Source organism: Calidris pugnax, unplaced genomic scaffold (genome assembly GCF_001431845.1).
Source record: "Calidris pugnax isolate Ruff unplaced genomic scaffold, ASM143184v1 scaffold58, whole genome shotgun sequence".
Taxonomy (NCBI): Eukaryota; Metazoa; Chordata; class Aves; order Charadriiformes; family Scolopacidae; genus Calidris; species Calidris pugnax.
Window position 1 is genome coordinate 9,810,915 of NW_015090868.1, and position 71,722 is coordinate 9,882,636.

The 71,722-nt window shown below is 41.1% G+C and overlaps 2 protein-coding genes across 2 annotated transcripts; one reads left to right on the top strand and one right to left on the bottom strand.

The window, feature by feature from the left end:
- The first annotated feature begins 6,117 nt into the window (after positions 1-6,117).
- Positions 6,118-20,105, top strand: AGA (aspartylglucosaminidase). The gene is made up of 9 exons (XM_014945484.1): positions 6,118-6,271; positions 8,008-8,161; positions 8,450-8,562; positions 11,728-11,840; positions 13,057-13,174; positions 14,472-14,547; positions 14,950-15,057; positions 17,362-17,495; positions 18,241-20,105. Exons 1-9 carry the CDS (start codon positions 6,121-6,123, stop codon positions 18,339-18,341), a joined length of 1,068 nt encoding a protein of 355 aa, XP_014800970.1. The 5' UTR covers positions 6,118-6,120; the 3' UTR covers positions 18,342-20,105.
- A 524-nt stretch (positions 20,106-20,629) lies between these two features.
- Positions 20,630-34,965, bottom strand: NEIL3 (nei-like DNA glycosylase 3). The gene is made up of 10 exons (XM_014945495.1): positions 34,858-34,965; positions 32,680-32,795; positions 30,510-30,644; positions 29,299-29,512; positions 28,540-28,614; positions 25,709-25,875; positions 24,496-24,665; positions 22,325-22,703; positions 21,853-22,027; positions 20,630-21,190 (listed from the first exon to the last, which is right to left on the bottom strand). Exons 1-10 carry the CDS (start codon positions 34,963-34,965, stop codon positions 21,014-21,016), a joined length of 1,716 nt encoding a protein of 571 aa, XP_014800981.1. The 3' UTR covers positions 20,630-21,013.
- Between the last annotated feature and the right edge of the window lie 36,757 nt (positions 34,966-71,722).

A 71,722-nucleotide genomic window follows, 5' to 3' on the forward strand; every position in this document is an offset into this window, starting at 1 on the left:
TTTTTTTTCTAGTATAGCTGAGTTTGTAATCAGGATTTCACATTACCCATGCAGTAAAAAGCAAAGTAAGCTTCACTAGCAGCTGGAAATGGGAGAAGATCCTTGCAATGATGTCCTTCACTTTAAGCAGACATGTACAGGCATTAGGCTGCAATTACATGATAACCTATAATTTATAATTTTTTGGCTTCAAAGTCTGTTTTCATGCATGCAAGTATATATTTACAATCTCTATTACCCTCTAGGAGAGTAGTGGACAATAGAGCCGAACGCAGCTGATCCAGCTGTACACCTAATTAGTAAGTCATTTGTTGATCAAGGGTGGTTTTCAGCAGCGTATCTCCTCAGCTGGGCTTGTTCTCCTCACTACAAAATAACCAGAATGTAGTCAAACGCACACACTATGTAAGGAACCAGCTGCTGCTGCTCTTCCACAATTTAAATGATGAAAAATGCTGCTTCAAAGTCCATGCTCGTATCTTCCAGTGTCGAATGGAGAGGAAGTTCCACGTCCCATCTGGTTTGCAAGGGAATTTTATTGTATCTTTCAGATATATTTTTCAGCTTCTGGGTATTATGTTTATGACATGGATTGATTTGTAATCTGTTTCCCTCCTTGACTGAAACCTGTTTTTATGAGTGAAACACTGAAAAAACATGCTTTTTCATCTGCTAGTTCTTACGGGCTGTAGAAAGAATCATAATTTCCTATGTCTGTGGATAAGCAGGAGTCTCTATTTGCTACTTCAAAGCCAAATATGTGCAAAGTTAATGAATCTAAGTTCTTTAAACACAAGCAGAGGCACTGCTTATAACTAACGCTTGTGTAGTTCCAGGAGTAAATACTAGTCAAAGAAAAGACTTTTGATGGAATATGTTTTAATGAGCAAAAAATAAATTGCAGGAAAAAAACCCATGCCAAACTTTTAAAACTACAGACCTATTACACATTATCTGATCTGTATAATATCTGATTAATATTCCAGATTATGTATCAAATTGCTGAACGGAGTTAGTCTCTATGTCTTTTTACACACTTACATAGAAACAGACGTGTCACAGACTGTCAGACAGCGTAGCAGAAAACACGTCACTGGGGGATAATTGCAGAAAAAATAAGAGTGGTAAAAATAGTAACAGTTTAACTTTGAATACAGAAATTACAAGACAGAAAACTGGAACTGCTGAGGTGAAACTGAAACAGCGTAAACTGAATTGGCACCAGCCTTTGTTTAAAGGAGGAGAATCCTCTGCCAGTGCAAGCACCTGAAAGAATGGCCCATCATGACTGTACATTGATGAAGACGTTCTCAATAAAGCAACTGAAGGTATTATAGGTATTTTTTAGGTATTAGAAAATGAAGCAGTCCCTGATTCTGTACACTTTTTTTTGGTGTACAGTAAATAGAACGCGTACATCTGATACCTAAATAGATAGGATTAGAATGGGGGTTTGATCAGAGAAAACTCTGATAATGACAATGAATAAAACGAAATACACAATTTTAGACATCAAGTTAGAGAAAAGTGATCACCCTACTTCAGAGGACAGCAACCATCTTTGCACCCAGAATGGTTTTACTGGTCAAAGTAGCTCCCAGGTGTAATCGGATTTCCAATTCAAGAATTACTGAAATTAACAAATGTTAGAAAGGATTTCTAAACAAATAATAAGATGTATTTTCTCTTGAAGTCTGTAAGTAGTTTCATCTTAAATAATATTTGCTGGGATCGGCCTTTTGAAGAAAACTTTATTAGATAATGTGGCACATGGATTAAGTCAAAATGGGAAATTGTTACAATTTGAGAAATAAATCAACAAAATAAATGTTATGGACAAACCAGCCACATTTTGTTCAATTTGTTGTAACACAGGGCAAAGGGATCTCCTCAGGATTCCCTGCTCCTCCTCCCTGCTGCCATATTCCCAGTAACTTGTGCTTTGATTAAAATACATTAAACGGGTATGTTTTCAAAAAATTTAGGTTTTGGGGCTTTTTTTGGATGCAAGGCTATAGAGTCAGTTTCAATATAACATTATCCACTTTTTCACCAAGTCATAAAGGCCCTTTAAGTAAAGTCACTGGACTTGACCAATTTTAGCAATCTGATCTTACTGATGTTTTTGTTTAATATTTTAGATGATATTTTTTCTTTCTCTCAAGTAAAAGCTTTTAGAATTTGCAAAATATTTATACAGAATGAAAACACACAAAAGCTGAAGCAAAATCCTGATGTTATTTCTATTTACACAGTCTCCTTTGCATTCCGTGGCATTGCACTTGTGTGACCAGGAAAGGCTGAGATTATTAAACGCAAATAATGAGGTTAATCCTCGCAAAATAAGTAAATTCAGACTCACACCTGCTGCTTAACCGTTGGCTTGCCCCCGTGTCTCTAGGCATCACATCATATGATTTAATCAGTACAAAAGGTCAATTTCTGGCACAAAAATGAACTTAAAAATGTAGTGGTAGCTCATAACTGTATTTCTGTGCTTTGCATCTCAGCCATTTCACTCAAACCACATGAAATACAAGTAGAAATTATATGTTGCCATATTTCTAAGATAATATTTGTATAATGCAAGTTTCTGGTCACTTTCCTTTCAACATTGAAAACTTCCAAGTATGCTCATTTAACAACATCAAGACAACTTTCAGACTTGGGGGGAAGCAAACACTAAGTTGCCGTGTTTGTCCAACAACCTTATTATTGCCATGGATCACATTTACGAAGCCATCATAAAGTTATAAGGAGTTGTAATAAAAAAGCAGTTCCAGCAACGTAAAGCGGTCAATTACATGTTCCATATGACAACTTTATTACTGCAGTGGACCCGTAGAGCAATTACAAATAGGAAATATATTACACATAACTTGTTTTGAGACAGAATGCTACAACAGGCCAAAACAATCCTGTAAGAACATATTCTTCTGTGATGTGTAATTATTTTGTGGTTACACAGTTAGAAAGTAAGCTACTGTAACTCAGCAATCTGGTTAAAAGTGGCAACAAAAGCAAATTTAGCAATGGAAACATGACTGTTATTGTTTAGTCATTATTGATGGCTGCTGGGCTGTTATAATTAGCATCTATATTTTTTCTCATTATTGATATTAATGCTTATTAATGTATTGTCAAGGATCAAAGCTAGGACACGCGGGTGCCATACGCTGTACAAACTTAAAATGAAATGACAACCCATACCCAAAAGTAGGAGTGAAAGAGAACAGGTAACACACAGAAAAAAGATTGTTGAGAAAGACGTGAAAATGTGAAGACAGCGTGCGAGGCAGAGGTCTGGATAATCGTCTGATTTGAACGTTATGCTTTTTGACAGGCCTCACACTGACACCGAGTTTTACAGAGGATTCCAGCGAGGATAACTAAGTAGCTTTGAAAATGTTTATAAATAGCTCTTCCCAAGCACGAGAGAGGGCATAAGGGTCTTTCCTAGAAGATTTAAGAGGCAGACAATGGAGATGTTCACCATGAGTAAATCTTGTCATCCTTTCCAGTGTCATTCAGTGAATGAGAGAACATACATATTGTAAGACACCATGAAAGGGATCGAAAGAGGAAAAAAAAATAATTTTAAAACCTGAGAGTATAGTGCTTCCACAAATCCACTCAAAACAGAACACCACAACACAGGGTCATCTAAAAATATTTTTCAATTAGAAGTAAGATGGATTCAGAATCCTAGGTGCCAAAAAAAAATTCACACTTTGTTTTTATATATATATATATGTTTTTATAGCAAATGCTAATGAACAGTTGATTATTTTTATTATGAAAATTATTCTCAAATTTGCTTTTGGTGTGTTTGTGTACCTTAATATTAGAAAGTGCAAGTAAAATCAAGATTAAAATGTAAACAAATTACAGCTATAACTGCAATACTTAGATTTCAAAGCACACTTATGGGAAATTCGAGACAGCAAAAAGGAGCCAGGTGTGCATTTTTTGAACAGATGGTGCTAGATAAGGTCACACAGATATAATTGAGGTCAGAATTTGGCCACTGTAGGAACAGACACTCCCAGTGAAAGAGGTGAATTTCCTCCTGTGTTTTTCATTAATTACTCTGCCATTCAGTCACAGTGTTGTCTGTGGTAGGTCCTTTCAGAAATCCCTTGCCCATACAAGCCCTTCTCTAGAATATTCTTTCAATATTATGCATTTGATGAAAAAATCTGTTTGTGGAAACACTGATTTGTTTTTTAGCTGCAGAGACAAAAGTCTACCACTATCACCACTTATCTTAGCTATTGTCTGTGAGCTAACAGTAAGTATTGGGGGACAAATAGATTGTAGGAAGAACTGATATAAAACAACAGCTAATTTTTTATGAAAATACAAACATGTTTTAAATGCAAAGTCCAATCTTAAAATACTTTATATCAGAGACAGAAGGCAAATCGAGAGCCCAGATGGACGCAGCACAACTGAGGTGGAGGGCTGTCTTGGACAGATACTTCTCAAATTCTCCTCAGCTTTCAGCATGGAAAACCAGAGTTTTATTGACCTCGCTGTTGATTTTACACATGCTGTATCTGAGAGCAGCGTCTGCTTTGTAAGGTTTTTTTCCCACTTCGCATAAAAATATATGATATTAAACAGCCTTGTATACAGCAAAGCACAGATTGATGATGGCATTTATTTCTAGCAGGAAGTCATTCACATTTGAATGCCAGCTAGAAAGAATGCCACGGAAACCAAATCAACCGAGTGTCTACACGAGCCTCAAAGCACAATGTTATGCTGTTCCAAGTTGTACAAAACATTCTCTCCACAGCTGTGCAGGCTCAGCCTGCAGATGCAGCCATCACAAGGCAACACTTTTACTTGAATGACACCCATATCAAAGTGTTTTTCTTTCATAATGGTCCATTTTATCTGGCTAAATAAAACAGTATTTGAAAAATATCGTTAATGTATCAATTTTTAGGCATATGGTTGATTATGTTTTCCTTTGCACTTGTTACTAAATTGCTTTCCTGAAAATATTTTCCTGTGTTTTCCTTCAGCTAACATTAATTCGGATCTGTATTTTGGCCCTTTTCCCTTCCCTAACAGTTTTACATAGAAATACGTGTCAGAAATAAGACGGGTAACATCAGAAATAAATTGGCTACCAGTATTTACCTGAGTACAGGTTTCTCCAGACTACTTGTACCTTTGCTTTTGGGAACTGGCTGAACCCAAGGCCACGCTATTTTATTATTTTGTAACTTCTGTAATAAAGGACAATACGTTTCTCTCGTGACAACCATTTAATTACAAAGCCCGTGGATCATTTTGCTATAATAAAAATGATATTGCTTCAGGCCTTTTAAACCACCTTGGGCACACTTAGCAATGTATGCTACTTGGAATTAATGCACATCTACGAGCTTGACACAGGGGAGGTTCAACCGTCTCCTCTTACTACAAATACAAGACCAGAGACATCGCTGGGAAGTGTAATTGAGTTTGGCCCATCATATAAGGTGCAGATAAGGAGTAATGAGACTGAGCTGAAAAAGTATATGAAAAAAGGAGTATATTTTATATCCACTTCCTCTGGGAGAAGCAAAAGGCACCTTTTTTTCACGCTGTTCAGAAATAACAGCAGGCTGATGGCCGGGGGCAAAAATAAGACGGGGGCAGAAAGCAGAAATTCCTTGCTTTATGATTTCTAGAAAGCAAGGGCTTTTTACTAATTCTTCCATGAGCACTTCGCTATAGTAGATCCCACACCACACCCTCTGCAGAAACACCTCTGCACCCTGAAGACACGTGTTGGTTAACCAGGCGGCGCGTAGAGACGCTGTGTGCGACCCTCACAGCTAACAGGCAAAAACTGCGTCTAAACACGCTTTACAGGGGGTGCCCCCACCCCACAGCCCTGCCGCCCAGATATATAGTAAATAAAAACTGTATTTTAACCTGCTCCGGGCGGCAGCTGCTGCTGGGAGGCGTTTGGGCTCCTCCTCCCCACACAGTTCCCTCAAAGGGGCGCAGCACCACCCCCTCGCGGCGACCGGCGCCCTCCGCCGCGTCCACCATCTCCACCGCCAGGGGCTGTATCCCTCCGCCGCGCTGTCCCCCCTCCGCGCATGCGCGCGGGCGGCCATGGCGGCGGCGGGGAGCAATGGCGGCGGGCGGCGGAGCGCGGTGGTTGCTCCCCTCCTGTTGGTCGCCTTGCAGCTGGCGGGAGCCGCCTCAGCCGCCGGCCTTCCCCTAGTCATCAACACCTGGGCGTTTAGGAAGGCGGCGGAGACAGGTGCCGCGGCGGGGGAGCGGGGGGGTGAGGGGCCGGCGGGGCTGGGGCTGGTGGCTGAGAGGAAAAGGCCCTCAGGCCTGGCCCTGTGGCAAAAAGAAGTGGGCTGTGAGGGACGGCTCCCCCCTGCCGGTCATGTTCACTTCAGAAACATTCCTCCGCTAATTATGTGCTAATTTGTACTGCCCTGGCCGTTTCCACCGGTGACTGGTTTTAACGGCCCCACTTCCAGTGCCTCAAGGGGCTCCAGGAAAGCTGGGGAGGGACTCTGGATGAGGGAGGGGAGCCATAGGAGGAGAGGGAAGGGTTTGACACTGAAAGAGGGGAGATGGAGACGAGCTGTGGGGAAGAACTTGTTTGCTGTGAGGGTGGTGAGAGCCTGGCCCAGGTTGCCCAGAGAAGCTGTGGCTGCCCCATCCCTGGAGGGGTTCAAGGGCAGGTTGGAGGGGGCTTGGAGCCACCTGGGCTGGTGGGAGGTGTCCCTGCCCAGGGCAGGGGGTGGCACTGGGGGGGGAGCTTTAAGGTCCCTTCCAGCCCAAACCATTCTATGACTGGTTTTAAAAGACTCCTAGGCTGTTTTGCCACAGTTGGGTTGCAAATTACCCCTCCTGACGGAAGCCTTGCTAGTGAAATGGGGTGTCTGTAGAGCCTTGCATAGATCAGAAGAGAGACGCAGACGTGAAAATGGCAAGGTCCTTGGTTTGCAGTCTTTGAAAGCTTGTGTTAAGGCTGCCCACAGCAACACAGGTTATAGGAATTGGAGCAGTGCTCCTCACACTGAAGTTTATAATAAAGACAAGCGTGTGTGGAGTTGGATGCTAGGTATTAAGCCTTATTTTTGTCTTGCTGCAGGCAGCTCCACGCAGGTGCATGCAGCATTTGTGAAAATGAGGCTTCTCGAGATGTTTGAGATGGGTAATAGTTTAATTCTGCCAAAAAGCACTGGGCTGTAGGTTGCTGCTGCCCTGGGCTTGGGTCTGGCAGGGGATGGAGCACCAGCACAGGGAGGAAGGAGCAGGACCACGGCAGCAGCATGGAAAATCTTGCTTGGTGTCCAATATTGTGGAATGTCCCAACTGCAAAGCCTTCGGGCCCGTTTATTCGAGTCATGTCATTTGGCACGTCTGTAATGTCTTACGAAACTGCACCATGCGCTAGATCCTAAAGAACAGAAGTCTAAGGGTTGAGTAGGAGGATGTGGAGATGGGAGTTTCTTGTATATAATTTCCATTTTCTTTTTGTTCTTCCATAGCTACTGGTGTAGGTCTGGATCTTTTAGATCACTGTGTGGTTTAGATCTTTTGCTTCTGCAGCTGGACACTTGGTGTTCTCATATGAAGCTTTTGAGGGCTGCTTGTTACAACCTTTTTTTTTTTCTGAGAAAAAAATGTTTTGCTTCCCCCTCTCTCTACCCCCAAAAGGCTTTAAGTAAACAGCGGTTGGTTCTGGGCAGAGGAGGTTATTTAATATGTAGAAATTGTGATGATTGTTAGTAAATAACACCTTCCCAGTCAGAAAAAAGCTTCATTTCTCAGTCAGAAACACTAAGCAGAATAGTAATGCTTTAAATTCTTTTGAATATATTTGTATTTTGACTTTATTTCACCTATAAGCTATAGTTTATTTTTTTTATCCACTTCTATAGTGCATTTTCATCACGTCCATCTTTAACACAGCCTTTAAAGCAGCAGTGGAGGCTTTTATCACTGGTGACGTTGAATTATTTGTGTTGATTGCAGCTTGGGGAGTGTTACAGCAGGGAGGCTCTGAGCTGGATGCGGTGGAGAGGGGCTGTGGCCAGTGTGAGATTGAGCAGTGCGATGGGAGCGTGGGCTACGGGGGAAGCCCGGATGAAAGTGGAGAAACAACACTGGATGCCATGATTATGGATGGGTAAGAAAACTCATGAGTTTATGGAACAAAATAGTTACTCTAATGAAAGTACTACTGGGGATGGAGTTACTGTTGTTTCAGCAACACTCCCATGCCTAGGAAAGGAAACAATATATATTTGAAGCTTTTCCCTACTAGTGTGATGCCATCTGTCTATGGCATAGAACAATTAAAGCAATATGTTAAAGGAGCAAACTTTCTAATTTAAACAAGAACAGAGTCTATCTAACAAAAAATGTATGATTATTCTGGTATTTTTAATAAGTTTTAAATATTTCTTCTTTCCAGCAACACTATGGAAGTTGGGGCAGTGGCAGATCTCAGACGTGTGAAGAATGCAATTGGTGTAGCACGAAAGGTCATTGAATACACTAAACATACATTACTAGTGGGAGAGTCAGGTAATTATTCCTTTAACTGTTTCCAAGTGTTACCTTCTTCTTAAAACACTTCCTCTTAAAATTGCTGTATAATAATCTTGGTAATATAGGTGGAAGGATTCCCTGGCAATCAAATTAATCTAGTCCAATAATTCAGAAGTGTTTACTCTCTTATTATGTATGTATGAATTAGGGTTTAGTCCATTATTTGCACAGGAAAATAAAAATACAATTTTATGGTTTTTCCACCAATTTAACTTCAAATATTACCTTGTAATCCCAAAGCCTTACTGATCTCAAAGGTATCAAAGATGATTTGATACAAGACACTATAGAAGCTTTTAGATGTAAACATTTCATTTAAAACCATGGAGTAACTTTTTCTAAGGAGTGACAGAATTAACAGACACAATCACATTTCAAATCACATTTCAGTATATATTGAGCATGATTACAGTCTTTCATAGTTAAAAAATATTACTGAGAACTTAAATGTGAAAAAAAAAAAAAAAGTCCTTTGGGGCCGTACTTTTAGGCACAGAAAAAGAGCAAACTGGAGGAATAGTTGAACTTTTAAAATACAAGCTGCTGCTGTTAGAATAATACTGGTTTTGAAAGAGATGTATGTTCCAAGGAGATATATAAGGAGAGAGTGGAAGGTTACTTGGCTCACGGTTAAGGACTTCTAAACCATACGTGCCTGCTCAGAAAGAAATGTGGAGATAAGTGTGGAAATGGAAATCTGAGCATAAAGGGTAAGTCAAGTGCTTTGACACTGATAAGAAAAGAGAAAAGATTCTGGAAGGAATTAATGTGCACAGAATTGTAGAAAAATAAGTGCAACAGCAGTTTTTTGATGGAGTAAAATGGGGCAAATAGAGGGAGGTGAGGACAGCGTTTGACAGAAGCTCTGAAAAGAGAGAGATGGATTTGCAGATTGTATTTGATTTGAGCAGTTGAGCGTGGTTGGGTTACAAGTGGCTTTGGTGTGAGAGATTTCACAGGTGATGCTGAAAAAGAACTTGGTCGGGTGTTAAACAGAGGAGGAAGAAGGGCTCATAGTACTCCTTTCCCCATCTTTGGTAGCTATCAAAATATTTTTAACTTTTGCTTGGTAGAATGAGCAGAAAAAAAGATAAAGCTGGAGAAACAGAAGAATTAAAGTGCTGATTTAAAGTATATTTTCCAGCCTAAGATGGGAAGCTCTTTGCATAATGCAGTCGTGTGGACAAGGCTGTTATGCCAAGTCCAAACAGGAAAGCTGAAGGTATATCTGAGTAAAAATTGGAGATGGTGATAAATGTTAGTGCATGAATCAAAGCAGTGGAAGAAATTGAGAAAAAATACATTCCTTCAAGAGAAATATTATTCTGTGTGGAAATAGGAACATGCATAACAAAGGAAACTCTAGTTGTCTTTGCCAGGTGAAGATTGATAAGGAGAAAATAGAGCTGTAGCTTCAGAAGAATACATTTGGACCTTAAAATCAGCATGTACAAGAAAAGAGTTTATTTTCTGAATAAAAATATTTACATTTTCACTAGAAAAGCTAGCTAGAACAGTAAAAACTGTTCATGTAAATATATAATCTCTGCAGGCTTTTTTTATTCAAGCTGCAAAATTGCTGAGTTTATTCCTTATATTTTTTTCCCAATAACTAAACTGCATTTTTATTTGAATATATTTAGTGATATAACCCAGGAAAGTCTGCCTGTCTCCTAAACTTTCATTTCTCTGAGTGGTTGGCACTAGAGGGGAGGAGGCAGCTGTGACACGCAGAGGAACCCTCCTGCCATTCAGGCTGTGCCTGTTGCCTCTTGTCCTGTCACTGGGCACCACCAAAATGGGCCCAATTTGATCTTCTTTACACCCACTTTTAGATATTTTTATAAAGTCTTAGAAAACATCAATAAAGGCCACATATCCTAATGTAGAGCTGAGTCTGGTGAGGGACATCCAGTGCAGAATGATTACAAGTGAGAAAAAAAAACCAAAAAATATTTTTTGGTTGTCACCTGCCAAGAGATTTTCAGATTTATCTCCCAATGGATGGTAAAGTTTCATCTGGACCTGACCTTCTGCCTTTTTGTCCCAGCAATTCTTAGGCCAATAATTCAAATAAAAAGTTCAGAGAGTAAAAATGACCAACTCTGCTTCCTGGAACAGAAATGAGGCTTCAAAGGTCATGAAAAAATAACTGACAAACACGTACAAGCACAATTTTACCTTAAAAAGAAAAAAAAACAAACAAACCAACAACAAAAACCCCCTGTTTGTTCTAGAAATGGGAAAATAAATATCTGTTTAATTGAAGCCATCGGTTTTCTTTTCCTCTGAGTGCAAAGAAACTTTAATTGTGTCGGTTTTTAAGAAAAACCACAGAAAAGCTGTCCAGAAATAATTGAAGGTTTTTCTAAATGCTGGGAATGGAGAAGCCCGTTGAGCTGTGTGTGACGGTGACATTATTATCAAGGATTGCTTATATAAATCCCAGCTTCTGAATCCAGCACCAGTATCTGTTACTGGGTAATGTCAAAGGTATCTACAACTAAAAGATAAAAAGACAGTTGATCTTTTTTGCTTTTCCCTTTTCCCTGACTATAGAAGCCACTCTTAGAAGCACAGCGTTTTCATTGCTTGTGTTGGTATTTCTTTTGCTCCCTTGACATGTCCTGTTTTAATTTTCAAAACAAGGAAAGGATGGCTTTTAAAGCTGTGAGGAAGAAGGGTACTATGATGTGCCTGGTGGATTGATTTCTGCAAGTATCTGTGTTTTAGTGGCAAATGTTGTACAAAGACTAGATTTTAAAGGGAAATATACTAATATTTGTATCATTTATGTAAATATTTCTGGCACACGCACAGCCCAGGCCACTCTTCCTCCACGTTATTTGTGTCCAGTTGATTAACAGAGTTGAATTTGTTTCTCTTTCAAGGGTGAAACTTACGTGTGTTGACATAATTATAGTGAATTGAGGAAATTTGATATTGCCAGTGAAGGGAGAGTTTGCTATTTCAGTTGTAGATCAATATAACACCCGATACTGCTCCCTGAAGACATATTTCTCATTTCCATAGAGAATGTAGAATTTCTTGATTTCTAGATAACGTTACATGAATGCGTTATCATAAAATATATTGAAATGTCAATAAATTAATGGGTTTTTTTTGTTTTTGCTTTTTAAGCTTCCCTGTTTGCTGTAAAAATGGGGTTTCCGTATGAAGATTTAACGACCCAAAATTCTCTCTCGGCGTATTCCAAGTGGCTTAACCAAAGCTGTCAGCCAAACTACTGGAAGGTACGGTGACGGGGGCGTGTTAGGAAGTCAGTAATGCCTCTTCCTTTCAGCTTATATTGAAGTTGTGCTTTGCATGTGAATAAAAGATAAACTTTTTGCTTATTAAACAGAACAAACTTGGAATTCCCAAGCATTTTGGTAGACTTGGGAGTAGAACATCTCTAGCTCTTCTCAGTTCCTGCTGATTTTGACCGTGCTGCAGTAGCGTTTTGGTGGGGGAATTTATTTTTTTTTTAGCTCTACATTAGGTAAGGACTTCTCAAACGAAACAAACCAGTGTATGTGTTTTTTGATGCATGCATAAATTTTTAGAGAGGCTTTTTGCAGACCTGTGAACACATCAGATGAGCGCAACTGTCCATTAAGCTTGTCTGTCGTGGTCAGGTTGATTTGATGCATTTGGGGTATTTTTTTGTTTGTTTGTTTTGGGGTTGGTGTTGCAGATTTCTACACGTTTGTACACCTTGTTTCTTGGATATGAAATGCTGTGTCGCTGAACCATTTTTATTTAATACCTAGAATCATTGAATTGTTAGAGTTGGAAATGACCTTAAAGCCCCCCCAGTGCCACCCCCTGCCCTGGGCAGGGACACCTCCCACCAGCCCAGGTTGCTCCAAGCCCCCTCCAACCTGGCCTTGAACCCCTCCAGGGATGGGGCAGCCACAGCTTCTCTGGCCAACCTGGGCCAGGCTCTCACCACCCTCACACCAAACAAGTTCTTCCCCACATCTCAGCTCCATCTCCCCTCTTTCAGTGTCAAACCCTTTTCCCTCTTCCTAAGGCTCCCCTCCATCATAAAGAGGTTTTCATATTTCATAGAATCTGGTTTTCAGTTGGGAAAATAGGATCTTGACTGTGATATTATTATATCAGTTCATCTGGTTGGTTTTTCAGCTTGAAAATTTTCTTCATTTTGCCAAAAAATGAGCTTTTTTAAAATTATTTTTATTTTGACCAGTCATTTGAGCAGAGGAAAATCTTTAATTTGAAGAACATAGCTTCCTAATAGGAAAAACTTTTTACCCTATAATACCAGAAGTAAATCTTTATTCTTTAAGTGAAACAACTTGGGGGATTTCAGTACAGCTGTATATAATTTAAGCATTGGGCATCTGATACCTGTGTAGTAGATTATAGCTATTGATTGTAGTATTTTTAAATTTATCTGTAATGAAGAATGATACATTATTCATGCAAATCACAAAATAATTACAGAATGTGGTACCAGACTCTTCAAAATCCTGTGGACCATACAAACGGCCTGAAAAAATGACTTATAAAGAAGAAGAAGAGACCACCTCACAAAGAAGTTTTCATAATCATGATACTATTGGTAACAACTTTTGGTAACTCTGATTCTGATTTATTTTTCCTCATTCCCCTACAGATTACATCATAATGAATTTAAAGAAAAGTATTTCTTATAAGCATTAATTCCTATTTATAATGATTTTGAGATTCTGTTACTTAAGTGGTTGGATGGAGTGCAGTCACTTGCTTCATTTTTTGCCCTTAGCTGTTTGTTCCTTGCCCTCCTGCCTTTCCCTCAGATACCTTGGCAGAATTGCTGAGGCAGCTGTGGATGCTTAGAAAACTCATCAAGGTTTAAAATAATTATTTTTATCTTGATTATGGTTAACTTAGGTCAAGTCTCCCCTGGGAGCTGTGTAGGCAAACTTAAAAAGCTTTGCGGAGGTGGAAGAAATGAGTAAACAGTTCCTGTTGCCAGCCAAAAGCAACATTTATAAGTCCTTAACCTTAGAAAATAAAGCTTGCTTTCATTTTTTATTCTGTTCTGGCTTTTGACTGAATCAATAAATTTCTACAGAAACTACAATGTTTAAAACAAGTTAGCAGTAGTAGTCCCCAAAAACTTCTAAGAGCTTTCTGATTGAGGACGTTTAATTGCTAAACCTGTAAGTTGACTAATGAGCAGATCAGACAAAAGGACTGGAGCGGTTACGGATTCATCTCTTTCAAGGCTTTACACTTTGTAGTCTTGAAACTTGCGCTTTTTGGTTTAGTTTAGTGTGGATTTTTCTCAATTTAGCAATTCAGAGCTTTTTTGCCTGACGGTATTTGCGATACCAGGAATTAACAAGTTCTTTCAAGTCCGAATCTTTCTTCTTTGCTTCCTGTCCAGCCCATTAATAACCAATTAATGTCCTACAGAAGTCAGGCCAGTATTTGCGATACCAAGAAAATTAACAAGTTGTTTCAAGTAGGAATCTTTCTTCTTTGCTTCCAGTCCAGCCCATTAATAACCAATTAATGTCCTACAGAAGTCAGGCAATGTTCCAAATTCTGAAGTTCTCCCACCCTTATGTATTTCTTACGTATGAAATATCTCCTTGACCAGCACATTTTGAGAAGAGTCTTTGTTTGGAAAGCATTTGGGAGGTTGGTAGGAGCTGATACCCTTCCAGCCCCATTGCAGAGGCTGATGGTGGCCATGGAGTCAGTGCCTCTGTGCTTTGAGGTGTTACTGGTCAGGAGGCTTTTCCCTGAGGAGGAGGTACTGGTTGGGGAGGTCAGAGAACCACACTCTGGGTGTTGGGCTTCTGTTTGATGACCCTGTTGTGCCAATGAATTTGTTTCACAATATGTTTTCTCCCTGTTGATAATTTTAGGTATGGTTGTCATTGGGGCGAGGGGAGCCGTTGCTTCTGGGACATCCACTAATGGTGCAATCCACAAAATTCCAGGGTCAGTATCTCTGCTTTTGCAGAAAAAAAAAAAAAGCTTTTTTCCCACCTTATACTAAGCTGATCTAAAGGTTCTACATTTTATACTGTGATGATCACAAAATGGTCTTGCTTATTTCTGGGCACTGCCTCAGTAAATCCTAATACTGAGAAACTGATTAAGTTGCGAGATAATTAGTGTTTTTGGAGGGAATGCTTGTTTTCCAGCAGGTTTAATTCGCCATAGAGACACAAACAACTGGCACAGTTGTGGGGCAACTTGTGAGGTGAGGTTTTGAGATTTCTGAGGGCAGTGCAGTGACACAAGAACGTGCCAACATCAGTCCAAGAGATATTACCTTAATGCAATCCCACTGGAATTAGTAAATGTCTCCAGTTCTGAGGTTTTTGGTTATTTCCCCAGGCGTGTAGGAGATTCTCCCCTAGCTGGAGCGGGATCCTACGCAGACAGTACAGCAGGAGGAGCTGCGGCCACCGGCGACGGTGACATCATGATGCGCTTCTTACCCAGGTTTGTCCTTCGGGCAGGTTTTGGGAGCTTTCTCCAGCAAAACACGCATGTGGCAAATGAAGTAATTAATTAACAAACCAGTCTGACTTACTGCCTGCTGGAGTGGGAGTAAAGGAAGGAGCAGACGGGGAAAGAACAGCAGCAGAATTGAGTCATCCTCATGATCTGTCTTAGAAGAAGTGACTTCTTAAACATCTTGGTGACAGATCCCTTAATCCCTTCAGTGTGCCCTTGTGGCCAAAAAGGCCAATGGTCCCCTGGGGTGCATCAAGAAGAGCATGGCCAGCAGGTGGAGGGTGGCCATCCTCCCTCTCTGCTCTGCCCTGGTGAGGCCCCATCTGGAGCACTGGGACCTGTTCTGGGCTCCCCAGTTCAAGAAGGACAGGGAACTGCTGGAGAGGGTACAGCAAAGGGCTACAAAGATGATGAGGAGACTAGAACATCTCTCTGATGAGGAAAGGCTGAGGGACTTGGGTCTTTTCAGAAGAGAAGGCTGAGGATGGGGCCAGTCTTTTTTCAGTGGTGCCCAGGGACAGGACAGAGGAAATGGGCACAAACTTGAACACAGGAAGTTCTATCTAAACATGAGGAGGAACTTCTTTCCTGTGAGGGTGGCAGAGCCCTGGCAGAGGCTGCCCAGGGAGGTGGTGGAGTCTCCTTCTCTGGAGACATTCAAACCCCCCTGGACACGTTCCTGTGGGACCTGCTCTGGGTGACCCTGCTCTGGCAGGGGGTTGGACTGGATGATCTCCAGAGGTCCCTTCCAATCCCACGGGATTCTGTGATTCTGTATCCCCAACCTGCATGGTTTTTAACAGAGCTGATCAGCTTTTTCTCCTCCAAATATTTTGTTGTGTGGGAACCAGGTGTTACAAATTGAAGAAAGGATGGGGGTGAGTCTGGGATCACTCAGGAGGGTGGGGAGGTGTCAACTGAGACGACCCTCAGCTGTTCCATATTTACAGATGTCCTCGATGAGTTTCAAGCTGTTTCAAGCCAGTCTTGAAATAAAAGGCATTCAACAGCTTCATGAATACCAAGAGTAGGAGTGAGTTGAGCTCTGCTAATGAGGTTAATCAATAAAAGCTTACATCTCGGTTTAGCAGCCTGAAGGATTTGGCTTTAAGGCTCAAAATGGTTTGTGTGGGTTTTAGAAAAAAACTCAGCCTGGCTGGTTAATCATGGGTTCCTTGTAGATACAGACCTTTCCTAATTCCACGTTATTTACATATTCCCAGGTGAAAACACCATGGAATTCCATGTGTCAAATAAAAGGCAAAATTGCTAATATTTTCCGACCGCCTTTGTTGAGATCTTAGTGGGTTTGGTTAGTGGAGAGCCCTGTGAAGTACAGCTCCATATTCTGATAGGTTCCAGTCAGCTGAAGATAACTATTTGATGGTTAGAATAAATCAAAGATAATAGGGAGTCTCTGAATGCAGGGGAAGTTCTCTGCAGCAGCACTTTGATAGCATTTATCGTTAACACTCTCTGTAGATGAGTCTTACTCTAATGAGAGTTGGTCTTAGAATACGTAGTTTTCATCAAAACAAAATCTAGTGTTTGTTTGCTTGCAAGTTATATTATGCGATATCTTTTAATCTTTGGGTTCTGAAAAAAGTCTTTTTTTTTTGCCTCTGGGGACATTTTGGGAACACAACTGATTGATCTCGGGCTGTGCCCATGTAGTCATTTGTCTAATGACACTGTAGATACACAGGAAGTTCCTTTTGGTTGCTCTTTCATTTAGAGGGAGAATTTTGTTTAAAGTGCGTTGCAAAAAATTTTAAAATTTGCTCAAAGTCTTGATCAAAACATCGTACCTTCATGTTCACCAAATAAAATGTGTCAATTAGGAGGTTTTCAGAAACCTGAGTTTTTTTCTGAAAGATTTTTTTAATGCTTTCTGAAATCAGTAATTTATCAGTAATGTAATCTCAGGGGGCAGTTTTCTTCAGCAATTTATCTTGAAGTTAGCCTTTTTGAAAATTAGTAACTTTTAATGATGAAATTAATCACGAAATGAAAAATAGAAGCCACTAACTCTTTAACTGCTGCTTTGCAGTTCTTGGTCCTGCCTTAGGAGGAGAGATGCTGTAGGTGACATCCTGCAGTCCCTTTTAGTCCTCTTTCTAATTATTTTGCACCTAGAACTGGAGTAATAATTACCAATATGAAGTTTGACTATGAATTATTTATCATGTAGTTTCCTAATTTAAAGAAATCAAGGTTTCTTGATGGTATTTTAGGATATAGAACCCGAGTATGTCTAACTGGGGGCCGTGGGGTTGGGTTATTTTGCAGTTACCAGGCAGTGGAGTATATGAGGATGGGAACAGACCCCACAGTTGCCTGTCAGAAGGTTATTTCCAGAATCCAGAAGTACGTTCCCCGCTTCTTCGGGGCCGTGATCTGCGCCAACACCACTGGGAGTTATGGTATGTATTTTGCTTTGACCTCCTCAGGGTCACACAACTACAAAACTGAAGGTGGATTTTAAAGTTTTTAATTATTCTTTGAAGGCTGCAGCAGCTCTGGTCGTTCATAAGATCAGGGCAGCCGTGTCCTAGTGGGGACTCGAGATATTTTAATTTTGCCTCTGTATTTTGATGTCTTGGGACTTTCACAAAATTTACACAAGTCTTAGTAAAAATAAAAAAAAATATATATATTTACAACCTTCATGTGTTTTCCTGGCCTGCGTGTGATTAATTGGAAGGTTTTAAAACCAGAATGTTTATGCTTCCCCTAGATATGGTGGGGAGAATGTTGGATGGTGGAGATGGGTCTTTGTGCCCACGTCTCATTAGTCAGCCCTTAGATGAGTAGGAAGTACCATTTGCTAATCAACGCCGCTTAGTTAGTGGGGCTGCTGCTGGCTGCTCTTTGATCTCATCTTTCCCATAGCCCTGTGGCTGAGAGATTAGTGTTGGAGGGACTCATTAAGTTAATCAGGACTGAAAGTGAGGTTTCCCTGCCTCCTGTTGCTGTTGTGAGCGGTGTTCTAAGGGCATTCATTGCGCTGCAGCAGCCAATAGCCCTGTATTTTTACTTAAAAATTAAATACTTGCCAGATTGTAAAAGGATAATTACATAATCTTTAGATGATAAAGTACAATGACAAAGACACTAATCTTAAATGTAGCAAATTTTACTGCTTTTTTTCTTTTCTTTTATTCCTAGGTGCTGCATGTAATAAACTTCCAGGATTCACTCAGTTTCACTTCATGGTTTCCAGCCCTTCGCTAAATCAGCCAACTGAGCAAGTAGTGGATTGCATTTAATTTCTTTTCTCCTCTTAATGTCTAAACTGAAGAGGAGGAAAGCGCTAAGGTTCCTCGGGTGTTAATTTTTTAATTGGTTGTTCGTTTTCCCTGTCATATAATCATGTGAACAATCCCAAGATGTGTTGGATTCAGGAGGGGTTACCTGTCAGCCCAACTCAATTCTTAAACTTCGGTGAACCCGACAATCAAACTGTGGTTTTAAATACCACAAAAAGGTCTCTCTTGTGTGTTTACTTCCAAATAATACCAACTTTCACCTGCTTTTGGGAGGAAAGTAGAGCTTTGGTCACTGGAAAAAAAAAAACAACAACAACTTTGCCATTTAAAAACAGATTTGGCAGAAATCTGGAATAAAGGGGAGGGAGCCTCCACACGAGAGCCTTATTTTGAGACTATTTAATTGTCTTTCTAAGATTTAGTCTGGGTTTTTCTTTTCTCTTGGAAAGAAAATTGTGTGCGAATGCTGAAAAGCACGGAAAAGGGGCTGAAGAGTGATGGAGAAGATTGCAAAGCTTTTAATGAAGAGATAAGCAGTGTCTCCTCCTGGGCCTTTCTAACATTTCACAACAGCTGAGGACAGGCTGGAGTAGAAGGACATCCAAACAGGTGCTACAAGCCTTCAAGGAGTGTTGTGTTGACTCCAACTGGGTGTGAAGACATGTGGAAATCTTCCTGTCACCTTTCTTTGTAGTGGAAGTTACAAGTCTTCATCAGAGATTTCTGTGTCACCAACAGCCGGGGCGCTTGCCCTTTAGAGGAGCTTTTGCAAACCTGGAGCAGGATGGTCACCTACACCTGGGTCTGTCGCTTTCTGGGGCTGGAGATGCCAGGATTCATTTGTAATAGAACCTCAGCATAGAGTCATGGGATGGTTCAGGTTGGAAGGGACCTTAAAGCCCCCCCAGTGCCACCCCCTGCCCTGGGCAGGGACACCTCCCACCAGCCCAGGTTGCTCCAAGCCCCCTCCAACCTGCCCTTGAACCCCTCCAGGGATGGGGCAGCCACAGCTTCTCTGGCCAACCTGGGCCAGGCTCTCACCACCCTCAGAGTGAAAAATTTCTAATATCCAATCTCAATCTCCCCTCTTCCAGTTTAGAACTGTTCCCCCCTCGTCTCTATGGCTCCCTTGATCCAGAGTCCCTCCCCATCTCTCCTGGAGCCCCTTGAGGGACTGGAAGGGGCTCTAAGGTCTCCCCGGAGCCTTCTCTTCTCCAGGCTGAACCCCCACAACTCTCTCAGCCTGTCCTCCCAGCAGAGGGGCTCCAGCCCTCCCAGTGTCTCTGTGGCCTCCTCTGGCCCCGCTCCAACAGGTCCATGTCCTTCTGCTGTTGGTGGCCCCAGAGCTGGCTTTACTAGAAGATGCCTTTTTGCTACAGCCCTGCCCTCAGCCCCGGGGTGGGAGCACACAGGAGGCTGCCCCCGTGTGGCTACAGGTTCAAGTACAACTCCGTGGCCTTTACAAAGTGGGAAGACAAGCGAATGTAAACTGAGATTTAACAACCTAAAAGGCATGATTTTATTATGTGTTATGTTGATTGTGGGGGGAGGAAGCTCAGTAGGGGTTGGAACTCGATGATCTTTGAGGTCCCTTCCAACCCTAACCATTCTATGATTAAGATCTGGATTTAAAATACATAATTCAGAAAACTCAGTCATGTCATTAATTTTAGGGCAGTTTTTCTTCTTTGTTTTCCAAATGTAGCAGGGTCCCACATTGAACTATGGCAACATTTGAAGTGCACGGTCCACTGTTATTTCATTTTAAACTCTCAGGAAATAAAGCATCAAACTGTATAAAAAATATATTGACTTTTTATTCATTTTTATTAAATACAAGTTTTTACTAGAAGATGCCTTTTTGGTACAGCCCTGCCCTCAGCCCCGGGGTGGGAGCACACAGGAGGCTGCCCCCGTGTGGCTACAGGTTCAAGTACAACTCCGTGGCCTTTACAAAGTGGGAAGACAAGCGAATGTAAACTGAGATTTAACAACCTAAAAGGCATGATTTTATTATGTGTTATGTTGATTGTGGGGGGAGGAAGCTCAGTAGGGGTTGGAACTCGATGATCTTTGAGGTCCCTTCCAACCCTAACCATTCTATGATTAAGATCTGGATTTAAAATACATAATTCAGAAAACTCAGTCATGTCATTAATTTTAGGGCAGTTTTTCTTCTTTGTTTTCCAAATGTAGCAGGGTCCCACATTGAACTATGGCAACATTTGAAGTGCACGGTCCACTGTTATTTCATTTTAAACTCTCAGGAAATAAAGCATCAAACTGTATAAAAAATATATTGACTTTTTATTCATTTTTATTAAATACAAGTTTTTATTTATAGAAAATTCTACCCATTTAAAATACTGATTTAGATTGTTACCTGTTCTGCAAGTCAAATATGCTTGAAAGTATCTGGTGCAGCCAAACTTCAGTGACATTTATGTGAGAACAAGAAAACAGTTCAGTTTTTTTATTAGAAATACAACAATCTGCAGTATTGAATTTTATAGAACTAAGTAATATTACTCTTTCCAAATCTGCTTTATGCTGTTGGAGCTATGTTACTAATTAACCAGAGAAGAGGGGAAAAGACACAATGAAGCAGAAATGAGTAGGAAAGTCGTAGGCACTTAGGACATCCTGAGGAGCAGAGCAGGAGAACGTCCCCATCAAGGACCAACCTGCAGTCCCAGCCTGTTGTCTCCCCACTGGAAGAACCCACACTGTTTCTCCTTCCCAAGAGGACACACAAAGAAGTTCTTTCCATTATTGGGACCCATCTTCAACACCGTCTGCAGCACACAGCGCTGGCCGTGGTGACAGAAGGGAAAGTCCAGGTCAGCCCACTGCCAAAAACAACAGGTTTTAGACACAGATTTAGCAGATGGGATGGCTACAAATGCCTTATTTTAAATCTGGCAATAAAACCACATCTCCAGCAGAGGCCCTAGAAGAAACTCTTCCTCATCAGTTAATTTGATCTCATTTGTGATCACCGATTTGTAGATTTCTTCTAAATAAGGTGTTACAGTCATTGCTGTCTTGAGTTCATCGTACCAGTTAGAAGGTGGGGTTTGTACTGGAGACCAGTGGGAGCTGCTGCCCAGGCAGAGGAGAGGACCCTCACCCTCGGAGGTTTCCAAGGTTTGTGGCTGGCAGAGCCGTGGCTGACCCTGCCGTTTGCTGTAGCCCCTCTTCAAGCAAGAGGCCAAACTGAACAACTTGTCCAAGTCCCTTCCACCCAGCATTTCTACCACAAACCCCATCTGCACCTATGGAAGGGAGTGAGGGCGTCTGCACAAGGAGGTGCCTCCTCAGCAGAGAGAAAAATAACTAAAACTGCCTGGTTAGAACTACTCTTACCCTTTAAGTTTCAATTCAGCCTGCAGAAGTATTTAAAATTACCTCCAAACTTTAAATGGGTCACGTCTGTGCACAGTTAGAGATCATGGGGTGAGGAGGCTGCAGGAACACGTGTGTTATTAGAAAAGTCCTGTTTTCCACGTACCTGGAAGTGGTGACACCGCGTTTCCCTGGGCAGGGCACAGCAGTAGAAGAGCCTGCCCTTGTTCTCTCCCTCCTTCCTCACCCGGCGCAGGCTGCAGGGCCGGCCGTGGGGCCCACAGCGAGGATGGGCCGAGCTCAGCGCCCCGGTACCATCCCTCCTGTCCCCTCCAGGTGGGCTGCCAGGAGAAAAATTCCTCATTACTCCATTTGGAACAGGATCACAGGATCACATGGGGTTGGAAGGGACCTCTGGAGATCATCCAGTCCAACCCCCTGCCAGAGCAGGGCCACCCAGAGCAGGTCCCACAGGAACGTGTCCAGGTGGGGTTTGAATGTCTCCAGAGAAGGAGACTCCACCACCTCCCTGGGCAGCCTCTGCCAGGGCTCTGCCAGCACAATATCACATGAATCTCCAGGGCTACAGCTGGTTTCTAGGATTACAAAAAGACTCATTTACATTTTCAAACACGTACCCTGTTGCTGCATTATGTTGGTGAGCAGAAGGTAGATGATCCGTCTTCTGTTTCTTCGGGATGTGTTTGAAAGGTTGGTGAGAAGAGGAGGAAGCCATTGAGAAATCCCTCGTGCTTCCCCCAGGCTGGTGGACACTGGTTTGGATTTGATTATAATTGGGTTTTGGGGCATCACACGGGGAGTGTCCATGGGATGGTTGAGCATCATTTCTCACATCACCTTGGTTACCAAGGTCTGTCAGGACAAGAGTCGCGGTTCCAAACGCCGCTCTCCTGTTGATCTTTATTTCTGTGCTTCCTTTTCCAAACTCGTTACAGGGGTATTTCATCAAGTTTGTGTTAAAAGCTCCAGAATCTTCAACATTCTCTGCCTTTGGAACTAAGGAAGAATAAATTCTTGGTTATAATCCCATCTGCGCAGAGTGATACATCACATTTCTGATCTGTGTTCCTGAGCCATCATACAGGGAGGGAAAGAGGAACTTTAACCATAGCATCTTGGAAGAGCTCAAAAATGGCCACAGATGAGATAAAGCACCAAATTTCTTACGACAAAAAAAGCTCAGGCACTTTTGGAGTCACGTACACCACGTGTTCCAAGGTAAGGTTAGTATTGCTTGAATAGGGCCAGGTGTGAATTGCACCCTATAAACAAAAGCCAGTGGAGAATTAACCGTCCAACATGGAATTTGGCCCAAAGACAGGGATTCAAATATTTAGGTTTGTCAGAAGAACCTTTCAGACCCCCAGCCCTGGGAGATGGCAGGATGCGGTACCTCCAGCAGCAACACCTCACCCATTTTCAATGTTTTACACAAAAAGGAACAGTCCTTTATTGGGTTACTGCTTTCAGGGCTCCCATCCTCTCCAACCACCTTGCGCATCCAAACTTCCCCACCCCTTGCTGTCAAAACCTCCAGAAACCAGCCATTCAGATATTTATTTGGCATTTATTTCCTGACATAAATTATTATTCTGTGTACAATTTATTAACTCTGGTTAATAAATAAAGTTACTATTCTGGGTATAATTTATTAACTCTGGGTTAATAAATAAAGAGCCTGTAGATAATTTCTCCCAAGAAAAGGGTGAAAAGAAGAACTTGATGTTCCAAGAACAGAGTCCAAGAACAGAGTGTCCTTTTCTACCATCTCCTCCTGCATCTTCCCTCTATCCAAGGAAGAGGGAATTAAGCAGAAGGAAAAGGGGAAACCAGGCCCACACAAGGACACGCCCTCCCACTCAGAAACAAAATCCCTGCTGTTCACTCTGAAAAAGACATATTTCCAGCCTCCTTCTGGTTCCGCACAGTGACACATACTGGTTCCAGGTCTATTTCAGAAAGAACAGGAGCTTGGGCTTGTACTTCACAAAGCAGCAAGGCAGTTGAGATTTAATGGTAAATTACATTATTTTGGCCTTTTGCATTCTTTTGGCTGCCTGGCCAGCAGCTAACTTCACGTACCAAGTATTCCATCTGCAATAAGGCCAACATTTCTGCTGACAGGAGTTAATTTTAGAAACAACAGCCAAAAAATGAACAGAGGGAGAGGAGCTGTACCCAGCACAGCTGGAGACACTCTGTAGGTTAAGACAAGGCAGTTCCCATCATCGTCTGTGCAACATTTCCCCAAAATCACAGGATCACAGAATGCTCTGGGGTTGGAAGGGACCTCTGGAGATCATCCAGTCCAACCTCCTTTCAGAGCTGGTCCACAGGAACGTGTCCAGGGGGGTTTGAATGTCTCCAGAGAAGGAGACTCCACCACCTCCCTGGGCAGCCTCTGCCAGGGCTCTGCCACCCTCAACATAAAGGAGTTCCTCCTCTTGTATGGATGGAACTTCCTGTGTTCAAGTTTGTGCCCGTTCCCTCTTGTCCTGTCCCTGGGCACCACTGAAAAAAGCCTGGCCCCGTCCTCCTGACACCCACCCTTTCAGTATTTATAGGTGTTGATCAGATCCCCCCTCAGCCTTCCCTTCTCCAGACTAAACAGACCCAAGTCCCTCAGCCTTTCCTCAGCAGAGAGATGTTCTAGTCTCCTCATCATCTTTGTAGCCTTGTTGGTTAAATAGATCCCTCTGTAGCCCTCCTTAAGTTGGCTAAAGTTATATACATACATTTCCCAATGAGACAGTCCTACAGTTGTAAAAACTGACAATCTTTTCCATACCTTCAGGCCTTGAAGCCAGGCAGGCGTCGCAGATGCGGGCAGCGGGCTGGTTGATGAGGGTGCAGCGCCCACACGCCCACTCCTCCTCCTGCCTCCCAGCCACGTGTCCATCAGAGCGTGTCCCCCCGCCGCACGCCCAGCCCATCAGGCTGTTTCTCCTTGGCAGCTCGCTGGGGAACACAGAGAGTGATGTTAAGTCCTTCCTGAGGTTTCTTCTCCAAGTTCCTTACCCCGCTGTGTGCAGGACATCCTGCTGCCCCTCACAGCGCCTCGCGGGCAGAGACGGGTGATTATTTTGATTTACCTCAAGGGCAAACTTTTCCCCCATGCTGCAGAAGTATTAAAAAAAAAATAATATTTAAATGAAGACAGAGAGAAATTGAATTTAGTGACCCTTCCAGCACCTGAGGGAGGCCTGCAGGACTGATCAGGGAGGGGAGCCATAGGATCAGGGGGAAGGGTTTTATACCCAAAGAGGGGAGATTGAGGTGAGATGTGGGGAAGAACTTGTTTGGTGTGAGGGTGGTGAGAGCCTGGCCCAGGTTGCCCAGAGAAGCTGTGGCTGCCCCATCCCTGGAGGGGTTCAAGGCCAGGTTGGAGGGGGCTTGGAGCAACCTGGGCTGGTGGGAGGTGTCCCTGCCCAGGGCAGGGGGTGGCACTGGGGGGGCTGTAAGGTCCCATTCCATGATTCTATGAAATAGAGACCCAAATTCCAACCTTCCTTGTGCCATTCAACTCAGTTGTGTGTAAACATCCAAGTCGTGGCTGCCCCATCCCTGGAGGGGTTCAAGGCCAGGCTGGATGTGGCCTTGAGCAACCTGCTCTAGTGGGAGGTGTCCCTGCCCAGGGCAGGGGGTTGGAACTCGATGATCTTTGAGGTCCCTTCCAACCCAAACCATTCTATGATTCTATGATAACATCAGCAACAAGGGGCAATTTTTCCAGAAGCAGTGAATAATTCTGAGCAATCTGAGTTGTTTTATGCTTCCTACATTTGATTACAGTAATAGCTATTTCATTACGGAGAGAAAGAAATAGCATTAAAGAATCAAAGCTCTTAACTGTTTTTAAATACCAGTGGCCAAAACGTTTTTCTTTTGCAAAATAAAAAATGAGATGTGAAATGCAGAAGGATCTGTTCAGTTTGAGAAGTGCTGTCAGCAGCACTCTGAGGGCAGCAGTGCTTTAAAGTGGTGTGAAGCTACGGTCGTACCTGATGTGGAGAAGCTGGGGATCTGTCTTTTGACAGCGAGAGCAGAAGTAAGTGATCCTGCTGTTCTCCCCCAGGCGACACACCGTCACCCTCCCGCCGCACCGCCCGCAGCTGGGCCGCCCGTACACCCTGCAGTGTCTGTGGAGAGCTGACCCCGTCCTGCGGCACTGAAAACAGAGGGGTTCAAACCCCACGTTAGACACTCGGTATCAATCTTACATCAGCCCCTCCACAGCCCGACTGAATCACAGAATCACAGAATCTTCTAGGTTGGAAGGGACCTTAAAGATCATCTTGTCCAACCATCTGACTAACTGACAAAAATAGACACCCACACAACAAACAAGGAGCATCATCACTAACCCATACCTCCCAGCACTACATCAACCCGGCTTTTGAACCCCTCCAGGGATGGGGCCTCAACCCCCTCCCTGGGCAGCCCATTCCAAGGGCTGAGAACCCTTTCAGTGAAAAAATTTTTCCTAATATCCAGCCTGACCCTCCCCTGGCGCAACTTGAGGCCATTTCCTCTCGTCCTGTCGCCTGTGACTTGAGAGAAGAGCCCGACCCCCACCTCTCTACACCCTCCTTTCAGGGAGTTGTAGAGAGCAATAAGGTCTCCCCTCAGCCTCCTCTTCTCCAGGCTGAACACCCCCAGCTCCCTCAGCCTCTCCTCAGAAGACTTGTGCTCCAGACCCCTCACCAGCTTCGTTGCCCTTCTCTGGACCCGCTCCAGCACCTCAATGTCTATTTTGTGGCGAGGGGCCCAAAACTGGACACAGTACTCAAGGTGGGGCCTCACCAGTGCCGAGTACAGGGGGACAATCACCTCTCAGGTCCGACTCGCCACACTGTTCCTGACACAGGCCAGGATGCTGTTGGCTTTCTTGGCCACCTGGGCACACTGCTGGCTCCTGTTCAGCCGACAGTCGACCAACACCCCCAGGTCCTTTTCTGCCAGGCAGCTCCAGCCACTCTGCCCCCAGCCTGTAGCACTGCCTGGGGTTGTTGTGACCCAAGTGCAGGACCCGGCACTTGGCCTTGTTGAACCTCATCCCGTTGGTCTCGGCCCATCCATCCAGCCTGTCGAGATCTCTCTGCAGAGCCTCTCTACCCTCCAGCAAAAAAATACCCTACGTAAACTGATGGTTCAATTACTATATAAAGATATTTAAGGCACATTATAAGGGCTAACATCTGCATTTCACGTTCCTTTTTGGAAAATAATCGACTTTAAATTAGGTAGAATATTGTCGGGAAGTCTCCACAGAATGAAATAAAAGACACAAGGCAAAAACCAGTGCAAGAAAATATATTCCAAGGACCCCCTGAGCTCAGCTGGCTCTCATTTAGCACCAGTGGTCTTTGACCTGGCACCCGCAGGAGTGTTCTTGAAGAGCTGATGAGAGTAGAAAACAAAAATAAACCAAACATAAACCACAAACCCAACACCACCCCAAAAAGGACAAAAAACCACACCGCAGAGCCAGCTCAGACCTGACACACCAATCTGGATTCAACTGACCTTCCCAAAAACCTAAACAACTGTGCCATGCAGAAATATTCCAGCATGGACATACCCCAGCTAAAACCAATATATTTGCCTGAAGATTCACAAGCAGTTGCCTTTCCCCTCGAGATTTCTCCTCGAGGTTGACAATTAGTTTCTTATTAGTAGCTTCCTCCCATTCAGTTACTTAAAAACCAAACAAAAGCAACAGCTTTTTACACAATTGAGATTCCTCATCTTTGCTACCTGTGTTACTCCAGGTGATGCAGTGTGATTACCACAAACACCCTGTAACAGTCTATAAAAACTGACCAAGCACTACCCCTCCTATTAACCTATTTTCATTATGCTTTTACCTTAAAGAGACTTGGGGTGGGGGTACCTCTCCTTTAAAAGCACTTGACTGCTAAATACTTGCTAAGTATGGATGATAAAAATTTTGAAAATGGCTCAACTGAGCTGCAGAAAGTTTAACTTGTTTGTTTATTGTTTATTAGCCCGTGACACATTTAAATCTCCTGGTGTTATAGCTGTTGCAGAACCGGATGCTATCGCTTTACTCATAGCCTTCTCTGTGAAGTTTGGAGAATAAAGAGATTTCCCCAGCCAAGAGGCTCAACTCCTCTTCAGTGGGTTTGGGGAAAGCAGACATGTAAGCAGACAAATTAAACAAATTACATTTTTAACCTTTATGATGAAAGACTGTATTAGGAAAGTCGGGTGCCCTCCTCCTTGTCTACCAAAAAAAGAACTTCTAGCTCCGAGCCTTTCATAAACACCAAGAGAAAGAGACAAGAATTTCTCTGCATGCAGCTTGAAGAATAAAAAAAACATACAAGAATGAGGTCAAATTCTCTCTTTTTCTACTTTGGAAAGTTAAAAGAGCAACCAGCACTAGAGTTTACAGGGGAAGCAATGAAATCCTGGTGAAGCTGGGGCAGTAGGGAGAAGCTGGAATTTAATTCACTTTAACAACCCAAAACATTGTTTCAGTTAGAAAAAAACCAAACAACAGTTGTTAGAAGTTATAATCTATTTAGTCAAATAAATATACTTGCTATTTCAAGTTTCATAAAGGAAGGCACCTGAACTACCTTCCTCCTTCCCTGGGGCCAGCTCTAGTTCCCAGTTTGAAGAGTGACCTTTACGTTATCTTACATGTAAATGTGTGCAATTAACAAAGAGCACAGAAACCAACATTCCTGGCGATGGCAACACTTGTCCTGTCCCATTCTTTGCTGTTTTCACTAGAAGATCACACACAGCTAACTAACAGGCCGGAGCCAAGTTCCAGAGGTCTCTCAGAGAGATGTGCCAATACCTTATAAAAAAGCAGGGTAAAATCACGCGTCATTTTCACCAAGTGCCGTATCTGCTCATCCCTCAGTTGGCAAACCTGGAAGAAAGAGAAGAATGAGTTTTAGACCATTACGATGCGAAGGGACAGCAGCAGAAAGACCTGTAATGCACCTATAATTAAAACCTACAAACTTAAAACCCATAGCTGTAATCTCAATCTGTTTTGCAAACATCAGGCTTCTTTTCAACCAAAGTTTGGAGACACGCGTGTGAGGATCTGAACCAAAAAAATTATGGTAAACGATGGCAGAAAAGCAAATGATGCCACTAACAGGATGGGAAGTGGAAGAAACAGCCACAAAAATAATCAGCTCTACCCCATGAACTATTTTGGGTAGTAACTGAACAGAGAAACCCTGAGCACTCTTCACTTTCCTTTATTTATAGGCTGACAATTTAATGGTAGCGCAACAGGATGCCAGGCAAAGTCTGGATTTGAAAGTTAAATGAATTCTCTAAGGAGAGGTTTCAAGTTGTAGCAGAGAAGGCTTGGCCCCACAAAATATGTCTCCTCCCAGGCAGGAGCAGCAGCAGCAGGTTCCAAGGAATGCCATGCCAAGTCTCTCCAGTTACAATGATAAAACACTGATTTCATTTCATTGAATAACTTTAGACGGACGATAAAACAAAGGTAAAATGATGACAAAATGTTATAAAAATATCTATTTACATTCCTAACATTTTGATGTCTTTAAAAGCAATCTTGAAACTTTTCACCCACCTTAACAGCTGGATGGAGACCACTGTCAAACAGCGCTTCGTTTTTGATGATATTTCCCACTCCGGGTAACACCGCCTGGTCCAGTAACACGTCACACAACATGCGGGTTTGCTGCTGCTTCATCTCACCTTCTGCTCTCGAGAAACTGAACTTGGGAGAGCAGACATCCAAGCTTTCCATCATCCTCACCTTCCGCTCGCTCTCAGCTGCATTTCTAGAAGAGAAAAGTACATTAAGATTTATATCTGTTTGAATTATATGCTGATATAGCAGTATCGTTTTAAAAACAACACGATAGTATAATAGAGCATTATATGCAGAATGTTTCAGTGACAGGAAGAGGCACAGAAATGACATTAACTACCCCTCACAAGAGCAGGTCAATGATACATGCATCTGGTCCAACACAGAAGAAATCATCCCCATTTTATCCCTATTAGTTTGAAAAATAATTGCCAGGTCCTTGCTTTAATTCCAACATGGAACGACCATCAAACATAACTAACATGATATAAAAAATATTTTCTTAAACCTTGATTTTAATAGGTTAAGCATAATCGTTTGAAAAAAATGAAGTGCAAGAAGTCTCAAGCTCACATAAGCCTTTATATTTTGTAATATCCAAAATGCATCTGTATGTGACTTGAATTCACACATTCCTTTTCATCCAAGAGCCTCAAATGCTTTCAAATCAAGCTTGCCATGTTATTCTTATTAGCAGTGAGAAGCATAATGCTCATGGGACAAAAACATCCTCTTAATGGCAATTAGAGCAATTATACCAATTTGCTTCCAAAAAGAAAATTATAATAACAACACAACCTTCAAATAAAAATTTGAAACCAATAATTATCACAGGCCCTTATTCTTGTTAAGGAAGTGAGACCTGTGTGGCAATTAAAGGAGCAATGGGGTTCAGCATTGAGATATAAGGACAGAATGAAATCCAACTTTCATTCCCAGTCTTGACACTATCTAAAGAGCCCATGGCACAGAAGTACTTTAACTGTATTGAAACTGATACAAAAGTAACAAAATTAAATTACAGTACCAATAAACATAGTATGTTTAGAAAGTTATTTTCTTTCTTCTTGGATGGCTGTCATCCAAGCACTTCCCAATTCGTGTGTGATTTTTCACTATGTTCTTAAAAGAATGTTATAAAAAGAAATAAACCAAGCTGTGTTTAAGGTGGTTAGTTTCTACCTTACCTGTACTCTACTGTCACCTCGAAAAAACAAACAGTGTCCTCTGTAAGCTCTATCTCCAGAGCCGGTACCGCTCCGGTCCTCTCTTTGTTTCCTCCAGGATTGATGCGCATGGAACCGTTCATACCAAAGTGAATCCTTGGAGGGAAAGAGAGTTCTTAGGGGTATTTTATCTTAACAATGTTTCCAAGCATTACACCACTCTATTGTTTGAAGTTAGGAACTATTCGTACCTAACCAAGTCAGAATGTACTCATTCTAGTCACTAAGACTAACGTAGCAACAAATTACTTACATACTGTTCAATTCCCGGAGAAAATCCCTCCCCAAGTCAGAAATGCTCCAAAAAACAGCATTTTTCCAGCGGGCTTCATAATTCATGATACAGAAATCAAACCTGATCATTAAGTAACACATTTTCTGGTGTATTGCCAGAGAAACCCTCCCCAAATCAGAAACGCTCCAAAACCCAGCATTTTTCCAGCAGGCTTCATAATTCATGATAGGGAAATCAAACCTCATCATTAAGTAACACATTTTCTGGTGTATTGAGTCCTGTCTTTGTTTCCACCCGGATTGATGCGCATGGAACCGTTCATACCAAAGTGAATCCTTGGAGGGAAAGAGAGTTCTTAGGGGTATTTTATCTTAACAATGTTTCCAAGCATTACACCACTCTATTGTTTGAAGTTAGGAACTATTCGTACCTAACCAAGTCAGAATGTACTCATTCCCAGAGAAACCCTCCCCAAATCAGAAACGCTCCAAAACCCAGCATTTTTCCAGCAGGCTTCATAATTCATGATAGGGAAATCAAACCTCATCATTAAGTAACACATTTTCTGGTGTATTGCGCTTAAAACTTTTTTCACTTGACACACTGCTCTTGCAACATAAGTTCTTAAGTCCTTGGGGAGGCTGGAAGGAATGAGAGTACTTTACCAGACGATTTTCTGCTAAATCAGGCAGAAGTCACCTGTTATGAAAGGAAAGATTCCAGCCCTCACGTTGCCAGCACCGTTATCATATCAAAGCTACCTCCAATCACACCACCCATGAAGTAATTAACAGCTGCCATATGTTGTTTTCTGGCTTTTCTTTGCCCACAACCAAGGCAAAACCTGCAGGTCAATTAAAAATTAATAAAAGAAATAAACTGAAAGACACACAGATGGCAAAGGAGTGGAACAGACTCTTTCAAGCCTTCCCCTTTTACAGATCACTGTGGGCGAACAGGATTGTGGCAAAAGCAGAGACCAGAAGAAGGAACAGAAGCAGCAGGGACACTGGCAGGGAAAAGCCCATGAGCAAGTCCTAACGACCCATAAACAGCTCCTGGTGCCCCACTGATGGAGGGGAATTCCTCCCGCCGGGCAGCTGGGGGCTGCAGGGGCTGTGGGTTGGGAAGGAAGATACAGTAGTCCTATACAAACTGCCTGCAGTGTGGGTTGGGAAAGAAGATACAGTAGTCCTATACAAACTGCCTGTTTGCTGTAATAAACCACCCTGGAAATATCTAGGATGGAAAACTGCAACTCACACCATCCAGCCACAAGCACTGCAGCTGGTGTTACAAATAAAGGCTCTGAATGATCTGCAAAATTTGTTGGGAACTATCAACTGGCTCAGACCTTTTCTGGGTATCACTACATAAGATCTACACCCCGTTTCAATTGTTAAAGGGTGACCCTGACTTGGACTCTAAAAGACAGCTGACACCTACTGGACTGCAATGTCTAACCTTGCTTTCTCCTACCCCACTTTCCAATGCAGTTACAGCATTCACAGGGGGTTCTGGGAGAACACACAGGGTGTTAGTCCTTCGGGGATCCACCAACTAACATGGAACTAAGATATAAAATGTGTCGATGGATCACCCCAAGTTGTTGAGCTTGCAGCTGTTGTGCCTGCTTTTCAGCTTTTTTCTGATGTAAATCTCAATATCATAACTGATTCTTTATATGTTACAGGAATTGTTCAGCGTATAGACTCATGGACTCTTAGACTAAGAATAAAGCAATAAATTATCTGAAAATGCAGTATTTCCAGTGCTACAGAGAGGCTGCTGAGAACTTTCTTGGTAACACGAACTTTAAAATCTCTGAAAATGACATTATCAAGAACAAAACGACCCCAGAATACATACAGTTGAAGACACCTTCTCACCCCTTACCTCAAAGCCTTCTCATCAAAATACATAAAAAGTTCCTTTCCCAACGTCTCCACGCCCCTGTAAACATGTCCGACAAGGAAATCGTGACCAGAGGTTCCATTTGCACTTGCAGAGCCCTGAAAATGAGTACATACACACAAAGATTAAAACAGAATTTCTACTACTTTGATTCTAGCATCAGGACACGTTCAGCAAGTAGCTGCATGAGCTGATTTTCCAACTTGGACAATATTAAACCTTCTCTCCTTCAGCAGCTCTGTCAAAACCAATGAGACTATTAACCCAGGAAGCAACCAGTCACTACTGCTAATGCTATCATAACTTAGCTCATTCTTTTCTGAATTGAAACAATACATCTTTTTTATAAGGGTATTTTTATGCCTTTTCCTTCAAGTCATGAATTCACAATAAGAGTTTCAGGCTGATATAAACTAAATGGGTACAGTTTGAATATTAAATACTCATCAGAGTATTTCCAGACCTAAATCCTTCTCCAAAAGCCTCTTGCTGGAGTTTCTGTACAAAATAACAACATGTTTTCAGTGTTTCACATTGGGCATTGTGTGTTACAGAAAAGCCTCCACTGAGCCCCCAGAGATATTTCTCTCTTCCTATTAGTTGAAAGTCTAATCTCAGAAGATGCCGAACAGCAGGTGGGACGCTACAAGAGGACAAGAAAAAGTTACCTGTGAGATTAAAGCAATAATCTTTTCTTGTTTAGCACATGAAACTCTACTGAAATTATAATTAATTTTATTATATACTTGGGTCAGGCAGCCCAGGGCCTCGTCCAGTCAACTTCAGAGTAGAATCAAAGAATGGTTTGGGTTGGAAGGGATCTCAAAGATCATCGAGTTCCAACCCCCCTGCCATGGGCAGGGACACCTCCCACCAGACCAGGTTGCTCAAAGCCCCATCCAGCCTGGTCCTAAATGCTTCCAGGGATGGGGCATCCACAACTTCCCTGGGCAACCTGTTCCAGTGTCTCACCACCCTCATAGTAAAAAATTTCTTCCTGAGATCTAATCTGAGATTAGACTAGACCTCTGAAGGTCTTGAGAACTTCCTGAAACCTCGAAGGCACAATATATTTGCTGTCACCAGAGCCCTAACTGCAAGGCAGTACTAGTGCTTCAATCATGACACTCAACTGCAAAGCAAATAGAACTCAATTGCAAAGTAAATACACATTAAAGTCACTCTGGCAAATCAGCAAGGCTTCAGCTAGTTAGTAAAATTTCAGAGCTACTCTCCATACAATCTCCCACCGTATTATTACCTTGAAATGATACACATTTAGAGGGGTTTTATGGTTATTATTCTGTCAAGTTGAAAAATAAAAGTATTTTTTGCATAAGATCAACATCATTTACTTTGCCTTTCACATACACAGTTCACCCTTTCCGGCAAAAGAATTAAGTTGGTGTGCAACAAGGTTTATTTTAGTTTTAAGCCACTCTGGTTTATTTCAACTACACCAGAGTAAGAAGTGACCAGGACTCCAGGAGAGCTGGGGAGGGACTCTGGATCAGGGAGGGGAGCCATAGGAGGAAGGGGAAGGGGCTGACACTGAAAGAGGGGAGATTGAGCTGAGATGTGGGGAAGAACTTGTTTGGTGGGAGGGTGGCGAGAGCCTGGCCCAGGTTGCCCAGAGAAGCTGTGGCTGCCCCATCCCTGGAGGGGTTCAAGGCCAGGTTGGAGGGGGCTTGGAGCAACCTGGGCTGGTGGGAAGTGTCCCTGCCCAGGGCAGGGGGTGGCACTGGGGGGGCTTTGAAGTCCCTTCTCCCAAAACCATTATGTAATTTTGTGATCCCTGGAGCCCCTTTAGGGACTGGAAGGTCTCCCTGGAGCCTTCTCTTCTCCAGGCTGAACCCCCCAACTCTCTCAGCCTGTCCTCACAGCAGAGGGGCTCCAGCCCTACCAGCATCTCCGGGGCCTCCTCTGGCCCCGCTCCAACAGCTCCATGTCTTTTCCCACTCTCCTACCCCGTGCTCGGGCCCACCGTCCCGCCTCCCCGAACCCCTAAGGGCCCCGATTCCCTCCTCTCCCCAAAACCCGCTGCCATTCACCCCCGCCCAAACCCGGGCCCTCAAACCCCGCTCCCCCCGGCCCGGCCCGGCGCTGCCCCTGAGGAGAAGCGGCCGCTCCCCTTCTCCTCTCCCTGCCCCGGCCTCTCACCGCGCCGCCGGCTCCGCCGCTGCCGCTCACCCTCCGCACCGCCTGGCCCCGCCGCACCCGCGCCCGCAGCCTCTCTCCGCACAGCGTACAGCCCGGGCCCTCCACCATGGCCGCCCGCCTCCGCCCTTCCCGACCTGCCGCCGCCCCAGGGGCGGTGCTGCCGCCCTTACCGCCCGCCCGTTACCCGCCGTGAGGCAGTTCAGCCCCGGGCCGACAGACAGGAGCCTCCGCGGAGGCGTTTGATCCGCCCCTGAGGGCTCCGCGGGGGTCTTGAAGGGAGAGCGGGGCGACGCAGCTGTGGGGACCCGGGGGAGCCCGAAATGGCGGCCAGGCCTCACCCCCCTCCCTTTACCAGGCCCGGGCAGACGGTGTTTAATATAAGACTGCCTTTGGACGGACCTGAGCGTTAATCAGAATGCTTTATTTGTGAAAGCCTTCAGAAAAAACACGGTATATCCTGTTTATTTTGTTCTTAAGTATGCACTTCCAGTGTCCTCGGATACCTTATTAGCTGTGACAGGCCTCCTGGTATCGTCTAAACCACCCTCGCCCCTACATCTCCCAAGACTTACTCCATGCACGATTGGAAGTTAATTTCAGTCTTTAAAAAGTCAATATTTAATAGGGTTTTGCAGTCAGCACCAAGTTTACACAAGGAAAATGCGCCTTTCCCTGCTGCAGGGTGTAATAAACTCCGCGAGCTTTATGAAAATTGAGGGAACTTGCCTTTGAAGGTAGAACGTTAGACAGTGTTTCCTAATGTCCACCTGGTGAGGCCTCCTCACAGTGGTCAAAATCTCAATATTCTTACATAAGCAGCCCACATCCAGTCTTTTATCTGTGATCAATCATAGCATGTCTTATTCCTAAAAGAATTATTTGTTTTTCCCTGAAAGGAAACGACTAAATCAAGTTGAAGTAATTATGTTGGCTGAAATGAAAATGTGAATTTAGGTGTGCTGCTAAAGTTAGGGTATGCTGCCCTTTGTTGCAAATATATTCTTTTTTTCTTTTTTGCAGTGCTGTTTTTGCTGTGATCGTTTGAAATTAAAACAATGAGGCAATCATTAGCCAGAAAGTGAAACTCACTAGGCAGGAGAAATCAGCAGCCTTCCAAAATGGTATGTGAAACTCAAACTGGTTTTTTTGCTGCCCCCCCGAGTCAGAAATAGATACGTAACTCAGGTTTCTGTATTCATATGAAGCACCTTGAAAGTACAGACAATAACAATTCCTGTTTCCTGGCTGTCAAATACAGTGTTTTTCACAATAAGGGATTTTATAACTGTATTCCTCAGTAGATGGTTTGTGCAGTGTGTTGTGGGTTTTCAGTTCCACATCGAATTCTGCAGGTGCATCAGAACCTGCAAAAATAACCATTTATTAAGGTTCTCTACTCCTTTTTTTTGCTCATGTAAACACTGAATTTTCTCTAGTAGATACTTAAGTAACTCACCTTTTGCATGCACTATTATTCCACTAAAAGTTGGATTCCCGGTACGTACAAAAAAGTATCATTGCTGAGCTTTATATTGAAGTGTTTGGTGGTGGTTGATAAATGGTTGGAAGTTTCTTTGCTGTAAGAAAAGCGTTTAAGAGTACTTTTGCAACAAAGGGAAGAGAGGTAAGGGATACCAGTCTGACAGTCTCATAGTTTGAAACAAATGCCCAATGCTGAACTCTAAATTAGGATGGTTTTTGGGTAAAAGTACCTAAATGGCAGCAGCTGAATGAAGAACAGTCATGGGACAAAAAATATATTGCTTATACGGTTTTGTTTAATGATGTAGTAGCGCAGCCAAGACAGAAATATTTAACTGTTTGTGTTTACAGTGTTATGAGTAGAATAATCTTTGCTGCTTCTATAACAGTAATTCCTTGAGTCAGGAAATCCCAGTTCCTGCCATTCGGTTGCCAGGCTAAAGGGAATATATTTTTTAAGATGCTGGTTTGAAAAGGAGGCTGATGCATTGCTTACAAAGCTTTCATTAAATTTATTTCAGGGTTTATAATATAAAGTTTTCTGGCAGGCAATTCCATCAGTAGTTGTTCACGCCTTATTTCAACTTTGAAAAATCCAGTGTCCACATGAAATAGTCTCTCCTACAGGTAACTAAATGTGCAAATTTCAAGGCCAAACAAGCAAATAAATCTCACTCGAGTGTAAGTTTAACATTTGGCTATTTTTTACTTCCTGTCCACTGTTACATCAACAGTCATAGCATTCTGCTGTGCTATGATAATTGATATAGCAAATAGTGGCAAGTCCGCTGCAATGAAAGGTAAAACCTATTTTTAAAACTGAAATTGAGTAAATCTACATGTGCTCATAAATTTGCCCCCTGTTACTGGAGCTGTGTGCACAGCTGCCTTTCTTATTTTTCCCAGTGGTGTTCTCAGGCACCATTTTGTGATTTGTTTGGGCATTTGCATTATATTTACATTTAGGTAGTAGCCTGGATAATAGAACAGTGTGCTCAGAGCTGGACGCTTGTATTTTTGCTGATATGGCTGGTATATTATTGCAGTTGTGATCTTGGAAAAAAAGAAAAGTACAGTTGTTTCAAAAGTTTCAGGTTTCCCAGAATTATTACAATCCTTTTTTTTTTAATTCCATTTTCCATAATTTTTACAAAAGCCCTGATTCCCTGCCTTGTTGTACCGGTTCATGTTGCAGGACATTTGGCATAACATCGATGTGGTTTATTTGCAAAAGCAGAGCTACCAGCATCCAGTTGCTCAAACTCTGTGTTTTAGGTGCATTTTCTCCCTCGGATTAATGTGTCAGCCTTAGAACACTGGTGCGCAGTTTTAATAGATAAGATAAACTTGCAATTAACAGAGCTTTGAAAAAAGATGTTGGTAAAGAATATTATCCTATGGTAACTATAGGATATGTTAAATTCCTAATTTAAATGGAATACCTTTTTAGACCAGATAGTAAAGTTGTTTTTCTATGAAGGCAACACGAGAGAACAGAAATATGCAGAATACAAGCACGCCCTGTTTTTCTAATCCCAACAATCATTTGAAGAACAAAGTCAGCACTGAGATTCTCGATAAGGAATAGTTTTTTTTTTCTTCTGGCTGGTTGAAATATATGGTGAAACACCCTTTATGATGACAAACTCTGGGATAAGAATTAATAAGCAGTAGAGGACTGACCTTCTTCATGACTGCCGAGAGAGTTAGTGTGAACAGTTAAGCCCACTCAAAACTGCTTATTATGTAATCCTGATGAAATCCTTCCTAAACCTTGTAAAAACATTCCCAAATCCTTCTAAATTAAGTCTGTTAATGCAATTAATCCAAATAGTTGCATGGTTGAGGGATTGCATTCTGGTTATGAATGCCTGGTCTGCCAGTGAATTTTGAAGGGCGTGCATAGCTGATACGGATACATAGTTAAATTATTTTTTTGTCAGTTATCTCAAAATAAACAATGTCTGAAAAGTTTGGATCCTTTTATAGGTGGAAAGTTCTTACTTTCCAGTATGGAAAACATACTATTGTAATTTTGTTTTTTACAGTTATAGTAAGGATATAGACCAAGGAGGTTCTTCGGAAATTGCAGTAAAGTAGAATATAAAATTCTGAACTAAGCCGTGAATAACAGTTTTAGCGTGAGAGTTTCGTGCATTTATTTCATTGTTGCAGCCACAATAAAAAGCTCCAACTTACATTCTCTTCTCAGTGAGCATGGAGTATGTGTTGAAAATACTTCTAATTAATGGGTTAATAGATTGGAAATAGAAGGGATAATTGAAACTTTATAGTACCATCCTCATTTATACCAATTGAAAACTGGTCACAGATAAGCACATTCCTATGGTTACCATTCATATGCTAAGGAAGACAGTCGACTTTTTTCTTTATAAGTTTAATGCATTGTACTTTAAATTGCCAAAGCAGGACATAAATTAGAGTAAAACACATAGAGGATGCAGAAAAACCCAAACCACTTAATTGCACGTACAGTTGTATTAAAAAAAAAATTAGTAGTATTCCAATATTGTCACAATATCACCAGCATTTCCCTGAGCAGTGATTAATAGTATGACAGATTCACCTGCCAATATGACTGTTTGGCTGGAAGCAAGTCACCACTTTTTTAGTAAAGATTGCTTCTTATCTCTGTATCAATTCTTTATTTCCTTAGAGGTGAAAAAAAAATAATAATCTTTGAAAATCTTGGCTAGTTGGATGTGTTAGTTTTCAGCAGAGCAGTTTTGCCATTTTCAATCAGGAATTAGATGTGCATTGCTTTCAAACACTGACAATCGTTCTTTTCCTAAGAGGCCTTTGCTCTGTATCAATCTCTTGGCCTTTGCTGGGTAAGGAAAAAAGTGAAGAATAAGCAGAAGTAATCTATCTTAAATCTGAATTTTTCTTCTGTTCAAACCAAAGGGTTAAATTCTCAAGAGGAAAATAGACTTATAAGAAGAGAGACGAGCTACTTGCACTGACGAAAGTTCAGAGATAATTGAGGTCCATTGACTAGACTATATTTGTAAGGTGATGGACACTCCGAACTCCCTCCCTAATCAATGCCCACCTCACCAGACAGTGATTTAGAGCAGAGGCCTCATTAGGTCTTTCTCTCAATTAGTCACAGAGAGAACAATTCCAGTTCCTGCTGTTGGATCTCCCGCTGCGGAACCTCAACCAGTCACCTATTTTCCTTACGGAGCATTATGGGGAGAGTTGTGTCTAAGAACCCCTTCCTTTGGTTAAATATCCAAACAAAGCACATTTTTTTTCACACACAAAAAAAGAGAATGTGGCAGTTTCTTTAAGCCACGATAGCAATGTGTTAATAGCTGGATAATCAGTGGTGCATCCTTCCCCCAGGAAGCAGGAAGAATTGATTCCAGAGTTCCTAACTCCTGTGAAAGTGTGCAGGAGACTCCAACAGACAGTCTTTTGTACCAGAGGGCTTTTGCTTTGCATAAAGTACTTTGTTTTTAACTAGAGCAGTGACGGGAACGAAGGTCGTTTAGATTAGCCTGGAATTATCAAATCTAATTTTCTGCCTAACATAGCCACCTCAGACTCCGTATTTTGTAATATAACTGTCTCCAGGAGGATATTCTGATCTTAGACTGTCATCTTGCCATTAATTGTAACAGGAGCTTCTCAGAGTATGAATTTAATTTTGGCTTGTTGGGAGTGAATCTGCGTCTTAACGGTGTCATTATGAAGTTATGTTATTAGGTATTCAGTATCCGTCTACACTCTTTTTTTTCCTTTTTACTGAAGGGAAATATTTTATTACTAAAGAGGTTCCCCTTCCTTTCTCCATCAGAGTACCTAATAGCCCAGTGATAATGACAGTCCCTTTGGTGGCAGGAGATCGACAAGTCCATATGCTGCTCCAAATCAGACAGAGTGCTTTGAACCTACATATATTATTCCTTGTGTGACCATTTTAAGCCATCAGGAGAGAGATTTGCCGAGATCTCTACAGTGTTCTCCTCACCATGTTTCTGTTTAAGATTTGACCTGGTAAATGTTACAAGAATCTACATCTTTTTGAGAAGACTCCAAAAGCAAGATCTGTAGAGATAGGCAATTCCATCAACATACAAGGTATAAAGAAACTGAGATCTTCAAATCTTGATGCTTGTGCACATCCTGGGGGAAGAAAATTGCCTACAGAAAACTGGCCACAGCAGAAGCTTATCTTGCTGGGAACGCAGGTATCTTCAAGGCTGGGCAGTGTTGAAGTCAAATGTGGGAAGCCCTGTTTTTTGACTATTGATGTCTTGGTATCAGACCCCTGACATCAAGCTATTACAGACTAAGTATGCTTTTTGTGTATTAGAAAGCAAAACTGGAGAAAGAGAAAGATCTGAAAATATGTGGATTCCTTCAGAAATGTTCAGTGTCATACACAAAGGCATTTCAAAGTTCTATAACCATATTAAGCAAGATCAAGTTTCTTTCCTGAGTGTTTCTTTCCAAAATATTATGCCCAAAGGAGAAAAACATCTTTCGCAGTTCTTAAATTATAGAGTAATAATGGAGAAGAATTGGCTAAGCCCAACCTAAATTCAGAAATAAAATGTTTGGAAAATAGGTGGAAAAAAAAAAGTTATTTTATCAATTTGTACTGAAAATTATAGACTCCTTAAAAGCTCTTATTCCCTTCCCAGTTAGATCCTCTGCTTGCTTTTAGATGCTCAGATCCATCAGCATAGATGTATCTACCTGTTTGCAATAGAATAATCTAATTTACAGTCATAGTTTAACTTCTGGGAGCTGGATATTCATGGGGTAACTACAGACAACCTACTTAGCAACTTAGGGATTTTACTGCACCTTGAGAGATAGTTCAGTGCCGGGACTTTTCCTTGTTTTGTAGATGAATATTGGCACTTCCCAAATTAGGTAAAAATTGCTACATTTGTCTGGAGGAGAAAATAAAATATTTAAATCCTGGAGTAGTTTATTCAAAGGGCAAAGCTTTGAAGATATTTAAGAAAACACTAAAGCAGATGAAAGGAAAAAGGAGAAAATTGGTAACCGGAAAGAGGAAGAGACATTCTTTGTAGCCGATACTGCATTTATACAGACAGAGCTCTGAGGTGTATTCTCTTACCCTGGATGGTTTACATTCAAGATTAGCACCTCAAGGAAGAAAAAGAGGATTTAGGAGAAGGTGATCTTGGGATGAAGAACTTTCCTTCAGGTTTAGATATTGTACTTTGATGCTGTCCTGGAAAACATTGGGATAATATTTGTTGAAGCATGAAGTAGTGTTATAAGATGCTCTAAGTGTTATGAGGAGCTCTAATAAGAGAAAGAAGTGAGATTTGCTGGGCAAAATACAACGAGGACCACAGCAAAAACTGTCCTGGAAGATGCAACCAGCTTTTACTTCTCTGTTACACAAATAGTACGATTCCTAGTACCTTCCTGCAGGCCTTTATCAGCTGCCTATGTTCATGCTGTACTTCATTTTAATTAGCCTGAAGATTCAAGGCTTAGAAGGAATAGCAGGGGTCTCTAATTATCTTCACAAACTAGTGATCTGCCCAGAAAATGAGGAATGAATAAGCATTACGCAGTCAGAGGCCAGTGTTCAATCACAGAGAGAAGCAGGAAGAGTGGAAGATAAAGAAATGCAATTTTCACTGACTTGTCTGGGCCTTGAGAATTGCTAAAAATAATCCTTCTTTAGTAAAACATACCAACTCTAGATGATATAGAGATTTTTGGTTTATTCTTATCAGTATTGTTGGGCTAGATATTTTAGGATAATTTTTTTCTCATGTCTCTGCCATATTTCTGATATTTTTATTTTAAATTTATTTGTTCAGGCATTGGTATCATTTCTTGAAAGACTCTTAGGAGAATAACGTTTTCCAAGCATTGTTTATAATTTTTCAGCCCAAGTTCCAGGGAAATAAAGGCTCTTCTTTCCTTTCCTTAAAAGAAATGTATGACATTGGGATTTAAGTCGTTGCTATTCACTGGCTTTGACAAACTGGCCTTGACAAAAAAAAGACGGAGGATTATCTCTTTAGCAACTTTTGAATCAAAGCTGCATTATTGATATGAAGCTAAAAAGGCTTTACAATTCTTTATATAATTAAAAGCCACTGTTATTATGGAAATTTTTCAGCACAGCTGTTGCATTGGAAGAAAGGTTACACTCTTCTCTATCAGTAATCCCTTCAAATCTCTGACATGATTCAGAGCTCCTCAAACAATGCCGCTAAATTAAACAAAACTGGATGCCTTCCATACATAGATTTATTACTTGTACCCCTATCGCAAGTCATGTGAGAAGGCAATCACAGAACTCAGATTGGCTAGTGAAAGTAATGTGAATGTCCCATATTATGAACTTTATTTTCATTTTCTAAGATATTAATTTTTGCCCCAAAACAGTGTCTGGCTTCCTGATGGTACAAGTGTTGGCCCAAAGAGCTTACAATAGCTTCAACCTCGGTCAAGGGTAGCAGATTGGAAGGAAAGGGTAGACCTTGCTGAGTTTGGTGCAGGCTAGAGACAGTTTTGGAGTGGATAAAAAGCTTTAACTCTTTAGGAAGAGTTTTGTGGAGAGCAGAAAGAGATTTTTCCTTATAAGATGCTCTAAGTGTTATAAGGAGCATTCCTTCTGGCTGGAAGGAAGCAGCATATCAATATTGTGGGCCGAGGTTTTCATTTAATTTCCTTCCTGGCTTTCAAGGGACAGGGAGGAGGACCAGCAAAGGTTTATTTATTTTTTTCCCCAAGGGGAAAGAAGTACCAGGAAGCAGAAGAATGCAAAAAAGAAAACAACTGTGGCCACAAAGACAAGAACTGGTGAATGGCTCGCTGGGTTTCAGAGCATATAGATTTGGAAAAGATGAGGGAACTCAGAAACAAAGAAGCCTGGGTTTGTATAGAAGCAAGAAGATGCTTCTTTTTCAAAGTCCAGCTACTGGGGTGGAGTAACCCCATACAAGGAACACTGGGCTGGGGACTGGCTGGTGGAAGAGCAGCACTGGAGGCCACATCTGCAGGGGCTGATGATAAGCCAGCAGTGCATCCATGTGGCAATGGAGGCAACAGCCATCAGGTCAAGGGAAGAGATGATTTCTGATTAATTGTCACATGTAAAGCCACATGCAGGCTCCTGTGGGTAGTTTTAGATTCCTCAGCATGGGAAGACATTGGCAAACTAGAAAGAGTCCGGCTGAGCTCCACCAACATGGTTAGGGGGCTGGACCACATGATGGACAGTGAGAAGATGAGAGCAATGTTTGCTTAGAAGCTGTCTTCACTAGCTAAGGGAAAGCAGGAGTTGTTAAGGATGCAGAGGCTCTTCTCAGAGGTGCACGGCAAGAGGACACGAGGCAATGGAATGCATTCAGGAAGGGAGATTTTTACAATATAAGGAAAAGAAGAATTGCTGAAGAGGTGTTAAGTACGGGGACAGGTTGTCCAGCATGTGTGTGAAATCTCCACCCTTGGAGAATACTCCGCGGACCCTGAGCTAGCTTTGAAGACCACCTTGCTTTGAGTAGGACACTGGACTAGGTCAACAGCAGAGGTCTCTTCCAGTCAGCATGTGTGCGAGTCTGAGATCCACGCTGTTCCTCAGCCAGCTTTCTCTTGCTGTGTTTTGGAATTGTGTGAAATCCTTCACATTACTTTAATTTCCATTTGCATTTTCCACATGCTGAAGCCCTTATTTATTTGTTCCCCCTCCTGATAAGGAAATATCGTATCTGAGAGGTGTTGGCAGAGGACTGTCGGTAAAGGGTTGCTGATTAAACTGCTGTAGCAGTAGGAGGTGGGCTCCTGTGCCATAAAGGTTCTTGTGATTTGTGAAGTGGGGAGAATGTTGATTTGGCAGCGAGGTTATTTGGCAGGGTAGGACCTGATAAGGAAGGTTGTTTGCCAGCAGTACAAGAAAGTTCATAAAAGGACAAAACCTCGCTTTCGGATGCACTTTTTCAATTTAAAGGTTGGCAACTCTGCAGGACTGGGGATGATTTATTCCTTTTGCCTGCGGATATTTTGAATTCTCTTGACTGTATTTCAACCTTTGCCTTCGGTTCCCTGACGTGGACTACATCAGTGGGGAGAATTTTGTATTACTAGAGTGTGGCCCATTGCAGGCTAAGGAGGGTTGTTGAGAAAGTAGGGGTGAACTGTTCCTCTTCCATCTTAACTCAGATCTAAGGAAAAGAGAAGCATAAAGAGCAAATAAACGTGTTTGCACTGTGAAAGGTTTTAGACATTGGAGTAACAAGGGAAAGATAAACATTGGTTATTACAAAGTAGAATCTGGTGAAGAAATAAAACCCTGAAAGAACTGAAGAAAATAAGGCAACCTCTAACTGGGCTTCAGAAGCACACTGGATGAGGATTTGTAGGATTTATATCTGCAACCAACATAGTGTTTGAATCATGAAAGTGCACGGTCAGAAGCTGCCCAAAGCCATACCTAAGTGCAGTAGCCCTGGCTTTGAGCACACTGCTCCCTTGAAAAGTCCCTGGACCCTTTTTGTAATAGTGGGAAGCTTCCACTATGGCTCACAAGAGATATATACGTTATTTATACAACTAAAATAAAAACTGTTGAAAATCACAGTGAGCATTAAAACTCTTATTATACATTTGTTTGGTGTTTTTTTTTTTTTTTCTCAAAGGGGCAAAGATCATGCTTTCACCATCTGTGGGCTGATCTGCCAGAAAGGAAAACTACACCAACAAGCTGTGAGAGAAAAAGGGGTGCCAGCCACTAAAAAGGAACTGGTGATACCGTGTAGGCAACATTACCTAGATCATGATCTGGGGGGAAAATTATCTTGAGAATCCTTTATCTGTAGAAATCTCTGTCCAAAGTAACCTAAATGCAGTTCAAACAGTGCTAAATAGTTTTTGGCCTCGAAGATGCAGAGGAAGCTGACTTCTCATAAGTCACTTTCAACCTAATATGCTCTGGGTTTGGAGCACTTTAGGAAAAACAGGTGGTTGGTTTTTTTTTAAACTGAGAGTTTCTGTCGCTCTGAGTTAATCCAGTAGGGCTTCTTTCTCAAAGGGGCAAAGATCATGCTTTCACCATCTGTGGGCTGATCTGCCAGAAAGGAAAACTACACCAACAAGCTGTGAGAGAAAAAGGGGTGCCAGCCACTAAAAAGGAACTGGTGATACCGTGTAGGCAACATTACCTAGATCATGATCTGGGGGGAAAATTATCTTGAGAATCCTTTATCTGTAGAAATCTCTGTCCAAAGTAACCTAAATGCAGTTCAAACAGTGCTAAATAGTTTTTGGCCTCGAAGATGCAGAGGAAGCTGACTTCTCATAAGTCACTTTCAACCTAATATGCTCTGGGTTTGGAGCACTTTAGGAAAAACAGGTGGTTGGTTTTTTTTTAAACTGAGAGTTTCTGTCGCTCTGAGTTAATCCAGTAGGGCTTCTTTTCAAAAAGCAGGGGTTTGTTTCTATGAATTGTCTGTCATCTGGAGGATTTACAGCCCTCTGGTTGCTGCCCTGTCTCTCAGGTGTCAGGAACCAAAAGGGTTAGGGCTCTTCTCTAGAACCTTGTCAACACTCTGACTTGCAGCAGAAGTAAATAAAAGAAGTAAAGCAGTAGTAAAAAGTAAAAAGAAGTGAAGTTAAAAAAAGAAGTAAAGAAGTAAATAAAAACGGGTGAAATTTTTGGGCAATTGGTGTCATCTGTTCCCTGTGGTTAATGTGGCCGAGGGGGTGGGCAGCCCCCTGCATCATCCAACCAACCTCCAAAGAAAGCTGTGAGGAGCTGTGTTGTGAGGAGAGCTGTCTGCCAAGGCACCCGGGGTTAGTGTTAGGACTGGTCTTATTTAACATCTTCATTAATGATCTGGAAGAGGGAGTAAGCAGACCGTTAATTAAACTGGCAGATATTACAGGGAAATAATGCTAAGATCCTTGCTAGACTAGAAGCAAAGGCAGACTAAAACCAAAGATGGGTATTAAGAAAATAAGAGTAATTTGGGAAAACAGTTTCTCTTTGCCCACAGCCACATCTGGGTCATTTTACATCTGGGTCATTTTACAGATAGTGATGTGTGTACATTTGTATCATCTGTACATTTAAACCCTGTTTATTTTATGTTTAAACACTCGGCAGCTTGAGAGAAGTGACAGCTGTATAAAATACAGGATTTCCTTGTTTTTATCAGGGATAAGGGGGTAAGGCAGTAGAAACAGTATGGTTTTGTTTCTTACTTCATCAAGAGAGTGCACTGCAGCGTAGCTTTAGACAGAGTTGAAGTGATCCTGTCCACCCTGCACATTTACCTGTCAATATCAGTATAACTTTTATCAGTGCAGTGATTTTTGGCCGTTCCTGAAAAACTGAAGTGAACAGGGCTAAGAGTAGCCCTTGATAGACCCCTCTACAGATGCCCTAATTTGATACCTTTAACTTTTTTAGATCTTTCAGGTGGTTTAATTTACTTTATATTTTTACAAGTAGTTTTTAAGCAGAATTTAATGTGGTTTAATAATGTTACCAAACTTGTTGGATTATAAGATTTTTCTAGAAATAATGTATTTTTTGGAATTAATTCTCCTTTATTACGGTTGTATCAGCAGTTTCATGATTTTGATAGGGTTCCATATGGATCTGTCCTTGCTGCAATCACCACTATAGTCTAGTTTCCCTTTTAAAATTCATTTTCAAAAGAAAAATGAAACTCATTATTCACTACGTGCCAATTTTATGCAAGGTAAAGAATTTTCCTTTGGAAAAATCGGTTGTTTGTGTAAATCGTGGATAAATCCGCACAGCATGGGATAAACTGGAAAGAAGCAGTGGGGCTATAGGACACAATATCGTGGTTTTTGGTGGTGCTGGGAAGTTCTTGAGTTTTTCTGGCCAGCAGAGGATGCGGGCTCCTGGTCCAGCAGCGCCCCCAGGAGGAAGCTGGCGAGATCGCACGGTCGGAATAAATCAAAAAAAGGAGAAAAAGTATTAAGTGCAAGTGCATCTGTCAAACCGGGGGATGCGGGAGAAAATGAGGCGGTGACAGGTTGGGCAGAAAGAGAAATAGCATAATATGAAGTGAGTTAATGATGCCGGCAATTTTTAGCAGCTGAGAAGGTAAGGGCTGCAAAGGCAAGGTGGCACTCCGTGATTTATGTGCCAGAAGCAGGCAAGGTGATATTTTTTGAAGTGTATGTTTTAAGCTGCTAGGCTAAGTTCAAGTGTTTAATCTCACTGTTTTTCGGGATATAATTATAAAACCTGTGGAGTTGGAATTACCCGGTCATTCAGCCATTTGCTATCTCTCGTGTTCCATTCCAAATGAGATGACTTACTCTTAAGAAATATTTATTGCAAATCAAAGGTTGTGTTTTTCTTATGCCAATTATATGCTAAAAAAGGTCCATTATTTTCCACTGAACTGTTACTCCTGACTTACCCTATTAAAAGTAAAAAACTGAATTAAAAATCCTTATTATAAAGATATATTTTTTAAAAGATGTCATTTGTCCTGGCCCAAGGTGCCTGTTATTTTCATCCCACTCATAAGAAACTTTAGTATGTGCTGGATAGCAAAAATAAATCATGCCATTCCGGGTACCTGAGTTATTATTCATACTAACAGGATAAACACTAAGGGAAATGAAAAGCAGCAGAAAATTTCAGTTGAGCTGTGCTGTTTTCATTATGAAAATCAGTGAAAATTGAAGAGGTATAAACTTTGACAAAAAAGCTACAGCATACCTCTAAAAATCTTCTAATAGCATGAAAAATCAAGGGGGTTTTCACATTTCCTTGGCAAGAATTTATATTCAGTGTCGGTTTGCTACTGTTTGTTTCAAGGTTGGTTTTTTTTCAAAAATGAGTGTACTTCACTGGTATTATATGTGCAGTGTATATTTTGTGAGCTGAGCGAGTATTGCTGGGATGAAGCGTGTGTTATAGGTTTTTTTTCAAAAATGAGTGTACTTCATTGGTATTATATGTGCAATGTATATTTTGTGAGCTGAGTGAGTATTGCTGGGATGAAGCGTGTGTTATAGATATAAAATATTATTATCATGACCTAGATTTGAAGACTTCTAAAAATAAATTAAAGAAGATGAAACAAACAGATCTGGGTATTGTGTTAAAATGATGCTCATTTGACCATCCGTATTCCCAGTTTTATCTCATATCTCCAACTATTATTTTCTTACTAATGCCAGCCCAGGCTATGAGCTGCTGAAGCTCCCAGTTTAGGTGGTGACTTCTTACTCTAAAATGAGTGTGGTACCTCTTCCTGAAGGGTGCCTAAATAATGTTTAATGATGAAACCTGAAGCTAAGGAAAGAAGTTATCCAGGGGGAATAGTATTCGGTGCATTGTATATTAGGGGGCATTTAAAAATAATAAATAGCAGCTGTCAAAGGAAGCTTGTTGGAGTAAAGTTGCAGTAAATAATAGTCAATAATCTTGTAGCACAGCAGATATGATTTTCAATAAGTAAGCAAGTGGTCAAATCAGCTTCTGGTGCAGTAGTCACTGGTCACTGTGAGGACAGGAGCTTTTAAACCAGCAAAGAAAATGGGATGTGCATTCATCAGTGTGTGACTGATGGACTGTCACAACCCTAATTATGTCATGAACACGCGAGTGCTGTAATACAACTTCCCCATAAGGGACTCAAGGCCGTAAATATATTTTACCAGCTGCTGTGTGGAAGGAAAACCCATTGCAAGAATTTGTTTTTTATGGGACTGCCAAAGAGGTGTTGATCATTGAATCAAGTCATGAATTCTCAAGATCATGGTAATCAGGGAGGGCTGAGTATCTGTTTGATGCAGGAAACATCTGTTAAAGGATTTCTCCTGAGTCTCGTCAGTAGCTGGCAAATCTCAGTGCTTTAGCAATGTTTTCATTATTGCTGTGCCTATAAAATGGCATAATATGTTTTTTACTACTGTTCTTGTCTGTATTCTCAGAGCAAACTAATCTAATAAGAGGTATTTTAATTCCAACTTCTTGTTAGAAGTTGGAACAATAGATAAAGTAAAATATTTTACTGCTTTTCAACTGTATATATATATATATTGGAAATTTTGGTTTCTGTGCTAAGATAAATCACTGAGTATGAAAATAACCTATATCTAATGATTGAGCTACACATCTAGCTTGGTTTTAAAATTAAGACCTAGTTACTCTGGAAATGAAGAAGTAGTTATGTCCTTTACTGTCTTAAAGTAGATGTGCCAAGTACTTGCTTTTCTTTATTCTGTACACAGAAAAGACAGGTCGCCTAATGAGCATCAATTAAGAACCTGATAATCACACCTACACATTAGGCTGAGGCTGAAATTGCCTTTTCACATTGCCTAATATTTCTTTAAAAGTATTAGTGCTAGAAAACTCAGGCTTAAGAACTTTAATACATGCATAGTTTGTTATTTTTTGTGATGAATTTGAGGTCACTTTACCTCTAGGTCATTTTAAAGTAATCTACAGTTTTGAACACAAACCTCATGGACAAAGGAGAGGCTTTGCAGTAAATCTCAGCAAAGGAATGGGGATGGAAGGAGGAGGAGATCTTGACTAAGAGATGTGTGATAGAAGTTAAAGTCATCAGGTTTTGAGTTGTGGTGCTTGATCTGTGTGAAGTTTGAATAAAGGGATATAGTATTATTTTTTTTCATTTCCTTTTATTGTTTTTTCATAACATCTGATATATCTTGCATATTCTGATTGCTTTACATCTATCAAAATGTATTTTAATATTCTGTCTAGTGTAACAATGTTTTCATTAAATGTATGCTTTTTCTGTCTGCTGCTATCACATCATTCTTATCTTGTGGTGGAGAGTTCAACACGATAATTATGTGCTTTATAATAATATTGTCTTTTAACTTCACGCCTGTTGTCTTTCAATTTTCTTGAATGGCTCCTTGCTCTTACACTATGAAAGAGCATAAATAGATGCTCACATTTACCTCTTCAGATTCAACTCAGATCCATTGCTTTTCAGAAATTGCGAGCAGTAGCAAAGAATTTTATCTAGAATGGAAAGACTTTGAAGAAATTAATTTAAAATATATACTTGTGTATGCATTCGTGTCTTCCCTACAGCTTACCATACTTTAGGAGCATGACTAGAACCTCCAGTTGACGTGGCTGTATCTGACACCTGTGTCTTCCCTACAGCTTACCATACCTCCAGTTGACGTGGCTGTATCTGACACCCTGATACTTCCTCTTCTTTTTGTCCTTTTTTTTTATGCATTAGGCTTTAGCAAACAAATACGTACTTTTGACGACATATGGAGTATTTGCATCTCTATTTGTATGCTCTGTTGTCTCTAAGAGAATTTAGAATTATGTTAATCTGACTTTTGCTTCTCCCAAAACCAACCCCATGTCGAACATACCCAGCATCTTAATACGAGAAAGTTCAGTGCAGTCACACAGTGCTTGTCTTTGTTAATAACTGTACTAAAATCAGTACTCCTAAAGGAGTAAATAGTATTTTTATATCTAACATGTAGGGTTTTGTTGCTCCTGTATCTAAATCGTAGCTGCAAGGTGACCAATGCAGCTGACAGCCCTGGCAAATACTGGTGGCTGGCTGGGTGTCGTTGTGCCTGGACTGTTGTAGGTGGGAAGGTGACATAGCCAAGAGCTCACGCTTCTTCTGTGGTGCCACATGTACAAGTAGAAAAGGATTAGTGTTAACATGGGAACCCTAACTGTACCATTAAAGACATATCAACTGAAGAATTTGTTCCAAATCTGACTTCGAATAACTCTGATAGAAGAGGGGAAGGGAGCGACGAGGCTGTAGAAATTATCAATATTATAAAAATGACAAAAACTTCAAGAACAAGAAAGAGAAAAGAGGCAGAGAGGCAGTGGCAGGTGTCGTCTTTGGCTCGGGAGTACTTTTACAGTCATCTGACTTGTGAATTTCTCTCCCATTTATTACCATCAAAGAGAGGATGAAACAGCTGAGCATCAAAGCGCTACCGAAGGCCTTTACATCTTAACTCCAGGCACCTGGCCCTCTTCAGAAAGAAGAGCCTTTCATCTGTCACTCTCCTGCTCCAAACCAGCAGTTCCCAGGTTCTGCTTGCTGGGTACGGTTACGTCAGCTGGCACAAGGTGCGAGTCTCACTGAGCAACTGTCACGGAGTTCTAGGGAATAACTAAGTCCCTTGGTTGTACCAGTTCATACTTTGGATTTCTTTAAACACCGAGGTTAATATCACAGACAGGTTCATAGCAAAGGTATAATAATGAGGTGGTTGTAATGGGTGAAATCTTCTAGATATCCGTCAAAGTTCATAGCAGAAGGTCTTAAGACAATTATGTCCAGAGGAGAGGAGAAAATCTTCTAGATATCCGTCAAAGTCCATAGCAGAAGGTCTTACTTAAGACAATTATGTCCAGAGGAGAGGAGAGGAAAATCTTATCAGTATTTTTCAATATCTAAAGGGTGGGTATCAAGAGGATGGGGTCAGGCCTCTTCTCAGAGATGCCAAACAACAGGACAAGGGGCAGTGGGCACAAGCTGGAACATAGGAAATTCCAACTCAACATGTGGAAAAACTTCTCTAAGGGTGGCAGAGCACTGGAAGAAGCTGCCCAGAGATGGTGTGGAGTCTCCTTCTCTGGAGACATTCAAACCCCACCTGGACACGTTCCTTTGAGACCTGCTCTGAGTGACCCTGCTTTGGCGGGGGTTGGACTGGATGATCTCCAGAGGTCCCTTCCAACCCCTATAACTCTGTGATGATTTGTTCAGCCAGAATTCAAATAACGCTGTATGTTTATCAATGGATTTCTGGGCCATGTAGAGATGCCTCAAGACAGACAATGCCAGAAAAACAGGAAAGCTTTTCCGGCTGGACAACTTAGAACAACAAAAAAGAGCGAGGGTTTTACTGGGTGCTGTTTTACTACGGGTTAGAGCAGACCAGAAGTACATCCAGGGGCAGTTACCAAATCTTCATGTATCAGGTGAGGTGCAGCAATTAACAGCTGAGAAGTGGCTGTCTGCAGCGGAGCTCTGAGAGAATACTCACAATTAGCTTTTCTGAAACCCTTCTGAGGAAGGCGTGTTGTTTATAGTGTTTAGCAGTACTTAACCTGTTTAAAAAAACACTTCAATTTGTTGTCCACTAAAGGCAATATAGCTAGACTCAGAACAGGAAAAACGGGGTCAAATATATTGTTTGATAAATAGATCCCAAGCGTACCTCCTTTGACTTTATTAGGCGTACACTAGGGGAGAACTTGGCTCATTCTTTCTCTGGTTGATACCAACCTCCAGTTGCTGATGCCATTATTAAGTTAATTGTTTGGATCATCAATCTGTGTCAATGAAGCTTTCAGAGTGCTTGATGAGATTTCGAGCATCAAGCTGTGAGGTATTAAAAAATGATGAATTTACATCCAGGTAAAACGATGCCCTTCAGCTATAATAATGAATCACTACTTTGTTTACAAATGGGTATTCATCATGGGACGTGGCAAGCACAGACGTTTTTGAAGGGGAAAGGCATTAGGACAGTAAATGATCTTTGCAACTAAAGCTGAATACACAGCACGGGGAAAAAGGAGAGCATGTCAAATTATCTTTTCAGGAAGGAATTATGGATGCAAATTCACACTGGTGTTGCCTGACCCATATTTAAATATTAACAAAAGGTACAGTTCACTATTAAGATGTCCCTTTTCATGAGAGACAAACCAACACAATATACTTCATCCAAAAGTTTCATTATTGAATAGACTCTCTCAGCATACGATTTTAGATCCTGGAGTAAACACTTAATCTTTTACTCCAAATGAAAGGCTACTTCCTCTAATGGTGCCAGTGGTCTTCCTCCCACTATCCTGGCAGCCAAGGAGGATTCAACCATGTTGGTTCTCCCTCCTCACGCTGCTCCAGCTGTTGGTTGGGAAGGCTGATATCATTTTGTTAGGCCTGTCAGCACAAAATAACTATGTGATCACATCACAGGTAAATTTAGTGCAATTAATAAGTCTCATGAAGGCAGCGAAGATACTGCTGCATAGGCTCAAGCAGCCAGGAAACGTGCACAGAAATGTCAGATACTGTGATTGCCAGCAAATTAGTAATACTGGGCAGATTATAATTACCATAAATATGCCCACCTGTCTTGTAATCATGCCTGGATCGTGTCTTACAGCTCCATATTTGGAATCTAATTTGTTTTATATCCAGAGTCATCAGTACTGTCTAGAGAAGTATCTTCCATGCCATGGTGTCTTGCGCTCTTAAGACACATTTCTAGTTGTCCAGAAAACCCACTACAGTGGTATTTTGCAGTGGGTTGTTCAGATGTGCAGTTATTGAACCAACTGTCAGTACTGGGGGTGTGACAGCACACAGAGTTCATAGAATCACAGAAGAGTTTGGGTTGGAAGGGACCTGAAAGACCATCCAGTGCCACCCCCTGCCCTGGGCAGGGACACCTCCCACCAGCCCAGGTTGCTCCAAGCCCCCTCCAACCTGCCCTTGAACCCCTCCAGGGATGGGGCAGCCACAGCTTCTCTGGCCAACCTGGGCCAGGCTCTCACCACCCTCACACCAAACAAGTTCTTCCCCACAGCTCATCTCAGTCTCCCCTCTTTCAGTTTAAAACTATTCCCCCTCCTCCTGTGGCTCTCCTGCCCTATCAAGAGTCCTTCCCCAGCTTTCCTGGAGCCCCTTGAGGGACTGGAAGGCTGCTAGAAGGTATCCCAGGAGTTCCAAAAAGCTAGAGCATAAACCAAAGACACATTAATACCCCAACAATAAACTGGTGCTGTGAAGATCTGGATAAGATAATTTTTAATTCTAAAAGCACCAAGCCTCTTACAATGTGTTAGTTCATTAAGAGAGGAATATGCTGGAAGAAATGCAGTATGGCAAAAGTCTAAAGTGTGTCTGAAAGTCCTTAGAGTGGTCTTGGAGGATCTCTTCAGCAGTTTGGTGGCAATTGTCTGAACAGCACAGATTGACAAAAAAAACAGTGTTCTGGTCAACGTGGTGAAGGTAATCTTCCCCCTTAAGTTTGAAATGTTCTGGTCAAGTTCTGTTTCTGAAAGGAAAGGATGGGTAAAGGATGGTTTGTCTTATTTTAAAAGCACAAGGAAATTCAGAATCATTTTATACACCTTTGAGGCAGTAAGTAATATCTGCAGTGACTCTATGTTAACACTGCTCGCCAGCAACATGCATTATTGATTCATTTTCATGAAGAAAGGCAATTTTTTCCCCCTGGTTACAGACTTGTCTGCCAACATTCTGTGAGAAATCACAAATAGCTCCAGGAATTGTTTGTGTAAGGCAGGAGTATCCTTGCAAAGACGAGCTGGAAATGCTGTGACAGTTCCAATTTCTGCAGTGCATCGCTAAAGAATCACCTTTGTGCTCAGAATTTTAATTTACAAACACAAATGATCGCAGTTCATTTGGCTGAAGCAATTACTGTTCATCTGCCTGGCGTTCTCTTGGAGATCGTTGCTTCTGCACCAGGAAACAAGTTCTGAAAAACTGCTTTTGGTACCCAGAATATTAAAATAACCTGAAGCAGCAGCACTATGGCCTGGGATGGTGATCTGGGAGAGATGGTGAACCATCTGTGATGGTCCAGGAATTGTTCCTGCTGTGGGAGCAGAGGCTTTCAACAGAGAGGCAGGGAAAACAGCCAAGAACGGTAAATTCTACCATCGTCTGGCTGTAGCAATAATAATGAGCCTCCTCAGATGTTTCTAATTAGTCTGGTTTAACTTGCTTTCGGGCAGGAGCGTTTGTGTGTCAGCAACTAGTTGTGCTTCATCTGAAGATCCATCCCTCTGCCTTCAATGGGCCTTTGCTCCCAACTCATAGAGTAGAACAACCTTACTTTTTTTCGCCTGTATTTATTCTCTATAATTTTACTGAAAAATAATATTCCTGACTAGTGCTGAGAACTCTGATTTTTTTGAATAATTTTTTCCGTTTGTTACATTCACAATAAGACTCGTAAAATCTAAAACAAATGTATCTGTGATACAGGATAACAAAGTAATGCATCCAGAGTTACACAGAGGGAGCTCTTGCTTCGTTTTTCCAATGCAATAAATTGAAATGATGCAATAAATATTTCTGGGCAATGACACATTTTGAGCCAGGATGTTTATTTGTTAGAGGCTAAAGCAATAGCACCCAGCAACATTGTGGCATTTTGCTGACTTTTCCATTTATCTGATACAAAGTAACTCATTTTCCTTAAAATGCAGATGTCTTCAGCTGCTATTTCTATCCTATACAGAAGTTAAATGAATAAACTCTGTGTGACATTGAAGCTTCACGGTCCCCTGTTGCTCAAAGAAGAAATTTCTCATTCTAGGGTGTATAAAATAGTAACATTCACCCTACAAAACGATCTGTAGAAGAATTAAGTACTTCTCGTGAGCCCTGTGTAGTTTGGTTCCTCCCTTTCTCTTGGATTTGTGACTGTGTGTTTGGTTCCCATCATTGTTAACCTGTTATTTAATCTACAGATGCAGTTCAGAACCTTTCATCTGCTCCCTGTGCTTGGTGTGTTTCAATTTGCCTTTTCCTGGAGTTGTTTGCTGTGCAGAGAATGTTTGAAGTCTAGCTGCTAAACAAACACTAGAAAGAATGAGGTTTCCTTTCCCTGTTACTTATATGGGAACTTGAAAATTCATGTTTTATCACAGATACGTCAAAGCTTTTGCTTTTTGTAGGGAGTCAGGGAGGAGAACACACTGCACAGGCCCTTGTGGTGGCAGACAGAGTTCTGGGCAAGGAAAAGAGGAAAAGACACTTGAAGGAGAATTTTAGTCTGAGTGTACGAACCAACCAAATAATAGAATCATAGAAACATGGAATGGTTTGGGTTGGAAGGGACCTGAAAGACCATCCAGTGCCACCCCCTGCCCTGGGCAGGGACACCTCCCACCAGCCCAGGTTGCTCCAAGCCCCCTCCAACCTGCCCTTGAACCCCTCCAGGGATGGGGCAGCCACAGCTTCTCTGGCCAACCTGGGCCAGGCTCTCACCACCCTCAGAGTGAAAAATTTCTAATATCCAATCTAAATCCCCCCTCTTCCTGTTAAAAACTGTTCCCCCTCGTCCTATGGCTCCCCTCCCTGATCCAGAGTCCCTCCCCATCTCTCCTGGAGCCCCTTGTGGGACTGGAAGGGGCTCTAAGGTCTCCCCAGAGCCTTCTCTTCTCCAGGCTGACCCCCCCCAACTCTCTCAGCCTGTCCTCACAGCAGAGGGGCTCCAGCCCTCCCAGCATCTTTGTAATCCTCTTCTGTGCTGAGAATGGTATTTAATTGAAATGGTATTATATTGAAATGTCAGATTTCTTTTTTTGATAAATTGCAAAGGTGAAAGGCAAAAAGAATAATGAAAAAATACAAACTTTCTTGAAATTTTTCAAATTTTCTTTTTTTTTTTTTTTATTAATTGTCACCGATTTGCCTGGCTTCCAAAAACTGCAACTCTGTCCTGTAGTAATGACATCCTGCAGTCCACAGACAAAACTCATCTTTTTCTACATACTCTTACTGGTAATTGTGTCTTGAATATGCACATATACATATATATGTATGTGCTACAATGTTTCTGCATTAACCTTTTTAAATGCTTGTATTTACAGTGCCTGTTTTGGAGATAATTACAGTAATCATTGAGATGTTTGTGTGTACCATCAGCCTTAACTCTGTTTTGACTTAGTTTTTTGTTCCACGTTTTGAGTGTTCTCTCCTGAATTTGCCACTTTGCATAAAGAGTAAAACACAAAATGGTGGATTGAGATATATTATCCCAAGTTAATTCTTTCCTTTTATTTAAAATTCCAGTTATGTGTACAGAATATTTGCATAAATGCCATTATATTTGGTTCATACACGTTCCTCAGAGGAGCAAAGCCCAAACGATTTGAAATAGAGATTCACACTGGGAATAGGAAGTGAAATAAGAATGTTCCTGGGTCTAGAAAAGGAATAGAAAGGATCAGACTAGAGAAATGCCACTTTTGAAGCATAACTTTTAATTGCTGTTGATCACGTTGTGCTACAGCTCTGGGTCTTGAAAAGATCAGAAATAGCAACGTCATGTCACACTTTTGGGAGAGTTCTTGGCACAAAGGAGGCATTTCTTCTGACATTTGTTCAGAACGACCAATGAATTATGTCATGAAAGTGTTGCAGATCAAAAAGAGTGATAATTTGAGCGACTTTTGTATAACTAATAACAACAAGTTAACAAAGCCACATGAAAATATTGTCACTGTGCTTGGATTTAGTGAAACCTCATTGTAATAATCAGTATAATTTTGTTTTACGTGCTGAATTTAATTTTCATTGGTGTGTGTTTTGTAGATTGGCGACTTTTACAGTCAGTAAAAAAATTAAAATATCTATAAATCCAAACAAAGTAGGCTCATATTCATAAAAGATATTATAAAAATAATCTGTTACATACCCTATGCCCTAACACTTACTTATTCAAAACTGAACAATGGCTGGAATCTATCCAAATGCAGACAAATGCTGAATGCTGCCAGTATGCTGCCAGTATAAAACCAGTCTCTCTTGCTGGTATTCAGTGTCCCTAAGGGAGTAGTGACCCGTGCGTTGCCATCCATAATAGCTACTTTCCCAGGGACAGAGGGGAAGAGAATGTTTGTGCAACCATCTTTGGTAAGTTGAATTGCTTTTTCTTCGTATTTTATTGTGGTTTAGTGGCAATCAATGGACCAGAAAGAGGACTGTCTTGTTAATTGAGGTTTCAGAGGCAGAAGAACTGGTCAGAGCAAGCGTTAACTCTCTACTCATCCATCTCTCAACCTTATTTTTTAGTTTGTTTTTATATTGTCCTCTCTATGAAGAAGTGAGTTTCTCATTGTTTGTTTGATTTTGCTTGTAACTTAACAATTCCTTATCAATTTAGTTGGAATATCATTACCCAGCTCAGTTTGAATTCAGTCCTTTTGAGCACTAAAATCTGAACCCTTACCACAACTGTCCAAGAGCCAAGGTTGCATATGGGAGACAAAGAAGAAAAGGAGTCCAGGAAGTCTTAAATTAGGATTTTCCCCATCTCAAACAAGGCCTACAAGAAAAAAAATGCCCCCACGGTTCTTAGCAGAGAAGGATGCTTCTGATAGCAATCGTCTGATTCAGACAAATTCTTCAATAAGGATAAGGATAAGCAACATAACTCATTAAATGAGTAGTCTTCCCCTTTGACACAAGTTCCACATTCTCTCCAGAGTTTATGACCATGGGAAAGGAAGTACAAATTTCCCTAGACTTTTATGGGCCAGACAGGCAGAATCTGAGCTATTCCAGAGGAGCCTTATCTTCCATGTCCCAGTTCTGTCCTCTAGCTCGTGAAGACAAAGAGCTATTCACAGAATAGATGTCTAGAAAGAGTCCGGAGCTGAAGAAAATCCCATGCACTATGAGAACGCTGTGGATGGGCAGGGCCTCGTTCCTTACGAGTTAATAGCACTTTTTGTCCATAATCAATACATACAACTGCATTCACTGATGGACATGAATTGTAAGATTACGCTTCAGCAAGATTTCATTTGAGTCTTTTTTTTTTTTTTCCCTTCTGGTTAATTTTTTTCTTAAAGCGGAGAACTCACCTGTGTCTCAGTAGGTGGCAAGAAAGCAGCAGAAGGCAATGTGAAAGGTTGGGCTGTCGGGAAGAGAGGACACTTGCAAAGAGGAAATTAAGTCATGCTTACAGAGACAGGCACAAAGATCTGTAGCTGAAGGGATACGTCACCTTTAACGAGGGAACCTAATTAAAGAGTCTGCAGCAGGTGATGACAATGAGGGACAAAGATGATGATGATGATGACAATTTTACACCACGCTGTTCCTCTAGTACCATATACTTTTTGTTAGGATTTGCTCAAACTCCCTACTAGTTGTTCTTGTTTCTGATGCTACTAACAATAATTGGAGTATGCTAAATAGATGCAAATATTGTGCTCTGATTGCTTAATATGTTATTGAATAGTGTTTACTGAATAACTGCTATCAACTTGGTTGTGCCCTGGGGTGGGTGTTTTGATTTTCTTTAGAACTAACTAAAATTTACAAAACAAGGTAAAGAAGAGGGAGGGAAGGAGCGGCGATTCTTTTACCAGTGGTAGTTGCTTCCCATAAGAATGTACCAGAGAGCTCATTTGATGAGAATTGGACTGAATCTTCCAGTTGGGCATCCTCCGAATAACTGCTATCAACTTGGTTGTGCCCTTTGTTGGGTGTTTTGATTTTCTTTAGAACTAACTAAAATTTACAAAACAAGGTAAAGAAGAGGGAGGGAAGGAGCGGCGATTCTTTTACCAGTGGTAGTTGCTTCCCATAAGAATGTACCAGAGAGCTCATTTGATGAGAATTGGACTGAATCTTCCAGTTGGGCATCCTCCGAAAGGACCTTAGGAAAAAAGGACCTTAGAGCCCTGTCCAGTCCCTAAAGGGGCTCTAGAAAAGCTGTGAAAGGAAAAAAGGACCTTAGAGCCCTGTCCACTCCCTAAAGGGGCTCCAGGAAAGCTGGGGAGGGACTCTGGATCAGGGAGGGGAGCCATAGGATGAAGGGGAAGGGTTCTAAACTGAAAAGGGGAGATTGAGATGAGATGTGGGGAGGAAATTCTTTGGTGTGAGGGTGGTGAGAGCCTGGCCCAGGTTGCCCCGAGAAGCTGTGGCTGCCCCATCCCTGGAGGGGTTCAAGGGCAGGTTGGAGGGGGCTTGGAGCAACCTGGGCTGGTGGGAGGTGTCCCTGCCCAGGGCAGGGGGTGGCACTGGATGGTCTTTCAGGTCCCTTCCAACCCAAACCATTCCATGACTCTATGAATTCTGTGAAAAAGCAGTAAGTGAGCAATACATAGCTGGAAGAAGGGCTTCAAATGCAGCTGTCTCACTCTTTTTAACAGAGGATTAAAAAGATTCAAGAGATCATTATGATAAACAGAAACCTTTTCCTCATGTAAACTGTGGGGACACTGTGCTTGCTCTCTGCTTTCTCATGAGCATACAGAGATAATGAGAACATGTAAATCTTTTCTCCAAAAACGTATGTAATGCAGTGCCTTTCGTAGCTCAGTAAATTCAATATTGCTCTAGCGACTGACTAAAGCAGAACATATAACTTCGTCATATCAGAATGATTTTTTCTTTAGACTGTTGTGTTTGAAATTACTTCTTCTGTTTCTCTTTCAAATGCTTCCTACAAATTTTCTAAATCTTTAAAAATGAAATATACTGGGGCTTTTTGTTAAATTCATATTTCCAAAGTACATTGCAACTGACTTATTACATGAGTTTTAGGACTAATATCTTTGAAAACGCTTTTTGTGGACTGATCTGAATTGCATGTATATATTTAAGTTTGATTTCTGACTTCTTTCTTATGATATATTCATTCAGTGTGACTAATTCCTGTTCATTGGCATTTCTCTTTCCTCTAGTGAAAAATATATGAATATGACAAAAATACATTAATCATTTAAAATATTTTTAGTGAAACAAAGAATTCTGTTGCCAGGAAAAAAATATTTCATTAATCTTCGATCTGTCGGCGTTCTTTGTTTTGAGACTTCTCTTTTTAGAGTGTAAATGCTGCATGTATTGTACAGATATCCGGTCCTCAAATGGAACCACTAGTGTAGTTTACAAAGGACTGGATCTTACTCAGCAAGAGCATTAATTAAGTCAAGATACTAGTCAAAAATAGCCTTCAAAGCATCCTTAAACCTAAATGTCTATAGGCAGGAGTTGAATATAGGGAAATCTGTCACAATAACGCAAGCGTGTCACCTTTGGAGCAGAATTTTCAGTCCAAGCCGTCTCAGTTTATCAGGATACAATAATGCTGAATTTTGCACAGAATTCTTCTTAGATTATGGTATCTTAGGTACTTCTCTCTTACCAACTGAATTATTTTAAGTTGACCCTCACTTAATTGCAGAAACACCCCATGTTGGTTCTCTTTCATTAACACCTGTATCTCCTCCTTGCTCAAAACTTTAATAAAAATTTCCATTCACAACTTAATAGATCATAATACCTTCCAGATACACTCATCTGTGACAGAGTACTGGGTAAAATGAAAGACCCTTGATAGCGTAATTTATTATTATAATAATCAGTTTTATTGTAAGTGGATATTATGTGATAATTTTGTCTTTATCCTGTGGTTGTTCAATCACAGTAAAATCTTATTCAGATAAAATGGTACTTTCAACATGTTTTCTTTCTTAGGAAACACTGAAGTTGAAACCTTTAAGACTACTTACTAAACTTTTTCCTTTTCAATAAGTTAAATAGTAATTTGGAACACTTTTAATACCAGCTAGAATGTCTTATCCATATAAACCACTCCATATTTAGCAATGATCTACTTTTAAATGAAGGACATAATCCCTTATTAGCAATATATCAGAAGGGTGTGCAATTTCATAACTACTCACCGCCAATACTCACTAATGGAAAAAGTCTTTCTATAATAGCAATTTTGTTTTGTTTAGAGAAAAGTAATTCCATTTACAGGGCAGGGGGTAGGACTGGGTGGGCTTTAAGGTCCCTTCAACCCAAACCATTCTGTGATTCTATAATTCTATGATCTATAAAGTATGATTCTGTACTAACAGCATCAGAACCTGTCTCTGATCTGATATTCCATCTGTCATTCCAGTGATCCAATGTTCCAATCAAGGTATTCTTTATTTTTGCAAAGGCTGCGGCTCAGACATGAAAAACATTTCCCTTGAAATTATTTCTTCATGCCCAGGAGCTAAATGTATTGGATACAGTATCTTACCATCTAACTTGTCATGTCAGTTTCGATCCTGAAAGATACGTTACTTTCCTTGTAATTAAATTAAACCTGAGAACTAATGATTTCATACGTCTCCTTAAGCATTCTCCTTATCTCTGTAAGCATACCTCCTTCTAAATTTCTCCTTATCTCCACAAACACAGTTAATAAGAAGTCATAGGAATGTATACATTTCTCCAGTAGCACAAGGGAAAAAATATCCCAGAAGTAAAGTAGCAAAAGAGTATGTTCTGTAGAAAATAACCTTCTTTTTTTTAACAATTCCTTGCTGCAAACCCAAGCTGGATAACAGATTTTAAAAAATTCCAGATTATTCTCTGTATTCAAAGGCCATATTTCAAAATGAAGTGAAATTAGATAGTCCTTTTGTTTGCTTTGTTACATGTTGGAAAGCATTTAGCCAACGTGAATACCTTCAGAATCTCTCTGCTTTGGTGCATGTCACGTTGTGCTGCACATGGAAATTACGCTTGATCCAGAAAAATAAACATGCTCTCTGCTTTGGTGCATGTCACGTACTGCACATTGAAATTACGCTTGATCCAGAAAAATAAACATCTTAAAAGAGAACAGCTGATTTTCAGCTGCTGGACTTTATTAAAAGCTTAACCTGAAGGTGACCTCTACAGACTTAGCAAAATATACATTGGAACAGGTAGGTAGAAACCTTTCCATTCTACTAGTAGTGAATTTCTGAGAATGCTGAGGAGATACTAATTCGGAGCTGATTAGCCATTGCATGTGTATGAGCAGATAAATCGAGCAGCCAGCATCACAATCCTATAGGAACTATAGGCTGGTCAGTCGCACCTCTGTGCCTGGCAAGATTAATCTTAAAAGAGAACAGCTGATTTTCAGCTGCTGGACTTTATTAAAAGCTTAACCTGAAGGTGACCTCTACAGACTTAGCAAAATATACATTGGAACAGGTAGGTAGAAACCTTTCCATTCTACTAGTAGTGAATTTCTGAGAATGCTGAGGAGATACTAATTCGGAGCTGATTAGCCATTGCATGTGTATGAGCAGATAAATCGAGCAGCCAGCATCACAATCCTATAGGAACTACAGGCCGGTCAGTCTCACCTCTGTGCCTGGCAGGATTATGGAGCAGATCCTCCTGGAATCTCTGCTAAGGCACATGGAAAATAAGGAGGTGATTGGAGACAGCCAACATGGCTTCACCAAGGGCAAGTCACGCCTGACAAATTTGGTGGCCTTTTATGATCCTGCCACACACTTGGTGGACTAGGGCAGAGCAACAGGCGTCATCTACCTGGACTTGTGCAAAGCGTTCGACACTGTCCCACACGACATCCTGGTCTCAAAATTGGGAACTAATGGATTCCATGGATGGACCACTCGGTGGATAAGGAGCTGGCTGGCTGGCCACACTCAAAGGGTTGTGGTCAATGGCTCAATGTCCAATTGGCAGCCAGTGATGAGTGGCATTCGTCAGGGGTCCGTACTGGGACCAGTGCTGTTCAACATCTTTGTTGGAGACATGGACAGTGGGACAGAGTGCACCCTCAGCAAGTTTGCTGATGACACCAAACTCAGTGGTGCAGTTGACATGCTGGAGGGAATGGATGCCATCCAGAGGGACCTGGACAGGCTGGAGAGGTGGACTTGTGCAAATCCCATGAAGTTCAACCAGGCCAAGTGCAGGGTCCTGCACCTGGGATATGGCAATCCCAGGCACAAATAAAGGTTGGGCGGAGAATGGCTGGAGAGCAGCCCTGAGGAGAAGGACTTAGGGGTGTTGGTGGGTGAGAAGCTCAACATGAGCTGGCAATGTGCGTTGGTAGCCCTGAGAGCCAACCCCATCCTGGGATGCATCAAGAGAAGCGTGGCCAGCAGGTCATGGAAGGGGATTCTGCCCCTCTACTCTGCGCTCGTGAGACCCACCTGGAGCACTGTGTCCAGCTTTGGAGTCCTCAGCACAGGAAGGACATGGACCTGTTGGAACGGGTCCAGCAGAGGGCCATGAAGATGATCAGAGGGATGGAGCATCTCCCCTATGAAGACAGGCTGAGAGAGCTGGGGTTGTTCAGCCTGGAGAGGAGAAGGCTCCGGGGAGACCTTAGAGCAGCCTTTCAATATCTGAAGAGAGCCTACAGGAGAGCTGGGGAGGGACTCTTTGTCAGGAAGTGTAGTGACAGGACAAGGGGTAACGGTTTTAAACTGGAAGAGGGGAGATTTAGATTAGATACTAGAAAGAAATTCTTTACAGTGAGGGTGATGAGACACTGGAACAGGTTGTCCAGGCAAGTCGTGGCTGCCCCATCCCTGGAGGGGTTCAAAGCCAGGCTGGATGGAGCTTTGGGCAACCTGGTCTGGTGGGAGGTGTCCCTGCCCAGGGCAGGGGGGTGGGAACTCGATGATCTTTAAGGTCCTTTCCAACCCAAACCATTCTATGATTCTATATTTCAGGGGTTTTAATCACCCAGTAATAAAGAAACATAGTGACATGAAGTGATACATCAGCCTCGTCTTTCAGTGATTGAGACAGTTGGCCTTGTATCTCCTGACTTTGTAATAAAATGCAAACCCAGTCTGAACTAGAAGAAAATCTCAGGGTCTGATTAACTGCCAATTTTTAGTAAAGCTCGATTAGCTCTAGTCAGGGGAATCTTTTATTGACTTTGCGAGGGCTGAGAGAGGAACTTTGTCGCATCCATCAGAGTTAACATGAAGAAAGATATATTATTATCTCTTTGGGCTCAGCTTGTTTTTGGCTGTAGCTCTTGTTTCCCAGACCTTTGTTTGAAGCTCGGGTGGAAGAAGGGAACTGAATTAACTGAAGGAGGGGAGGCCAATATTCAATACAGAGAAGCGGGTGATTGCCAAGGCTCCTGTGAGCTTGACTGTGGTAGGTGACGAGAGCATAACCAAGCGTCTGAGCAGCTACTCCCACAGAGGGGATGCTACTTTTGATTTTTCCATGCATTTTTCTGGCTGGGAGAGGCTCCCAGAAGAGACAAGGGATTCTGTTCCAGCTGCTGGAACAGAGAAGAGAGCCCATGGGCACACGAGGCTCCCTGCACAGTGGCCAGCATCACTGCTTCCTTTGACAGTCTGCATGTTCCTGAAGGAAACATTTTGATATATACACTCATTGATCCGGGGAGCTTTCTACTAAGCATTTTTACATTGTAAAAAATAGCTCTTACAATATAAAAAAAGCACTTAAACTAACGGGCCACTCTAACTTGCCTAATAATGTTTTATTGGACTTGTGTTACCATGCACAGTAGTTTGCACACCCTCAGCATCCCTGGAGGTTTCTTCAAAACATGATCTTTGTGGCTGAGAAATTAGATGAATAAATAAAATGAAAATGAGAGCCATCTCCCCAGCTTTCACATCTGAGACTCGTCTGGGTCCACACGCACTGGCTGGATGTGTAGTGAGGTGGAATTTTCAATCAGGAGATACCTCAGGATTACTTCTAAGAGCGATTCAAATTGGTGATAAAAAGAAAGACAGAAGGGTGACAGAATGACGAGAGAAGGAGAGGATAGCAGTATAAAAATATTTATCTTTCCATTTAAAAAAGTATGATAAACTAAAAAATGTTTTGCTGTTGCATATGTTTTCTCAGCAATGAAGTGTGGTGTTCTGAAACGTCAGAGGAAATGCATTTTTGGTAGTATTATTGCTTCCTTCTCATGGCAGAGTTTTAGCCAGAAATAGCTTTGCTACTTCCCTTATTTAACACAGCACATTTTGTACTAATTTCTTGTACTTTGGGCATTCCAGGCATGAAAGAGAATGTCCTCAAGATGTTTGGAGCCTGAATGGCACAGAGATTGTTAATAGCACCCAGGCACCTTCATTTAAACAATAGAGTAATAAATCTTCAGGTTCTCTGGCCCATTTCCTAGCGAACAGAGGCTTTGAGGAATATCCCAAATGAGATTACTTCTGTTGCTTCTACTCACATATATCTGTATTTCAGTTGGATATGTGCCTTTCTTTATAAAATAAGGAATCTGCTGTTTAAAACCAAGATAGTAACTTTATATGTACATCTAACTGCAATGAAATGTATGGAAATGTCAACTCTTGTTTATCATAATGTATTTAAAAGTAACTTATGGTACTCGTCTAGTCCAACTCCCCTACAAGTCAGCATCCCTCTATGTTTCAGTCCATGAACACAAGGAAGTTGTGAAACTGCATCCAGGTACATTTGCAAATGCATTTTGCTGAAGGAAGGTGAATATTGAAAGAATTCCTCAGTCTAATTCAAAGGAATTTATTTGTCCAATTCCCATCATTTCATAATATGACATTAAATCAATAACTAGGACCTTTGTGTCCCTGTGCAGGAGGCCACTTGTTTGGCAAGTCTACCAAAGCCAGATTTGTGTGATTTAGTTCAATCCAATGGTGAACTTTTCAAGTCATTGCCACATTTTATGGTGACATAATATTTTTACACACCTAAAAGATTTAGGTAAAAGAGCATAAGAGCATGTTTTCCCATTGAAGAAAGAAGTTAGTAAATCTAAAATAAAAACTGAGGAGAGATCAAAAGGATCATCCAGACTAAACTCCGCCTTTGAGAATTAGGTTTGTATTTGCTTTATTTGTCTCTTGCCTTACCCCCCTCAACAAAATCAAACCAATCTCTAGTTTAAAGACAGCAAATAGCTCATTTCAAGCCTATTTCCTCCTTGCTTGAGTCCTTTGACCTCCCTTACCAAACTGCAGTTTCTGCACTGCCTGGAACCTCTAAAATGCAGTTTAAAATCCACAAACCAGACGCGGGCACTAGAGGGAGACACGAGCTTGTGAACTTACCCCGTGTGTAACACCATAACATTTAAGTCTGGGGAGAAATCTCTATATAGACCAGCTGAAATATTAGTTCTGAAGGAATTCCTTACATACAAACACTCTAAGGGTTTAATGTGTGATTGGTAATGGTTTTGAGAGCTCTAAAGATCTCCTCCAAATTTAAATTAAGTTATGTTTTCACTAACATGCCAGCCGTTAGAAGTAGTCTTTCAAATACATTATCGGAAGCTCTAAGACTTACCAAAGTGCAAGGTAAAGAGAGCAGATTATTGCAAGGTCCTTTACAAAATCTTGTGTTTAAGTCTGCCTGTATCCCTATTTCTGTGTACAAACTGATTTCTGGATCAGGCACTGTTTGAGAAGAGATACAGCCTGATGCTAGATAAATATGTGACATTCCGTTTGAGATTTTATCATGGAAGAAAACTTTTTACTTTGTTTTGCAGTGTATATTTTTGAAAGGAGAGATACAGATTTTGATGTAGGTTTATGATTTAATATTAAATGTCACCAACAGGGTTTTATTTTTATTTATTGTTTTATTATTTTATTTTTATTTCTTTAATTTTTATTTTTATGTTATAAGCTTTTTTTGGTAAAGAAAAGTATAATATATGCATTGTCTTATTATTGTAATTATAACTACTTTTAGTTATTGGAGATCACTTTACATCCAGCTGTCTAACCTACTAATGTTTTAGACACATGGAACACGCACTGTTTATAAGATCTTAATCTTTATCTGGTAAAGCAATCAATTAAGATTCAGGCAGTTTGTGACCTGTAATGGGATATTGAAAGATACGTACAATTTGTTTGTACAAACCATCTGCATAAAATCAGGATGTTTACCCAAATGTATCTCAAATCAGATATTCTTCTTGGCTGTATTCAACTGTTTGAGAGTAATATTCTGCTTTCTCTGCTTTTTCTAATGTCATTGGCAACAGTGATTTGTGCATGTAGAATATGGTTCATACATAGCCTTTTAAAAACAGAATGTGTTTATTTGACATCTTTAATACTTTAAACCTCCATGCATTTTCATTAATCTTTTCACCTTGTGTCTTCCATCCCGTAACTTTGATTACCTGTATTTTCTTTTTCAAATTACTCAACTATCATAGAAGGCATCTCAGGTAATACTAGAATACATCTCAGTAATAATAAAAACCTATTTAACACATACATAACAATCATGGTTGTAAAAATGTGCTGTGTTCAGTAGAAGTAACTTCTATACATTTGAGAGAAAATATTTTCCGTCTTTGAAGGTTTGTATTTGTGTTAGTCTCGTGCTGTACACGTGAGGGCTTCCCAAGAGCAGGGCTGGATGCTGGGGGTTTTCATTCATCTTTTCTAAAGAGGCAGGAAAAAGGAAAAGCTTCTTTAACCAATACATTCATTATGCTTCTCATTAAAATGAATGAAAACAGTTTAAGTGTGCTCTCTGAATTAGAAGCAACTTCTATAGTGCCAGGACTTCTCTAGCGAAGGTTTTTGCACTAAGATAAGTATAGTGCACTAGGATCCTCGTGTTTTCACTAGGAGGTGCATTCACACAGGTTCATTATAAAGGCCCCATGACAAATCAACGCTTCTCCAGCGACGGTTTTTGCACTAAGTATAGTGCACTGGATCCTCGTGTTTTCACTAGGAGGTGTATTTGCACAGGTTCATTATAAAGGCCCCATGACAAATCTGTGCTGTTGAGTTCTCCAATTATGCAATTATGCACTAGCACAGTGTGCATCTCACTAACCTGCCTGGTCAGCTCTGGGAAATTCTAAAGAGTTGGAAATATTTTGCCTGGATGCCTGTGAGCACTCACTGGATGTTCAGGTGGCTTGAGTTTACTCTGAGGTTAATTAACCAGGCCTAACATGCTGCTTTATTATAACTTAATGATTGGAAAGAGGCTTTATAGTAATTGTCTATTACAAGCTTGCTTTCTTCCTTAAATATAAGCTATTTATCATTTAAAATATCATTTAGCTGGTGCAGAGAAAACCTTGTGCAAAGAAAAACTGTTGATTTTGATAGAATTCACCCTACTTATTTGACATGGTTGACTTATAAACTTTGCTAATGTCAGGAAAACTTTGCTGAACTTGCCTTACAGTATAGCTCTGTATAGGGTCAACTTAAAGTCACAAAGACTGCCCCAATTAGGTAAACTCTTGGAGGGATTACATGCATATTCTGGACACTTATTAGCCAGAAGAAAATCACTTTGAAGTTTGAGATACGTAAAGCTGAAGACAAGCTAAATACAGGCTCTTGGATATCTCTGACATGTTGGGTAGATTAGTCTTACTAAAACACTTTATAGTTTCATAGGGCTATTTTGGAACAACTCCTTTAAATGCGACTGCTAATCAGCTTGGAGTTGCCTAAGCTCTTATTTGGGCCTTTTAGGTTAAAACCTGGTTAAAAAAAAACCCAGGCTGTGTATCACATGCAGGGAATTGCATTAAATAATCTAGGGATAACAAAAAGGTGTTTCAAACACATAAAAGGAGTATAGTAGTTGTGAACCTTTTGATACAGTGCTTTCATAATTGTATGGCAAGGTAATAAATAGAGTAAGTTTTTAGAAGACAGGACAAATGAAGACTATAGGAAGGGAGATTTTCCTTCATAGCATTCCAGTTTTCATGAACAAAATTTTCAGGTCTTTAACATTTAAATATTTCCTAGCTAAGAATTACCTAAAAGTAAAATGGGGGTTTTGTACAAACAAACAGTCAAAAGCCAAACGTTCAGCTTTGGGATTTGTAATTGGTGAGTTAATATTGCACACTCTTGACTCATAATTCCCATCTTTGAGAATTTTAAAACAAAGTTGAGACTTCCGAAGTTATTAATTCATCTTAAAAACACCTTTTGATATGCTATTTATTGATGATGATTTTTAACTTTTGAAAATCATGGTTTAGTGATATAATAATGAGGGTTATATTAGCAATATAATAATGAGCCTGTAATATAATAATAACCTGCAATATGAGGGTTAAAAATACCATTCTTTTTAAAGAGGGATTTTCTCATTTTGCTTATTACTGGTTATAGAGAAATCTGTAATAAAGCAATCAAATTTCTTTAAAGCTCTGTAGTGACAGAGAAAAATACAAATGTCCTGTCTCAAAATACTTACAGTTAAAACTAGACTGAAAAAAAAATCAACATAAGGAGAACTACTTAAGAATCAAAGTGATTTTCAGGGGATACATTAAATGTATCAACAAGTCACACAAATCAGTGCTTCCCATTTTATTCTTAGCCAAAAAGGACCAGGAATAGAGTACAGAAGTCTGTTAAGGCTTCGTTTCAATAATAGAAAACTGAATTATCTCAGGAACATAAGAAATAAATTTCTTCAAAATAGATAAAATCTTTTGTCTTTACTGTTTTTTTCAGGAGTCCTTTTGAAAAATCTGTAACATATTGTGTTTAAATAGAATGAAAAAAAGGAGCTTGTGTTTACCTCTCGCAGGCCAGTGCCAAATCCAATGGGGCACACACTTGTTGGAGAGGACAAGGTAAATTGGATGTTGAACAGAAAACGGGTAGAGAAGCCAAATTCAATCACTGAGTCACAGTGCATTTCTGGTACATAGCAGACAAAAATTGTGTTTAGAAACATGAAATGTAAGATTAAATTGCAAATGCATTTTTAGTGACACTCTAGAGGGACACTACTGAACAGAGAAACTGCTAAGAACAATTTGATCTGCAGCTATCACTCAGTTATCAAGGTCAGTTACCTCATTTCCTCTGAAAATTTTATCGTCTTTGATTTTGGGGTTATTTGTGACACCGTTTCTGTGCTCAAACCAGAAGATAGACAAAAGGAAATTATTATAATATTCAAAAATAATATTTGCTATCATCTGACATCATTGGCCTTCTGTGATGCCAGTTTAGTTCATGGAGCCAGAAGAGGCTCATCTATTAAAACATATAAAGGTGTCATTATTGCAGAAAGACAAGAGAGCATTATTTTGTCTAGAAATTCTACTGGGAGCTTATCCCAACAGGGACAAGCCATTAGCAACAGTCTAGCTATGAATATGTTTGGCCTTCTCATGGAAGCAGAAAATAGGGCTGGAGGAGGAGAATAATTACACAGCCAGGTGGGAATAGGCCTTTCGCGTCTCAACAGACAGAGTGTGAAACTCAGATGGGAGGCACAACATTCAAAGTAATTGGGAACAGGATCTGGGGGCTGTAAAAAGTAATTTTTCTCCACTGCCAGGAGTTAGTGCTTCTTTTACACTTCAATTTATTATGGTTGTAGATGTCCTAGAAATGTTTGGATGCCATATAGTTTGTGTGCTACATAGTTTATCACCTGTCATATGGTAAATTGAAAAATTTGAATTAGTTGATTGTACCATCAGCTCGTTCCTCTTTTAAGATGTTTCATTGCTCCAAAATGTGAGAAATATCTGGAGAGCAGTATAATTCCCAACATTCATGTTTTGGTTTTGACCCCTCAGGAACTTCAATTTCTGGAATTCATAGAATAGTGTAGTCCTTTATACTCCAAATCTACCCCTAAACTTTCTGTCACCTGAAGCTCATCCACTGGACCTTTAACTCTGCCACTAAAACTGTGCAAAAATAAGGATAACCAACACATTGAAACACTTTTATCTAACAGCTCAGCTGAGAAGTGTTGTAAGAATTTTACTGGATTCTCTGGAGCAGTTGGGGAAAAGGAGGGATTGTTTTTTC

What these genes read in the sequence shown, in the direction of transcription:
- AGA (XM_014945484.1), top strand. Translation starts at nt 6,121, where the DNA reads ATGGCGGCGGCGGGGAGCAATGGCGGCGGGCGGCGGAGCGCGGTGGTT. An exon ending in TAGGAAGGCGGCGGAGACAG is followed by an intron (nt 6,272 to 8,007) that starts GTGCCGCGGCGG and finishes TGTTGATTGCAG; the next exon opens with CTTGGGGAGTGTTACAGCAG. An exon ending in ATGATGCGCTTCTTACCCAG is followed by an intron (nt 15,058 to 17,361) that starts GTTTGTCCTTCG and finishes GTTATTTTGCAG; the next exon opens with TTACCAGGCAGTGGAGTATA.
- NEIL3 (XM_014945495.1), bottom strand. Translation starts at nt 34,965, where the DNA reads ATGGTGGAGGGCCCGGGCTGTACGCTGTGCGGAGAGAGGCTGCGGGCG. An exon ending in GCGGCGGAGCCGGCGGCGCG is followed by an intron (nt 32,796 to 34,857) that starts GTGAGAGGCCGG and finishes ACTCATTTTCAG; the next exon opens with GGCTCTGCAAGTGCAAATGG. An exon ending in CAACATAATGCAGCAACAGG is followed by an intron (nt 22,028 to 22,324) that starts GTACGTGTTTGA and finishes TTCTCCTGGCAG; the next exon opens with CCCACCTGGAGGGGACAGGA.